This window comes from Balaenoptera ricei, chromosome 12, assembly GCF_028023285.1.
Source record: "Balaenoptera ricei isolate mBalRic1 chromosome 12, mBalRic1.hap2, whole genome shotgun sequence".
NCBI lineage: Eukaryota > Metazoa > Chordata > Mammalia > Artiodactyla > Balaenopteridae > Balaenoptera > Balaenoptera ricei.
Window position 1 is genome coordinate 72,800,646 of NC_082650.1, and position 72,089 is coordinate 72,872,734.

Below are 72,089 nucleotides of genomic sequence, written 5' to 3' on the forward strand. Positions count from 1 at the left end.
AGAGGAAGCTGTAGCCAAGCCTTCGCCAGCATAGTGGAGTTAAGTATTCTGGAGTGGAAAGCATCTCTCACTCCTCCATCACATTAAGGTGAAAATTGAGGGCCCATAGCGAGCTCTAGACAAAATACAATTATCTTACCTTGGACAAGTTTCTCTGTTCTCTTCATAGACTGTGGTAGGCAGAATGGTCCCCCAAAGTCGTCGACACCCTAATGCCTGCAGACTTTGAATATGCTATATTAAACGGCAAAAGGGACTCTGCAGCTGTAAGGCTACAGATTTTAAGATCAGGAGATTATCCAGGACTATCTGGGCGGGCCCCATCTAATTGCATGAGCCCGTAAACGCAGTGAACTTTCTCCAGCAGGGGGAAGAAAGACTGTAGCAGAAGGGAAATGCAGAGAGATCTAAAGCATGAGATGCACTGGATCTACCAGTGCTGGGGGGAGCCACGTAGATAGCATGAGAAGGGACATGGGCAGCTATACAAGCAAAGACTGGCCCTCAGCTGACTCCTAGCAAGGAAATGGGGAACTCCAACCTCAAGGAACTGAATTCTACGAACAACCTGAAGGAGCCTGGAAGCTAAACATTCTCTAGCACCTCCAGAGAAGAGTCCAGCCCAGCTGACAACCCGATTTCAGCCTTGCGAGGTCTTCAGCAGAGGACCCAGCTGAGCCCCATTGGGCCCAGACCTCTGAGCCATGGAATAAATGGGTGTTGTTTTAAGCCTCGAAGTTCACAGTAGTTTGTCCTTGCAGAAATAGAAAACTGATACAAAACTGACACATAAACACATTTTTAAAAAGGAAGTAAGCAAGCAGAACTCTCAAGGAAAAGTGACTTTGAGTATAATTCCCTTTTCTTATTGCAAATACAGGACATAGGAGCCTTGGAGCTCTTTGCTCAAGAATAAGTTACAATCCATACTCCCTTCTGTGCTCCTCAGTATACGGCTGTATTAAATGGGAGACTGAGGCTCTATTTAGGGGAGTTTCTAAGGCCCTCTAGCAACACTGGAATGGAGAATGAATTTCAGTGAGGTCAAGACTGCAATAGGAATAAAAAAAAAACCTGCAATAGGAAGACCAGTTGTCAGGCTATTGTACTGAGGTGATTGAGGGACCACAGGGCAGGGCTAGCTGGTATGGAGGAGTCAGGTTGGAGAGGGAGACACTGATCCCGAATAGTTCTAGAAGGGCTGGCTAGGTGGAAGGTAGCACCAGTAAATCAGAGAATTCAAGAGGAGGAATAGACCTGGGAGAGATTGAAACCATGGGTTTGCTTAAATCCACTTCAGCTGCCTTCACTAATCAAGGTGGTTTTAAGACTTGCATGTCCTCCCAGCGGCATGTAGCCTAAACAATCAGGTACCTATCTGCCCGAGTTATTTTCCAGGAACTTGGAGTCAGCTGTGCCTAGCTGGAGCTCAGCTGGCTAACACTGGATAAGACCACTGACCCTCCAAATGGGCACACATGAGTGGCCACGCAGGGACCTTCTGACGCCAGAGAGTCGAAAACTCCACCCTCAGCTCCTGCTATGCGCCTCCACTCTTGAACGTGCAGAAGCCTGTAGCTTCGTTACGCCTGCGCAGAACGACAATCACCCCCCGCCCCCGCCTTTTCCCGGTCACCTTTCCCCACGCTCCCCACGCCTCAGAAGGCCCTGCTTCTTCGTTCATTACCCCATAATTCCCCTGAGCCCCTTGCGGATCTGAGACTTGTGTTCCCGTCTTCTCACCTGGCTGCCTTTTAAATAAACCCTCTCTTTGCTGCAAACCTTGGCGTCTCAGCGTTTCGGCTTGCTGAGCGTCAGCCAAACATGAACCTGGTCTGGTAACAAGGTGGTCACGGCAAAAGCTTAGTTTGGGATCTATTGAATTTGAGGGGCTTGTGGAACATCCAGGTGGTAACTGGATATTGAAAACTGAAGCTCAGCTGATTCTCAAAGATGCCAATTTGGGAATTATTAACATATACGTTCAGAAGAGGCTCATGGGTTTTCTTTTGCTTTAAAATACAGTAAGAAGACTGAGGAAGAGATACAAACAGGGAGTATCCTGGAGGTAATTAGAAAAGGGTTTGGAGGAGAGAGGAAAAAGGAGGGTAGAAAAGATGAGAGATCTGGCTAAGGTAGAATTAATTGATATATTACTAATAAACTACAAAAAAAGGTGTGCCTGGAAAGTTCATGATCTTAGGGGAGAAAAAAAGAGGTGGTCGGAAGGCAGAGGTAGAAAATGTCCCTGTTAGCCACAGGGAGCACTGCCACCCTCCGGCCTGGGTGAATGACGATGGACGGAAGAGGGAGACGCAGGGAAAGAAGACAGCGGAGACGCAGGGAAAGAAGACAGCGTTGACCCAGCCACTCGCACCTGGGGAGCTTCCTGGGCTGGGGATTCGTAATTTGAGGAATGTTAATATTGTGTTCCTCCTGAGTACACCATTCATTCAGTGAAGACTTAGCTATTTACAAAATCATTTACAGGGGAGTTGGAGACTCCCCACACCCCGATTTCTGTAAAAGCAATGCTGCCATCCTGAATACGACTGAAAAATCCAAGTTAGCTTACGCATAGCCTCCTACGCATCCAACAGTTTCCTCATGAAAAGCTCACAATGGCTTTTCTTTTTTTTTTTTAACATCTTTATTGGAGTATAATTGCTTTACAATGGTGTGCCAGTTTCTGCTTTATAACAAAGTGAATCAGTTATACAAATGTCCCCATATCTCTTCCCTCTTGCGTCTCCCTCCCTCCCACCCTCCCTATCCCACCCCTCTAGGTGGTCACAAAGCACCGAGCTGATCTCCCAGTGCTATGCGGCTGCTTCCCACTAGCTATCTATTTTACAGTTGGTAGTATATACAGTGGCTTTTCTTGATACCCTTTGCAGAATCCCAACCTGTGAAAGCTTTTGAAGGTTGCACACAGCAGCAGGGAGAGAGAATAAGATGCCCACACAGCAGAGCTTAGGAGGGCTCCCTGCTGAACCGCCAGCTGTGGGGCAAGCAGCCAGCCAGGGAAGGTACCATTTAGGATGGAGTGTTCCTCATTTTCCCAGCTGGTCTAGATGGGCTCAAAAAGAATTTAAATTTAACCTATTTCAAAGCACCGAATGATTATTTTAGACCATGAGACCAGATGCTATACTTTCATTATCTTTCCTGATGCCTCTAGTTTTGGCTAAGAATCAAAATAGTTGTCAAGGTTGTCTTAAACTTTCTAAACACATATAATCCAAAGCTGCGTGTGTGAAGTGTCTCCAGAATCTTTTATTGCTGCTTTTAAAATTTCCCATAGACACTAACCCATACTGTTGCACTCAAACACATTTCTACCACAAAAGATTAAAAAGTACTTAAGAATATTTTTTATTCTACTCTGTATCAAGGCCATAGACACACAAAATGTTTGGATCACTTAATAAGTTATAACATCCCATGTTTTCATAGTAAGAACAAGGACATAAATGATCATTTCCTGAGTTTACAGTGCAATGTAAAATTTAATCTTATTGCTAATCAGACATCTTACAGCATAGAAATGTGATCAAAATGATCATTTGCTTTATCATGTCATAAAACACAAGAGCTTATTGTAGAACAGTGATACAGTTTAAATGGTAAGGAACTTTGTGATTCATAACAAAGAATCCTGTATATACTTGCCACGATTGACCTTCCAGGACAAATATCAGTAGTAAAATAAGTTACGGTACAAAATAAAGTCAACAAGGTATCTATAGTGAAGAAACATTTGGTTTCACTTAAGAAACTAAAATCTGGATTCTAGTTAACCTATATACAAAAATGTTCTTTTAAAAAACCCTAAGTAATCACAAATTTAGCTAAAACAGTTGAATGACAGCTCTTCATTATGCTGTAAAACTATGGATCTCATCTTTGGAAAAGTTCAAATCATGCAGCAACCTGAAAAACAAATAAAAAGCACATGTTTCTTAGGGAAGATGTTTAAAAATAAAGAAGTAAGATCAAAGTTTACCATCGTAACCATAGTATTTTTTCATTTTTCCTATTTAGCATGTGTGTTCTAAAAAACTCCACAATTATCACTTCTAAAAAATTAACAGTAATTCCTTAATATCATCTAATATCTAGTAAGTGTTCACATTTTCAATTGTCTCATAAATGCTGTAATTTTTTAAAGTTTGTTTGAATCAAGATCCAATTAAAGTCTACTCACTGTGATTGGTTTATATGTCTTTTGGGTATTTTTTGATCTGTAACATCCCCTCCATCTCTCTCTCTCTCTCTCTCTCTCTCTCTCTCTGTCCTGCAACTTATTTGTTGGCAAAATCATATTTTTAAGTGTTGAGTCTCCCACGGTTCTCATTTTGCTGCATCCCTGTGGTTTACTTTAATAATATGTTCCTTTTTCCTTTTATCTCCCAAAATTTAATAATTGGATCGAGAGGCTTAATCAGATACAGGTTCAATTCTTTTTGACAAGACTACTTCATAGTGCTCTTTCATCAGGGGGCACATAATACCGGGTTGCCTCTCTTTTTGGATGCTAACCACCACTGGTGATCTACGTACAGATCTACTAGTTTCATTAGGGACCGAAGTTGGTGATATTCTACTTCTATCATTCTTTATTCGTTTATCAGCCGAGGAATTCTATAAAGGATAACTTCTGCTCATCTATTATGTGGTTATCCAGTAGTATAACTCATACAGAAAAGGGAGAATAAATGCTTGTTTTCTTCCTCTTCATTCACCAGTTTTTGAAGTAAGGAGTTGATCCCCTAGCATTCTATCTTAATTTTCCCCCACTGAACAGGAGAAGCAGAAATACTGCTTAAGTATAATTCAACTTGGAAAATACTGTAAATGGAGACTGAAATCTTAAAAGTAGCTCTGTTTAAAATACTGCTGAAGGGAACTTCCCTGGTGGTCCAGTGGTTAGGACTCCACGTTTCCACTGCAGGGAGCATGGGTTCGACCCCTGGTTGGGGAACTAAGATCCTGCAAGCCATGTGGCATGGCCAAAAAAAAAGGAGGTGAAAAAATAAATAAATAAAATGCTGCTGAAAGTATAAACATTTACTTAGTACTCATTCTTTGTAGTCACTGTGCTAAGCATTTCACACGCATAAATATTATCATTTATTCCCTCGGATAGGCGAGTGCACTAAAGCTTAGAAGGTTTTGGCCCTAGGACACTTAGCTGATGATTGTAGGATGACTGTAAGTCGTGGAGCTGGGATTCCAACCCAAAGTGGCAGCTTCCAGAGCTGACACACACGTTCAGACAAAGGGACAGGACGGCACAGGAGTTACGAGGGCCAACGTGGTGCGGCACGCAAGCCTCTCGCCATCTGAACCCAAATAAAATAGCAAGAGAGAAAATTACCTAGCAAATGTTAGGTTCAGTCATATACCAAATAAGGAAATGCAGGGCATTTAAGGCAGTCATATTTTAAAATCATCTAGAAACCCAATAGTGGCTATATCTAACCAAATATTTTAAAGTGTCATTTTAGAGTTAAATAAGATCAAGGTGATTTTTAAATAAGACGATCACTATCACTGGTTGTTCTTTGTGCGGAGTTCAACTCTTGGTCTTGGCTTATTTATGTTCTAGTCTTGATTTTTGTCTTGCTGTTTGGCTTTCTCTCACTGTGTTATCGATTAATGCTCACCCAGTTGCAGAGAATGATGGAAGATCAAAAGCTACAATGAGATGAACACTGCTTATTATGATATATTTAAAAAAAATTATTATATATTATGAAGCTTTGGTGGAAGAGGAGGTTGAATCTAGTGTCCCCGAAACTATCTGGCACCAATCTTGTGAAAGTGTCCACACTACCAGCCACTACCAGAGGCCATCAAGAGCTGGCTGTGTCTGACTTTTGTGTTCATGTCTAACTCTGTGCATAATCCAGGCCTCCGACGCTTCACCTGCAAGCAGATTAAACACTTTGTTATTATTTTCTTACGCTGTGACATACTACTGAAGTGCAGGTTCATATGAATAGGAAGAAATGAGAGCCACGTCAACTGCTGTTTATAGGAGGTCGTCATTTCACGGTGCTGGGATTCTCTCTCCTACCACGTTGCTACTCACTTCATTCCTTGTTCTGTAAATGGCATTGGCCCACAAATGCAGATGAGGACTTTGGATGTGTTTAAACTTCTTTTCAAAAATTCAGAAAGCAGAGCTGGTGAAATGTATCCCCGTTTGCCGTTCCATTCAGAAGTAGGTGCTGAGAGAACAAATTCAAGGTCAAATCTGGAGAAAAGAAACATTTTTTTAAAGTCTATTACATTAAATATATTATGAACATGTTTCCAGTTCACTAACGCATCTTTTTCTCCCCTGGAGAACAAATGAATATATGAAGGTTGACACGCTTGCTAGAAAAGCACTAGAACAGAATGTAAACAAACATTTCGCAAAAACATACAGGTAAGTCCACATTTACTAAAGATAAACTTTTGCTACAGATAAGAGGATAATTTGACATTTTCTATTGAACTCATTAGAAAGAGAGCTCTAAAGGATCTCAGAGAACTCCACATTTTTGTTAATGATTTGCTTGTATAAAGCACAGCAAAGAGCAACGACCAGTGACATGTGCATTTTCATCTCTGACTCAAACCCCTCCAATGAGTCCTTGACCCCGATAACCAACGGCCTATCTGACTTCTTACTGTTACTGTCTTCATGGCTTCAACCTTGACTTACAGTATCCCTGTGCCACACCCAATGTCACTGCTGTGAATGGCACCACAGTCCGTTTGGTTGCGCAAATCCCGGGCAGAAACCCGGGATTGATCTGCCTCACCCTCCACGTCCAAATTCTCCCCAATCCTAGCTCCTAACTCTGTGCTCTGCTTCTCTCAGCCTCCACTGCCACACCTTGCCTGTTCTCTTTCTCCTTCTGTAATGTTTCTACCACGCCCCACTGTTCAGTTTCTTAGCTCAAGCATCATTTCCAGGGAAGCACTGCAGCCCCACCAGTCTGGAGCCCTTTCGTAATTACACGTGTTGTAGAAATGTTTCCCTTTTCCTCTTCCTTATAGCCTTTCTATCAGGCTGTAAATATGTGGCCACCAAGATGATTATTCTAGTAATGTCTACCTTCCCCATTAGACCAGAAACTCCGTGAGAGCAGGGACCATGTTTGCTTGGGTTATCACTGCACCCCTAGTGGCCATCACACAGGAGGCACTCAAACACTATGGAGTGAAACATTTCAAAGAAAAGAAAGGGTACAGAATTACAATCAGAAAGAAGCACATCAAACCAAGTCTCACAAGGGAACAACAGACCATTTCTTCCCACAGCTCGGTAATCTGTTAAGTGAACTGCTGATGAACAGCCATAGCAAATTCAAAATTCTAAGCTGTACCTGCTCCCTTTGCTCCATTTTTGTAAACACAATTAGTTCTTATCATTTTCAGTAGCATCAGATCGAATGTGTTTCTACATTTTCCACTTGAGTAATATGTTAATCTCAATCTTAAGAAAACGCTGAAGTGAATAATTTCTCTCGTGAGGTGGCCCTGGGAGCCAAACATCAGAACAGAAGCAAGACATGGCTGGAGCTGTGGTCCTCGCCTGGCTGGGCTGCAGCTGGGTAAACGCTCCCAAGAGCGGACGGGCCAGCACAAGCATACAGACCAGCTCAGGGCGCCAGCCGGGGCTACAGAACCCGTCCCAGCTCTCACCAGACCCAGCCTCTAGGGCTTATAGGTCCATCTGTGGAACAAGGTGGGAAAACCATATGCTCTCTTACAATTCTAATATTCTGATTTTATATTTAAAAACCCAACAGAGACGTGTTTTATTTCTTGCCTTCAAGGTTCCCATTTCACTTTAGCAGCAATAGGAATCCACCCTATACAAAACAGTACCCCAAATACTTTCTTTCACTAACATTTTTTCCTTCCCAGCACTTATAATTAAGATAGCATTACATAATTCTGGAATGTGATGTTTGTTTGCTGCGCCATGAGGGCAGAGTCCTTGCCTGTCTTGTTCATACTGTATCCAGGCCTGGCTTGAGGCAAGTGTGCAAAAAATACTTGATGAATGAATAAAGGAATTTATTTAACAAGAAGCCATATTGGTTAAAAGCAAACACTATACTCAGAAGAACAAAGTCATATGCTGGCATCTATGAAAATTACATATAAAAATGTACGTGAATTTGTAAGGCCATTTTTCTGGGAAGAAGGTCTATAACTTTTCATCAGATTATCAAAGGGGACCCAAAAGCAGCTGTGGAACCACTATCTTAAGACATTTCTAATTATACATAGACAAGGCAATAAAATGTAGCAATTGCCTTGTTAAATTACGAATAAAAGATAGTCTCCTCTGCCTCTATTTCCAATCAGTCTGTCACTGGAATAAAACTGCTAAGATATATAAATCAATACTGGCGTCCTTTGTCATCTGAATAAAAATCTTAATTTTCCTTTAGTGAGATGCTTTAAAAAGAAAAAAAGAAAAAAAAAGCCTAATCAGTGGCATGCTTTCTGCAGGCATCTACTAAAGGGTGAAAAATAACTGTGATCCTTACATAACTGGTATAAATTCCTCATGTATTTTGTATTTATTCACATATTGGTCCCCTGGGTATACTTTTGGGTCTCTCAATGGAAAAAGTGACCAGGTGGCATGGATGCAATTTTCAGGGGATTGTTAGGAGGCTGCTATCCTGTTTATCTTCTCCTTCACAGCACTGGAAAAGAGCTTACACTGGAGCGGAAGCAATCCCAAGGTAAGACTCAAGAATACACGAATGAAGGATTTCTTATACCATATCAGGATACAGATGGTTACTGTGGATGGTTGCTTCTGAATTTTTCTGAAGGGCAACTTACTGTCTGAAGCATTTATAGCCTTGAGGCATGAGGGGATGCACTGGCAAACGTCCTGAAACTCCTTTCTGCCCTGTGATTTCAGAAATGCCAGAAAGGACTGGTACTCTTGAAAAGGTTACCTAAAAATAAATTTCGAGAATCCATAAAGTGCAAAGTAACATGAGAGAGAGAGAGACAGAGAGAGCGAGAGGGAGAGGGCTGCTTCTGATGAATGCCTATGAGGTCTAAATGTCAATGGAAGTAAACAAGCTTGTCCAAAAAAAATTACTTTAAAGTAGGCTGATAAATGACCTGAGATAAAAAAAATCTTGAAATATAAAGTCTAAACCATACGCAGAGACTGAAGTCATTCAACAACATATTCCCTCCTCCTCCAGGCAATCAGCTTCCCAGACCCACTCCTTCCTATTTCTTACACATACATATCCCTGCCTTCCCATTTTTTACTGCCACAACTCCAGGACTGGCCCTTCTATCTCTTGTTTAAGATGCTGCTCTACTAAGCTTACCCTCATCTATCTGGCACATCATTCTTATACTAGTTCTCCTAAAAACCCAGATCCAATCTCACAACTTCTTTGCTAAAGCTTCAGTGGCTTGTCACTGCCCACAAAGTAGTATTTCAGAGTATCTGGGGCCCCAGCTTTTCCTGGTTTCTCTAGCTAAAGAAAAATACTAGAATCTGCAGAAAAACTTGCTATTTGCTCATGGGAAAAACAGCTCACAAAATAAACAGCTAGGGGTTAAAAATATTTCTCAAAACGAATCTGATTAAACACTTGTGCTCCTCCAAATGTTAGTGGTCGTCCATGAAAACAAAAGGCTAACCTGTCAAATAAGTTTGGGACTACTGGGTTAAGAGAAGTTAAATAGATTTGTTCAGAATTTCTCAAAGCTTTGAATATGTTAAGTTCATATTAAACTTCAAGAAGATAACATAGTATACATTATTTCTCAGACTTATTTAATCATAGAGCCCTTTAGGGGGAACACATGAATATTTCAAGGAACACATTCCAAGAAACACACCCCTGGGACTTCCCTGGTGGCGCAGTGGTTAAGAATCTGCCTGCCAATGCAGGGGACATGGGTTCGATCCCTGGTCCGGGAAGATCCCACATGCCATGGAGCAACTAAGCCCATGCACCACAACTACTGAGCCTGCGCTCTAGAGCCCGTGAGCCACAAGTGCTGAAGCCCACGTGCCCTAGGGCCAGTGTGCCGCAACTACTGAGCCTGTGTGCTGTAACTACCGAAGCCCACGTGCCTACAGCCCATGCTCCGCAACAAGAGAAGCCACTGCAACGAGAAGCCCACGCACCACAATGAAGAGTAGCCTCCGCTCGCCGCAACTAGAGAAAGGTCACATGCAGCAACGAAGACCCAATGCAGCCAAAACATAAATAAATTTTAAAAAAACCCAAAAAACTTTGGGAACTGTATTCAATACCTTGTAATAACTTATAATGGAAAATAATCTAAAAAATATATATTTGAATCAATTTGCTGTTCATCTGAAACTAACACACTATTGTAAATCAACTATACTTCAATTAAAAAAACCCAAAAAAACACCACCCCTGGAGGAACATCTGGGAGGAACAGAGAGTGGTATAGGGTCCAGATTAGGGGCCCACAGGCTGGGGAAAAAGAAAGGCATTCAAGCACCTTATTTAACTTACTTGTGCTTCTGGAATCACTGGATTTTGCTGTCTTAAATGGGACTTACACATTGCTGGTCCCCAAACTGACACCAGAATATAGAAAAACTTTACCTTTCGAGAGGCTATTGTCAAAATGGATCAAGAGGCCTTGGTACACTTTGACTTAGTGATTCTTCTGGTGAATCTTTATCCTGCATAGTTAGAGAGGTACAGAAAAATTTGTACTCACTATGTCAAACAGTAGAGGGTTGGTTAAACAAATTATGGTATGAACTCAATGACCAAGTACAATGCAGCTATTAAAAATCATGGTGTAGTGTGAGTTTTCGCAACTAGCACAACTGGCAGTTTGGGCAGGATAATTCTTTGCTGTCCTGTGCTGTCTTGTGCAATGGAGGCTCTTAACAGCATTCTTGTAGGCTCTTAACAGTCTCTACCCACTAGGTGCCAGGGGAACCCCTTCCATCAGTTGTTACGATCAAAAATGTTTCGAGACATAAATGTCCCCTAGGGTGTCAGGGTGTCAGGCGGGGAGAAACAGAATCACTCCAGGTCGAGAACCACAGGTTGAAAGTATTCTATACATAGAATACACACAATTCACTAAAAATGTAGTTATAAACAGTATAGTCAGTATGGCTACATTATTTAAAAATACAAAACAAAAATGTATGCATTTAAGTGTATAAGTGCGTGAGTGCTTGTATGTATGTGTGTGTCTGTGAGAGAGAGAAGGAGAGAAAGAGAGAGAAAGAGAATGGAAAGATACAAACCATAATGTTGTTCCTTGGATGGTAAGATTATGGGTGATCTTTTCCCTTATATATTTTTCTATACAAACGTAGTAATTTTATAAACGGGGAATATCAGCAAATCATCAAATTCTACTATTTATAGAAAACAATATGCTACTAACTTTACTAAAATAAGGTTATTATCTTCAAACATGACTGCTTTGAAAGGGAAGGAAAATACTTATTATATTTATATATTACAAAATGCCATCCAGAAGTCAATCTCATTGTCAAACTGTCCTGCACCTCAAAAAGAATTCTGCAAAAGCAGAGAACTCAGAGCGGGCGCATTCTACTGGGGGAGGGGGGAGTACCAGTGTGTAAGACTGAGTCAACCAGGCCTCATAACACTGCTCAGTAGTCGAGACAGAGATAAGTGAAATCTAATTTGGATTTCAGTTTACATAGTAATTGGCTACACCTGCTGCTGTACATATTTACCTTCTACTGGAGTTAACAGTCAAGTGTAATAAAATATTTGGATAAAATTCAGGCAAACTAACTTTTTTTTTTCCGTTGAAATTTTATGCTTAATGACATGAAAAGTGAATTGAAACAGAAACATCCTACAAGAGTACAAATGGTCTACCTATTTTCAGCAATTCTGTTAAGTTTAGCAACATGGGAAAATGAAGAGATCCATTCCCTGGATTGCATGAGAAGATAAGCCAACACAATATCCTGTTCCCTGTTATACCCCCATACAGGCACCTGGGAGACGCTCACAGGAAATTCATGAGTAAATGAAAGTTACAAATATGCTAATTCTGGGCGAGGCACCCACATCTGCTATCTCATGGCCCCCACTCCCAAACAACCCTATGACGGAGATATTGATGTCCTTGCTCTACAGATGGAAAAACTGAAGCTCCGTCAGATCAAGTGACTTGCCCGAGGTTAATAAGGTTAATAAGTTTCCATCATACAACAATGTTTCAAAGAATTTCCTTTGCTAACTATATTATTTGGATAAACTCTGAGGACAAGCACAGCATGCTTGCTGAAAATGAAAATATTAGATAATACACCAGTCTCAGTATACATTTTTCCTATCCCTCCTTGTTCTGCAAAGGATTGAATGGAAAGCTGTGTCCTAATCCTACAGAGTAAGGTATTTCATTTGTGTTAACTATAGAACTTATTTTTTTTAATAGTCACAATCCAATAATAATTTAACCAAGGAGATGTGTTCAAGTTTCACATTCTGCCATCAGAAGCTTTATTACTAAAACGAGCAGTGACATAGGAGAGTCAAGATGTAGGAAAGCGTGGTTTAACAGATAAAAAAAATTAAGCCTTAAATGTTAACTAAATGACAGATGTGACAAATTAAAACTACCTTATATTAAATTTGAAGTTTCACTTTCCTTCTATGTATGGGACTCAACAATTATGCTCTGAATGAACAGTACTACCGACAGCCATCAGTAAACCTTTAAGACTAGGTTTCTCCTCTATCTGCATAAAACCTGAGAATATGGAAGGTTCCTGATAAATGTTCCAAAGCCACGTACATACACAAGGCCTCTGTGTTTCCCAGTGAGGGTCTGACCCCAAGGCCTTTGTGTTTTCCAGTGAGGGTCTGACCCCGAGTCTCCAGGGGGCACAGATTATCCGATGCTGGAAGTCAGTGCCAGTAGAGGGCCCCCAGCAAGGAGGGTGTACCTCCAGAAAGTGGAAGGAAAGGGAGGGGGCAGAGAGCGCACAGGAGCAGGAGCAAGGCAGGTGAGAGCCGGGAGAGAGAGAGGGAGCAGGAGAGAGAGGATAGAGGCAAGCCAGAGGCAAAACACTCTCACCTCTCCCAGCAAACTGGAGCGTCTCACTCACTTAGAGCCAGTCATCCAGAAGTGAAAAAAAAAAGGGCCCTTTCCTCATCCTCAATCCTGCAGCCTATGCAATTCCACCAACCCAAATTATGTGGACCAAGCAAGACAAAACAAAACAAAACACACAGGGGACGTTGTTAAAGGGCACTTCATATTCAGAAGCTGTCAACACATGCCTTTTTACCAATTCTTTCTTTTTTTTTAATTTTTTTTAACTTTTTATTTTATATTGGAGCATAGTTGATTAACAACGTTGTGTTAGTTTCAGGTGTAAAACAAAGTGATTCAGTTATACATATACACGTTACTTCTTATGTCGAGTTTAACATCAATGGATAGACTAAGAGCACAATGTCTGTTCGCTGAAATAATAGTAAATGAATTTTTCTTGTACAATCAAACTATCTTGAAGAATACTATGTCCCAAAACTGCCAGAAATACTTTTTTTAAAAAACCTAGCTAAGAAAGTGTAGCTATGTCTGCTTAAAGTCTTTTAAATGCTTGTTTAGGAAACAGGAGGTCAAACAGTCAACACAAGAACACATGTATACAGAGGTCCTTCATAGCAGCAATCCAAATATCTGAGGCAGGGCTTCACAATTTCCAAGCATTTACACTATCTTCTCTAGTCCTCACAACAGGCTTATGAAGTAAGTAGGAAAGATGTCATTATTCTATTTTGAAAATAAAGGGACAGGCCCACAGAGCTACGTAATTTTTTAATACAGTTTCAAGCTAGTAAAGGGTAGACTGAAAACCAGAATTTAGGTCTTTAGGCTTTTTGATAAATGCTGCTTCCGATTTTCTACTTTGAAAATTAGTGAAAAAGACACTTGAAAAACCCAGGAATTTGTATTTCTTTAAATTATGCTCTAAATTGCCATGCAGCTACTGAAGTATAGTACATATTCTTAGGTTTATGTTTTAAGTATGTAAGAAAACACTTCGATGATTAAATTCAGGTCGTCCTTCATTTGTGCAAATTATTTACTAAAAGAGAAAGAGGGGGAGGATGGGAGACAACAGGGAGGAAAAGACTAGAAGGAATTACGGCATCACCTTAGTGAGGATATTCAGAAAATGTTCAGAAGAACCTGGAGCCCCTGGGACAGCTGAATTTCTGAGGTCTTTAACTTTTAAAATGTCTGGAACTTTATCTCCACCATACTCCATACTGTCATAAATACTTAAGTCAGATATTTTGTACGACTTACGACGTTCTGCAGTTCTTCGAAATAGTTTTTAATGATTACAAAAATGCTTCAGAAATATGACAGCTTGTCCAATTCATTCTTCTTCTGAGAATTTTGTTTTGAATTTCCAACTGCTTTCATATCTTTTTAGGGGAGATGGGGCATATGCGTGGTTAAATTATCTCACTTCCTTGGACTGTGCTAGGGCTCCTTTTTCAATGAAACAAATTGCCACCTTGCTGTCCTTGCTGCCTCATTTTACCACTGAATTCAGCCTGACTCAGACTTTTTTCTATTACCTATACCAGCATTTCCCAAAGTGTGTACTGAGGACCACTAGTGATATTTAATACGTGTTAATGTAAACGAACAATAATGAAGAGAATCTTGCTAAACAATGCAGAAGGAATCCCCTTCTTGGAAAGTCACAATGGACATTGGTATAGTAAAGGCTCTAAGAAATCCTGTAGTAAAAAAAAATGCTTATTTTTGCTTATCCTATCTCACCAGATTTATTTGATCTGTCCCCATTATAACAAGAAAATCTTGAATTACCAAATTGGCTACACTGGATCATTTTCAATGAAACCTAACTCAGTATAAACAACATAACATAAACATAAAGCCCAGTATATATTTTATTGATACATATTTGATGTCACATTGACCTTATCAAACTATTTCTTTGGGGGAGGTGTACTAACATTACTTAACATTACTTACATTTAGCTTTTTTTTCCTTTTTTTAAAAGAGAATTAGTGATTATTTTTGTTTGAAGGAGTTTCCTGGTCAGTTAAAAATTCCAACCAAAGGAGGCAGGGTATCAACTGACTAAACCTGTATGAATATTTAAAAACAGAGCTAGTACCACTTTTATACCTTTTATCCTTAAATGATAATTTCTCCAATTGGCTTCTCCAAATTATGTCATCCTCTGTTTTATTGAAGAACATCAGCTTCACTTTCCTTAAAAGAAAAAACAACAACAACTCAAAAAGTACTATTTCGATTATAGAATTAAAAATATGCATGAATGGAAAGTCTAAAAGTGAACTAGCATGAATGTTTTTTTAGTGACAATTAGGTAACCAAAAATATCAAAAATAAAGGAATCAAGTAAATAAAACAGTTTTGAGTGGAGGAAGAAGAGTGAGAAATGACGACTGAGGGATAACATGTCTGTCGAGGTCCACTAGGTATTTAATCGATTTAGAATACCTTCTACTAATCTAGCAGTCTTACAAGGGGTAGTAATTAAAGACAAAATGACATACCTGAGACTGGGTATATTAGTCAAAGCATAACTCAGTACTTTAACCATTGGTGTGAAGTCTGTTCCCGCTGTCAATAAAAAGAGATCTTCCAATTCTTGGAACTGGGATATTTTAAAATTGCCCTTGGGATTGCTTACAGAAACATAATCTCCTAAACAATGAAATATACATAAAATCAGGAAAAAAAAACTGAGACTGTTAACCTAGTTGAATTAAGAACACTAGGAGAAACAGGTTGCATAATTATCAGACTACATCTCAGTTTTTAAGGAATGTAAGGGGTTTTGAGAATACTCATTAGGCTCCCAAGTATGTCATTATACTCAAATTATCATAATCAAATTAATAATCAGATTTCATTATACTCATTTCCCAATATTATTTTCCCAAATCAACTGGAGTCTCTAACATACAAACTACTGCCAAGTATTTAACTACAAATTATCAATAAAGGCTTGATTGCTAAAGTAAAACTAGGCACTTCAAAAGCAGAGTCCGAGTATACCTGTCTTGCACAGTATAGGGTGGAAAATACATATTCACTACTTACATACTGATTCTTAACCACAGTAATAAGCGTAGTAGGAGAGAAAATTGAAATAAAAATGTATTCTAATATCTTATGTTGTTAGTAAATGTGCTAACTTTGCCTCCATCAAATCTCTGAAAATACCTATCAATTAAAACAAGAGCTGTTCTGCATTTAATTTCCATAAAGACAAAGCAAGATCAGAAACCGTACTTGGGGCATGCTACTTACAAATTTTCAATCAAAACAGTTGAATAAACCCTTTTCTGCTATGCAGTTGATATAATTGCTATGTACCACTCATATAAGAGAACTGTCTTTAGGACTTTTCAGAAGTTTTCAATGTAACTTTAAAAATAAAAAATAAAGCTGACCATATTTTAAAAACAATTTCAAATGCTCTGGTTTATTTTTAAATGTTTGGATGCTCATAATTTTTCCCTTTTTTGTCCATGGCAGGATAGTAAGAATGTTGTAGTAATTGATGAGTTAAACATTAGAAAGTAACAGAAGCTCCTTGTTATAGTTTGAAAGGGACCATAAGATCAGAACATCCTCAAGAAAAAGTCAGCTGGTTGTTTACTAAAGCAGCCTCACAGAATGATATTAACTTGATAACTTTTGTCCACAGTCCAGTCCTTCCAATGTCATAAAATTGATTAGACTCAGGCAAGGACTTGATGCTAATCAAGTTCACAAGAGATTAAAGCACACATGCCAGAATGGCAATGGATTTTCAGCCTGACTACCTGCATCTAGTGACCTGAGCATTACTTGCCCCATCCAGGGCATCTCATTCCCAGTATTGGAAGACCAAATATTTGGAACATTTGGAAGGGCAAAATAATCGTTTAAAAGTTACTTGATGAGCATGGAATTGAAACAAAGAAGTGGATAATTTTATAGGGTAGCTCACATAGGCCATAATGAGACTTCATGAGTTACCACTGCCATGCCAGTGTACAACCCTCTAAGTGGCACCAGTATCTGTGCCATGACTGGTTCCCCTAGATGAAGTTGAAAAAACACTGATCTTGCTATTTTGACTTTCCTTTCCCATGCTCTATGCTGACTCTCCACGCTGCTCTCTGTTACGCAATCTCTATGGACAGGTTATAATACCATCAGTTAAGTTTCCACCTGCTATATTACAATCATGTTGTCAGTCCTTCACAAGGTGATATCACCTTCACTAGATCTGTAGGTTTTCCAAACTTCTTTAGGTTCACATTTATGTTCAATATTTTGATTTATGTAACCAAAGATGACTCATCACATCTATTATATGTAGACTGCTGAACTTAACTTTCAGACAGCAACAAATTTTCTCTATTTCCAAATTTTAGTGATCTACTTCACTTGATATTACTGCTAATACTGTCTTAAAAGGGGAAGAGCTCTTTTATTGTTAGGCAAAAGGCAGTGAAAAGTTGAAGACACAGAAAAAGGAGTAGAAACAGGAAGGGGGGGTGTCTCTAAATATTAGTAGATTTCATTATAGTCCCTTTGTTAATTCTTTCAAAGTACTTTTATTGAGAGCCTGTTATGTGCTAGCTGCCCTGCTGGGTATGGGAAATACAAAGATAAGACATATCTATCCTTAAACTCAAAGTCCTGTAAAGAAGGAATATTATTTATTCTTATCCTAGATCAATGAACAAAGTGTTAGTTACCGAGGGGTTCAGAAGAGGAGGGAGGCTTCATAAAGTAAGTGATATTTTAAAAAAAAATTTTAAAAAAGGTACTTGACAGGTAGAGAGAGGCATTCTAAAAATCTCAAGCACCTAAGAATGAGGATGACAAACTTCTGGACTGATTAAGTCCTCTTCATGGCCTGCAAAGACTTGGATGCTTTTTCCAGCTTCACCTCTCACTATACAAAATACTTGTGCTATTCAGGTAATGGAGACCCATCCAAGGCGTCAAAGCTGCAGAGCAACATGATTAAATCTATCATCAAGGCAGTATGGAAAAAGAATTGGAAAATGCAGATTAATAGAAAGATACCAGTTAGAGGCAACTGTGAGAGACCAATTACAGATTAAGAGAGAAATGATGAAGGCTTGATGTAAGAAGGTGGCAGAAGGGATAGAAAAGAAAGATTAAAAAGTCACTGAGTGGTAGACTCAATAAAACTTAGTGACTGACTGGATTGGGAGGGAGAAAATGGGAAGACTCAGGAATGACTCGAGTCTCCAGATTGGGTCGAGGATGAACAGTGATGCCGCAAATAACAGATGAGGAATATGAAAGCAAGGATAGGTTGGTGGGACTAAGAGAACACGACTTTGGTTGCAGACATGATGAGTTTAAAATATTTGACAGACTCCCACAGGGAAATAACTAAAAGAAAGTATAACTTGTGATCCAATCCAGAACACAATCTAGGTTAAAAAAATATATACTAACCAATCTGAAGATGATCAAGCTCTGGCGTGAAGAGTCCAGCAGGGTAGATTTTGATCAAAAAGTAGATGTATTTATTGTTGGGAAGAACTGGTTCCTTGAGCTCTGAGAATAAGGGATCAGATACAGGTGTATATGGCTTCACAATTTCAGTACCTGGAAAAAGTCACAACAAAGAAATTCAAATCTGAAAATCTAAATGAAGATGAAGCATACAAACTTTATGATGCTATCAGCATATATTTAAAACTATACACTTAATGTGAACTTAATTCTATGTTCTATATGTATGTAGTACATGTATATATACCCTAAACCTATGTGTGCTGAGATAATTTTAACAAATCAGTAATCTACCCATAATATAAATAATCTGTTTTTATTAAGCGTGGCATAAGGTGATGGGGTTTTATGTTAATAAACTTAGACAACCATCTACACCATCAGCATGTAAGCTTTGTAATAGGCCACAACAAAAATGGCATTAAAAGTTTACACAGAGATGCAAGAAGGTACTTACATAATAATTTTAATTATACAACAAATTTTTAAAATATTTTATTTTATTTTATTTATTTTTTATTTTTGGCCTCACCACATGGCATGCGGGATCTTAGTTCTTTCTCCGATCAGGGATCAAACCCGTGCCCCCTGAAGTGGAAGCACGCAGTCTTAACCACTGGACCACCAGGGAAGTCCCCATACACCAAATTTTTAACAATGGATACCGATGGCCAGTGGGATCATTTGAGTTCCAGGAAGGGAAGAATTTCACTTTTTACTTTATATATTTCAAATTGTTTTAACAATTTAATATTTTATATATTACTTTGGTAACTGAAAAGAATGTTAATCCAACTATAAGAATATAATAATAAAAAACAGGGTAAAATTAATAAGAAGTCATATTTTAGCTAGCCAAATTCCAAAGAAAGAGGAGTCACCACATACTTGAAAGACCAAAATTTTATACATGGTTCCATCACATATACAAAAATTAATCTATGTGTAAATTCTAAGACATTGACAATAACCACACTGGGGGAGATACCAGCTATTGAATGATAACGTGGCATTAGTGATGATGGAGAGAAAAACTGAACAGTGCCGTCATAATAGACCATATTCACCAAATCCTGGCTGGTAGTCTGTGAGGCTGATTGCTGGAAAGGCTAGGAGTGTTATCTTCTGCAGTTTCAAAAGACTAAGAAGATGTTAGACATCAGTAAGAAAGGTATTTAAAACAAGTAAATGAGGTAATTTTAGGATGAAAATGAGGGAAAAAGAATTTACACAGTAAGGAATATGTTTACAGAGCTTCTTATACTAGTGGCACATGCAAGGAAATCATTTATAATCATCCACTCATTTTCAGGTTTATAAATTCAACTTCCTAAATGACAAACCTGTTAAGTGGCTAAATAAGAGACGTTAGTGTGTGTTTCTGGCAGTTGTCTTCACGGAAGACCATCTGTGTGCTCCCTCACCTCTTTCCTCTAAGGCTTTGTTAGTAATAAATTACAGTGCTGGTGGCACTACCTCTGTGACGAGTGATAACTTCTTTGTTCATACAGTGATGCAGCACAGCTATAGTTCCCACATGTAGGATCACTGCATCCACAAACCTAGAATCTGGCTATCACTAAGTCTAGCTGCCCAGAAACATTTTATTTATAACCTAAATGGGCGCTTCCTCGAGAGATTACTACTGATTCCGAACTGCTTATAAAAGAAGAAAATGTTTCCGCAAAGCCTCTGCTTGCCTTACCTGTAATAGTTAGCTTGAAGTAAACATGTTGCCCCGTTGGCACCTGAAGATGTATGCTTGGTGGCAGCATCAAGCAGAAAAGCTTCGTATCATGAGTCACATCTTCCTTGGAAATTAACTGGCACTTTCTGTAGTACAAACCTAGAAAGTGATTCGTCTTCTCTTAGTGATGAATAAATTAAATAAGAAGCACTCTCAGACCTACCACGCGAAAACACAGGCTCTGCTTTGCTCTTTAGTGAGCTTGAGTTTCACTAACAGGCCTATGACATTTTAAAAATTCATCAGTATTTTGAAAATCTTATAGTGTTAGTTTTTTCCATTTTGTTTCCTATGATATCCATTTTCTAAAACCTGTAAGTACTTCTGTAATTTGAAAAATAAGCTCTATAAAATGAGTGTTATTTTCTCATATCTGTTGGTATAGCATGTTAAAACCATTATAGTCTAAGAAATTAAAGTCTAGTTTATTTCTTCTTAAATGTACTTTTTAAAATAATTCCATCCTTTAAGCCTATAACAGCTATATAATTAAATTGTAGATGTGAAAGATATTTGATAATCAACAAAGCTCATTCTAAATTCTTTTCTTACAGAATGGAAAAGTCCTGAAACTCAAATATTTAAGGTTTAACAATACCAGCACTATTCAGTAACTTAGAAATATTTCTTTGATAAAGGCAGGAAAAATATACATTCTTGTGTCCCTGTATATGTGAATTATATATACACAAACAAAATTCATATGTATATGAATTATAGAACATTTCAATGGTCAAAAAATGATTAAAACAAAAAATAAACTTAGGTTTAAGGGTGTAAGTTCTGATTATCTGGAAAATTAGTTTAAGTGAAAAACTGAAGATGCCAAGTTTGTGGTACTAAAATACAAGTAAACAAAAGGAATCAAGTATTTCTATAAATATGGGAAATATTTGAAATTAATACCCTAAGCTCAGGAAATATTATTTGTATACAGAGAAAAATAATACCACTTGGATTGGAAGATCTTGTTATAGAAGTTCTGAAAGCATGAACATTTTCACTTGTAAATTTTCTTTCGGATGTAAACAGCATGCCAGAGTAGACTTTGTTTCATAATTTCCTCTCTTTTGTAAAACAGCATTTACAGAGATGTCAGGAATTAATCCTAATAAAGCATCTTATTATCCTAATTATGCTCTTTTTTTTTAACCTAAAAATATTTAAGTAGGGGCAGAAAGATTTACTCCAGACCTTAGGATGTGAAGGTCCTACATCGAATAATCAATGGTTAGTGGAAAACTAAAATTCACATAGAATCCTAAGAAATCATTTTGGCCACAGTTTCATCCAGTTCTCTTCTTCCCTTGTCCCTCTTGCTCCCAAAGACCCTGGTCACTAAATCTTTCCATCTATCACCATGGTAGCTCGGTATGCACATAAACTTAAGAGTGCATCGTTGCCAGGGCAAAGCTTAGACCAGATTACAGCTAAGGGTACCGTCCCAGAGTTATCCCGGAACGCCTAATCCAGTACTGGACCAACGAAGGGTCAAAGGACCTAGGCTCACCCCCAAGAAGAAATGAAGGTTCAAATGATCTCCTTATCCCTTCCTCTAGACCTTCCTGGGACCCAGAGTGGTAATACAATATGAGACCCCCATCTATATGTCTAAATACGTGAAAGTTATAAATCAGACAAATAACTGCTAAATAAAATATGTTCTACGCTGTACCTTGAAATATACTTTCATAATGTCCTAGAAGGCTAGGTTCGAATTCAGGATTCTTGAACTCCTCAGAGTTCCACGCAGGAAGATGGTGGAGGGATGAGAGCTGCACCCCCTTGACTGCCTATGGCCTGACCCCCCTCTTCTCAGCCCCACTGTCTGACCCTGAGTGGAGCCTTGTGCAGGTGTGGGCGCACCAGCCCATATGTTAAGGCTCATCTACTTGCTCTCTCCATAAACAGCCTTGGCCACTTCTTGGACAGAAGCGGTTTTGGGGCCATTTGGGCAGGGAATTCTGGGGTTCCAGATACCTGGAGGGCAGTGGTGAAGGAAAGAGCCTGAACTCCAGGTGGATAATTCTTCATCTTACACACTCATCCTGTGGGAGCAGTGCGGCTGGAGGAGAGCCCTTGTATTTTCCTCCAAGCACGGAGTCCAGGGCAGGTGCCCCTCCTGACAATTTCACCTCTAGCCTTTACCAGAAAGGATTTGCTAGAGTAAGTATGCACCTCTTTGACTATACTTAAAACACAAGGAAACTCTGGGTTCCAGTGATTGACTGGCTTTCCTTGTTAGAGAATTAACACAGTATTCCGGCTATTTAACACCACTGAGATAATTTCAACATCTTACTAATAAAATAATAAAACTGCCATAATTTCACAAGAATGTGCTAACAATAGGTTCTAAAAGTCTTAAGAAAAATTTAAGAATGTTTTCGTCTTTCAGTTGCACTGAGGAGAGAAGTATCACAGGCATGGACCTGAAAAATGGCGGAAAAGGAGTATAAAGCGGCTGCACTGACGACTTCAGTCTGGATAATGCCTGTATTGAAGTGTCAGGGTTTTGGTTTTATAAGCATAATTATACAAGAAAATGAGAAACTGAAAATAAATATGAGTTGGTGAAACAAAAACATAAGACAGAAAACTGTCTGCCCAGAAACCTCACTTCTTTTTTTTAATCTTTATTTTTTTATTGAAGTATAGTTGATCTTCAATGTTTCAGGTGTACAGCAAAGTGATTCAGTTTTATATATATATATATATATATATATATATATATATATATATATATTATATATATACACACACACATACACACACACACACACACACACACACAAACACATTCTTTTACAGGTTCTTTTCCATTATAGGTTATTACAAGATATTGAATATATTTCCCTATGCTATGTAGTAGAGGTCCTTGTTGTTTACCTATTTTATATACAGTAGTGTGTATCTGTTAATCCCACATTAACTTCTTTTAATAACATACATATAATATTGAGACATTCAGCGTAACACTGAAATGCTGGGGATAATATGATAATTTGGGTATCCTTTTTTCTTCTTGTTGAAAAGAAACTATAGCTTTCCTTCTAAAGAGTAGACTTTCACAGGCTAAAATAAAGACAAAGCTCAGTGGGAGAGAGACGTGAAAGAGAGCACTGGACTGGGAGTCCATATTGCCCTCAACCTGTCCTGCAGCTCCTTCTTGCTCCTAGTACACTTTTTGTTTTTCTGGCCATGCTACATGGCATGCGGGACCTCAGTTCCCACACCAGGAATGGAACCTGTACCCGCTGCAGTGGAAGCGCAGAATCCTAACCACTGGAATTACCCCCTAGCACACTTTTAAAGCACCTATCCACTCTCATTTTCCCTGCTGGAAGCAGGGGCTTACAGAAGTTAAACAACTTGCCCAAGATCACGGAGTCGCTTGAGAAGATGTGGGATGAGGCAACAAGTTATGAGAGTTTCTCGCCCCAACTCATAGGCCTTGTTCAAAAAGTTTGAGAATCATCGTTCTAGAACAGTACATCGTTCTTTAGCATCTTCCCCCTTATTTTAACCACATCAGTTCAAGCATAAATGTTTATAGATTATCCCTCCACCCTTTACAACTCCCTACTAACTATTTAGTGTCCAAATTAAGGAACCAGTTCAGCAAGTCACCATCCATCCCAGGTACATCTCTTCTTCAACATCCACGATTCCTACCGTTCTGGTCAACCACAGGTTTTCTTAGCACTCTTTACTACTTTCAATTACCTAAATACAGGTGTCCCCCGCTTTCCGAAATTTCCCTTTACGCCACTTATCTTTTATGAAAAATCTACATTAGTACCTGTTTTTCCTAACTGAAAGAAATCCAAAGAGGATTTTCACTTTTATGAAAAATGGTGAAAAGGGAAAATAGCATTCAGCGTTTGTTTTGCAGTGAGCTGTTACGGAGGCAGCGTGCACCCCGAGCAGAGAGAGTGGCACCCCAAGCTCCTTCCCCGGGAACTACACTCAGCATCTCAGCATCAAGCCGCCATAACTTTGAACTGTGCCTGTGAGCATCTGCGCTTTGTCTCAGTTTACCTTGTGCATCCGTGAGCTAGATGTGTCCTAGGGTAACTGCTTTTTCCCTTTACACCATTTCCACTTATGAAAGATTCCACAGGAATGCTCTACTTTTGGATAGTGGGGAAACCTGTATGATTTACTTACCTCCTAATTTGCAATCTACCTTTACTCATCTCTTCCTCTAAGATCTTCCTGAACCAACATAGGGCAAGCAGTTAGTGGAACTACACACTTAAAAAATGCTCCAATGGAAAATAAATAACCCCAAACATCAATACTAACATCTACAATACTTAAAAATATACTGATACACATACCTAGATATGTCCATGCAGAAAAACCCACAACCTACAGCCATTCCATTCAATAGACATTCCATTTAGAATCTGGGTTATGTAAGGAGGGAAATCCAATATTACATTAACACCTTGGAAGAGGCTCAGAGCAAGACATGATATTGTCTCTTAGCTCAATTTTATCAGATGCCTGAAAGGGTGAAGACATATGTTGCTGCGACCACTCCTGTTTCTGGAACCTATCAAGGTTGAATAGAAAGGCTGCACACTTGAGGGGCCTTGCCCTGTGAGACATTTTTCATATGATGTGGTGATGGACTGGAGAGTTATTAATGACTGAATGAGATTCTAGTAAAGCACCGGTTTCTCCTTAGCTGTGTATCATTTGATATAAATGGTTCACGGCCAGAGACCAGGGGCTGGGCTGTGAGATAAGAGAAAATCTTTATATTGGCCTCTGCCCCCGGTTCCTGGCACAGAGTTCCTAAAACTCTTATAATAACCTAAGTGATAAGAACACTAGGAGCAGCTCTTGTTCTTTATACAGTAGGTTCCCCCTTATCCATGGGGGATGTATCCCAAGGCCCCCAATGGATGCCTGAAACTTCTGGGTTTTTCCTATATATATGTACATATTATACAGTTGTAATTTATAAATTAGGCACAGTAAGAGATTAACAACAATAACTGATAAAAAAATAGAACAATTATAACAATATACCATAATAAAAGTTATGTGAATGTGGTCTGTCTCCCTCAAAATATCTTACTGTACGAACTTAATGCCGTTTTCATCTTAACTAAGTACTTATCACGAACTGTGGCAGTAACTTTCGCAGTTTAAAGTACAACAGCAAAACTAGCACGGATTCCTTTTTCCTTCTTCACAATTTCACAGAGAAGATTTGTTCTCATGGTAGATCTTAGCAACCTCATAATTTGATTTTTTTTTTTTTTCCTTTCCTTGTTAAGACAAGAACTTTCACCCTTTCACTTAAAGGAAGCACTTTACGGTTTCTCTTTGGCATACTGGAATTGCCAGCATCACTTCCCTTGCGCTTTGGGGCCATTACTAAGTAAAATAAGGGTGACCTCAACACAAGCACTGTGATCCCGCGAGAGCTGATCTGATAACCCGGACGGCTACCAAGTGACTAATGGGTGGGATGCGCTGGACAAAGGGATGATTCACGTCCCCAGCGGGACGCCTTGAGATTTCATCACACTACTCAGAACGGTGCACAATTTAAAACTTATGAATTGTTTATTTCTGGAATTTTTCATTTAATATTTCTGGACCACGATTGACTGCGGTAAGTGAAACCTCAGAAAGGAACACCACAAATAAGGGGGGAACCACTGTATTTGTCTTTGACCCTCATCTCTAACACGGGATTCCTAATACCCTTGTAAATTCCTAAGTAATAAGAGAACCAGGAACATTTTTGTTCTCATGAGGTGACTCTGGGTGGGCTCCTGGATGAGCGCCGGTCACCAGAAAGACTCAGCTATGATAGAAGTTTGGAATTTCCAGCCCCACGTCCCACCCTCTGGAGAGGGGAGAGGGGCTGGAAATGAAGTTAATAACTGATCATGCCTACGTGAGGAACCTCCATAAAATCCCAATAGCAGGGGGTTTAAAGAGCTTCCAGGTGGGCAAACACATCAACACTGGGAGGGTGACAGACCTCAACTCCCCACGGACAGACATTCCTGTGCTCAGGACCCTCCCAGACCTTCTCTCACCCTCTGCATCTCTTCGGTCTGGATATTCATCTGTATCATTTATCATATGTGATCTACTCTAGCAAATTAATCAAGCCCAGGGAAGAACCTCCCACCTATAGCCAGTTGGTCAGAAGGACAGGTGGTAACCTGGGCTTGCCACTGGCGTCTGAAGTGTGTGTGTGTTGGGGGACGGGGGAAGGGATCATGTGGGACTGAGCCCTTAACCTGTGGGATCCGATGGTGTCTCCAGGTAGACAGTGTCAGAATTGAGTTAACTTGTAAGACACCAGCTGGTACTGCAAAGAACTGCTTGCTGTGGAGGAAAATCTCCAGGTATTTGGGACCAGAAGTGTCAGAAGTGAAGCGTTCTGTGTGAACAGTAAAGGAGACACATAGGAGAGAAAGAGAGTAGGGAGGAAGTGAGTTTTTTTCCTACACAGGAAAGAAAAATCTGAGTTTTTCCTTTACAGAATCTGTCACAGCTCATACAGCCGGGGTCAGCCTGATTTAGCCTCGCTGGCTGTCTGTTTCTGCCAAGACAGTGACCTTGATGAGCAATGAACTTGTGTGCAGGGATGATGGTCAGAACACCTGAGAACAAGCGGAGCCTTCAATAGCTCAGTTGGTAGAGCAGAGGTCTGCAGAACACTTGAGAACAAACTATTTTCAAGAACTGTACAAATATCTAACATTTTTGACTATGGATAAAATAACTCAAACCCATGAAGTCACTAGAATACCTTCCTATGCTGAAGAAACAACAAAGTTTTAGTTATTATATACTTTTAAAAGTATTATATAATTGCATTTATTTTGCTGTTTTTGAAAATTATTCAGCCTTTTCATTAACTTTGGTAAAACTTCCACTTAACCTCTAGTAGTATAGTTTTATCATCCTCACCCAAACCACTCTTGAATATATGAATAAGAATACGTTCATAACACAGCTTCAAACACTAGGATGATAAACGTGTATGGGCACACATTTTTCCGTATACTGGGGTAAAACCTAATGAAGCAGTATTAGTAAATTGACAATAAAGCATAGGATCCTTTCTGTTTTAACTATTACTGTTAAAAATATACCTAAAGTGGGCTTCCCTGGTGGCACAGTGGTTAGGAATCCACCTGCCAATGCAGGGGCCACGGGTTTGAGCCCTGGTCCGGGAAGATCCCACATGCCGCGGAGCAACTAAGCCCATGCGCCACAACCACTGAGCCTGCGCTCTAGAGCCCGCGAGCCACAACTAGTGAGCCCGCATGCCACAACTACTGAAGCCCGCGTGCCTAGAGCCCACATTCCGCAACAAGAGAAGCCACCGCAATGAGAAGCCTGCACACCTCAACGAAGAGTGGTCCCCGCTCGCCGCAACTAGAGAAAGCCCGCACGCAGCAACGAAGACCCAATGCAGCCAAATATAAATAAATTAAATAAATTAATTAATTAAAAAAGACATAAAAAATTATTTAAAAAAATATATATATACCTAAAGTGTATTCAGGTCTTTTACTACCTCACCTAGACTGATGTGAGCTGAATCCTTCTTTCAAAGTGAGGATTTTATAGAGTTAAATATTAGCATTAATTTAGGAGAAAGGAAGCTCTTTCTCCAAGACTAGATTCAATGGGGCCCTTAGACAATGGGGTCCACATCATTTAGCAAGGTTGTCACTAGATTTGAACATTTCTGTGCTTATCACTTTTCCTCAGTTCCATAACTAATAATTCAGCCAACATTATACACTGAAGTGCCTGAACTGCCTGAATTCTAAGTTTTTAAACTTCTTCTATTCTATCTTTTAATATAGTAAATAATTTCTTACTCATTTGCAGCCTGCCCCATCTATTCTGTGTTTCTTCTTATTCAGGCCATTCTGCTAGAAATAAGAAGAAGACAGCAAAATGCCAAAGCATCTTACAGTTACTGTGCAAGCAACGACTTTACACCTGCTGGGCCAAGCAGACAATTTAAGAGAACAAAGCACAGTGAAGTTTCTATTTGCTATCCACAATATTTTTTTTTCTTTTCCAGTCATTCTGAATGCTTGTTTTAGGCAGCAAAGAAACATGGATGCACAGGCAAGGAAGGGGAGGGGAGGGGTGAGGGTGGTTCTTTCTACACCTGCAACGAGAGCTGTTATTCACTATGGCAGCGAACAGCTTGCCTGCAGAATCACAGGCTCCACAGAAAGCCTCAATTAAGTGACTGCTCACAGAGTGCTGACAAGCACATTTACACGTACAGACAGCACTTCAGTGTGTGTGCACGCGCGCGCGTGTGGTGTTAGCAGTTAGGAAGCCCTGACGAAAGTATAGTTCAAATAATGAGAAACTGCCATTTTTTTAGGTTAAAAAATAAGTATCAGTGATTTCATACAGTTCAACTTGAATTATAAAGACAGTTATAGATTCTATATATATTTAACCTAGAGGTTTATAAACAGCTGCTGACATATCACAATTATGACACAATTTTTTAAAATCTTGTTTATAATTTTGTATCCCAATATTCATTTACTGAGTTGTTTGTTGGCAAATCTGTATAACTGCCTTTGTCTGGTGATCTAAGTTCCCATATTAAAGGCAATCACAATTAAAATAAACTTTAGGTTGGATACAGGAATAGCAATCCAATTATCTATTAGTTTCTGACTCTTAATAGACACAAGTTCGTTAGGCACCACACACACACACACACACACACACACACACACACACAACTACTCACTCATAATCTTCATTTATTCATCTTTGGGAAGAAGAAAATAATTGGAAGCGCCCAAGTTACAAATGGTAGTTTGGTTCTAGTCATATAATTTAATTTACTAACAATTACAGCTGGATTAAAGGTAAAAACAAAGTAGTTTCTCTTCTCTGATTATGTTCTTTGCTATGTTTGAATCTTTTGTGTAAGTAAATTCTAGATTTGACATGAAAAGGTAGTGCATTAAGTCTTCAACTTACATGCTTATTTTCAAACTTAAATTTTTAAACTAAGAAATTTCAGTAAGAGGAAGCCAGCATGAAAACCTCCTTGAAGACCAAGGAGCCACGTGATAGACTGAACATTTGAAGCTACTGACAGCAAGTTAATAATAATACTCTGATATGTAAGTATTCAGCTTTGCTAGTGTGGAAAATAACCTATAGTTTTTGTCATGATTTAAGGAAGAGAAAGGACAAAGAAGAAATTATCTATGCTAATTCTGTCAAACAAATTAAAAAAAAAATCCCCTAAACTCTGAGTCATTTTCCAAAGTGGAAAATCTAATTCACTGAAAAATACATGCATGGCTCTAATTTCAGACAAGAAAGCTAAAGCAAACTATGGTGGTTCATGACTCAAGCCAAAATCTATGGCAGGGATGAAAGAGTTCATGGAAAGCTTCAGGAAATTATAGAAAAGAATACTTGAGCAATGTTCATTCTATTTCCAAATGGAGGTCAGTCTGGGTTCTCAGTGTCATTTATTTCTAGGACTTAGCTTTTATCTGGTTTGCTATGATTTTCTAATCACTAGAGAGTCGGATAATTTCAGGGCAACAGATTTCACTTTAATAATATCTCTTTTCATTTTCACTGTCTTTTACCTATTCTCTTCTGATCTGCTACATCACTCAGTTATTCCTCTATGTTCTCTCTCCCTACCTTATACCACACAATTGAGACCTCCTGCTCTGGGAAAATGACTCTATTTGAACTTTCCCACATATGGCTTACATTTTCTTTCTCTACCACCTGCAAAAGTTCTGGCACAATAAGTACCCAGTAATGATACCTGGAAAGCCCTTTATAGTTTTTTGGGTTTTTTTTAAAGCCACTTTCAAAATATTGCTTGATCTTCACCTCCTTCATTCATGGAGAGTCATTTAAGGTCAAATATACCTGCATCTGTTTGTTCACGTAAGGTAACCTTAGAATACATTCAAGTTTGCACTATGTAACTTGCTCTTACTGGCCTGTTTCTTGATACAAGTATTCTTCAGTCTCATGTTTGTGTATGTTCTTTCTTCCGCCTGGGAAAATAATTTCTGATGCCTTTTATTTGTTTCATACCACAATACCTAAAATAGCCTTCTACACACAGTATGTACTCAAAATACAGCTACGTGATACTTCTCTGAAAATAAAAATACTATCCACAAATATATTTTTATAATTTTAAATATTTAAAGATGCTAAACTGAATACATGCAGTTGGTTTCTTCTAACCCCTCCCTAAAATAACAGCAAAGATGGTTTTTTTTCTGTGTGTGTGGTTGTTTTTTTAAGGCCTAGCCTGCAAGGACAATAAGAACAGAAATAAAAAAGCAACAGAAGTTTGGGAGCTGACAAAGCAAAGAGACGACTGGTAACTGACTCAGTAGACTCCGTAAAGCTACATCCTAAGCTAGACAAACAAAAAGCCAAGAATCAACCCATCTGTAATATGAGATCCCTTTGAGGCTCAGAAACTGGCAGGACCAAGTATCTCTAGAATCAGAGTGAAGGCAGAGCTAAAACCACTTTCTGGAAGAAAGTTCATTTAAGAAGCCTAGATGCCACCTCACCCGCTTTCTGAAGTCCTCCCCTACTTCACACGGCCACATGACTGATTCTCTCCTATTCTGGCAAAGTATCAGAATTTTGCTCTCTCTGTAGAGGGCAAAACAAAGGGTCTCTAGACTAGGTATATGTTGTAGGCTGAACTGTGTCCCCCTCAATTTTCAACGTTAAAGTCATAACCCCCAGTACCCCAGAAAGTGACTATATTTGGAGACAGTGTATTTTAAAAAGTAAGTTAAAATGAGGTCATTAGGGTGGTCCCCAATCCGATGTGACTGATGTCCTTATAAGAAGAGGCAATAGGGACACAGACACACACAGACGGAAGACCATGTGAACACAGCCATCTGTAAGCCAAGGAGGGGCCTCAGGAGAAGTCAACCCTGCCAGCACCTTAGTCTCAGACTTTCAGCCTTCAGCCTGTGAGAAAATAATTTTCTGTTGTTAGCCCACCAAGTCTGTGGTACTTTTTCACAGAAGCCTTAGTAGACTAATATAGTATACTAGGCAAAAAAAAAAAAAAAAAAAGGAAATTAAATTTACAGATATCCCAGCCTTCTTTTCCCATATAACTTCTGAAATGCTGGATGCGAGGTAGAAAACTGTTTACCCTAGAGACTCTGACAAAATACTGGCATCAGACTTTTCCCGAAGAAACCATCCAGCCACATAGTAAATATTACTGTCAACAAGCCACACCCACATGCACAGAGTTTCCAATCAGCTTTTAGAGTTCCACCCTGAAGTACGAGCAGATGGTCAAGGATCAGCAGACATTCAAAGAAAGCATCTAATATGAAAGACAGACCAAAATAAACAAACTGTAGGAATACAGGCTACACAGGGAGACAAAAAATCTCAAACACTATAATTCTTAAGAAGAGAAGATAGAAAATAGGATGCTAAAACAAAGGAACAAAAATCAAGAGTTCTCCAAAGTTAAAAATATGAGAGTAGAAATGAGTAACACAACAGCAGAGCTGGAAGACACAGCTGAAGAAATCTCTCAAAAAGTAGAAGAAAAGGACAAAATTGAAAATGAGAGAGAAAAGACAAGATAATTAGAGAACTGGTTAAGAAGGCTTAAAGTAAGACTATTTCTAGAAAGTAAGAACAGACCATGGAGGGAAGAAATATCAGTATTCCCCAGGCCCGAGGGTCTTAAGTTTCCATAATGGAAATATTAGCAAAAAGGATGAACATTCGGCACAGAAGTTCAAACCGTGAACTTTCAAAACACTTGGAAGAGGCATATCAAACCGTGAAATTCAAACCGTGAAATTTCAAAACACTTGGAAGAGGCAAATCCTACCAGTTTCCAAAGAGAAAATATGGAGTGCGTTCACTTTGTGGAAATTCATCAAGTAGAACACTTGTAATATGCACCTTTGCCTATAAATGTTATAGTTACATAAAAAGCTTTAAAAAATAAAGAAAGGAAGGAAATGAATGGTATCATCCTTTAGGAATAAACTCAGAAACTGGTTTAGGTAAGCAGAGAGACAGTAAATGTGCCTTCTCTAACAGAAAAAATCTAGATGTGCCTACAAGGCATAAACTTAACTTGTTTTTGCACCTTTTATAAAAAAAAAAAACCTCAAGGAGTGAATGGTTGCACAAGAGTTTGAGTGGGTTTCTCCATTTAGGTATCATTACCTAATGACCTTTGTTATGTCTAAACATTAGATAGCAGAGTCAGAAATTTAATTTCTGCTTAAAAACAAAAGGAGGATTACAGACACAATGTCTGTTTTCAGCTCCTTAGAGAGAGATACAAGGACCCTTTGGCTCACTGCAAGTGGCCTTCCAAACTCTGATACAACTGAGCCACTGACACAACATTTTCATTAATCCAGGACTCAAAATAATAGCACAGCCTACCTGTATCTTTCTTTGGAATAAGTGAATTATGATTCTCCAGGGGATGACCAAGGCATTTCCAAGAAGTATTCTCTTTTTTCTTCAGGACAATCTCTATTTTTCCCACATTCTCAACAACTCGCACTGAAAAGAAGATAAATTCCATTTGTATTCATTGATACTAAATATAAGGTTTTACTTTTAAACCAATCTTTCTCAAACAACCCAAATGTCCCAATCAGATATGAATGACACTGAGCATTTGTGAGATAAATAAAATTTTGTGTACATGTTCATCAAAATTGTTTATGCCTTATATGGTGTTAAATCCAGTTTATGTTAGATTCAGATTAACTTCTTTGAAATTAATTTATCAAGGGCCAAACTAATACATAATGCTAGTTTTCATACAAGCTCAAATAGAGCCATGGCAACTAATTAACACATAGCTTAAAAAAACAAAAACTTAAATATACAAATTAGCCATTGAATGGATCCACAAAAGCAAATTTAATTTATACTCTTTTAACATTTCTTGGGATCTGAGGGGTTCTTATGAGTGAATTCAGTAAACCAATATTGAGCCTAAGAAACATAGAAAAAGCTTCAGGAGAATGAATCCCAATAAAGTGCATGTCAATCTTTGATAATTAAAAATCTTTTAGATTCTCTTTTTACTTTCGAATGTTTAAAATAGTTTAGAATACATGAGTACAATAATAAAATAAACTTTTAAAATTGATTAAATTTTATGAATTGATTGGCTTTTAAGGATCTAAAGTATATTTCTTTTTGTCTTTAGAAACAATCTGTCCTTCCTCATTGTAAACACAAAATTCAGTAGCAATTTAACAACTTTTAAACACAAATTAATCAAATAAATTCAATTCAATGAGCAGTGATTTGAAGCTTAACAAACATAAGAAGTCCTTGACTTTAAAGAGCCTAATTTATACAATTTATAGAACTTACTATGGTATAAAGAAAAGGGAAGGTATAGAACCAGTGTAAGGTACTCTGACAGTACTTTTAAACAAGAAACCACATGTATATATGAATATAGAATGGAATATTATTCAGCCCTAAAAAAGGAAGGAAATCCTGTCACTTGCAATGACGTATGATAAATCTAGAGGGCATTATATTAAGTGAAATAAATAAGACAGAGAAGACAAATAGTGCATGGTATCACTTATATGTGGAATTAAAAAAAGAAAAGTCACACTCATAGAAACAGAGAGTAGCAAAATAGTGCCAGGAGTTGGGGCAGGGGAAGGGGGGAATAGAGAGAGCTTGATAAAAGGGTACAAACTTTTAGCTACAAGATGAATAAGGTCTGAGGATCTAATGTATAACATGGTGACAACAGTTGATGACACTGTCTTGTATAATTGAAATTTGCTAAGACAACAGAACTTGTGTTCATACGCATACACACACACACACAAAGGTAAATATGTGAGGTGATGGATGTGTTAATTAATTTGTGTGAATCTTTTCACAGCATATACCTTTATCAAATCATAACGTTGTACACTTTAAATCTTTAAATATATTGTAATTTGGTCAACTATATTTCAATAAAGCTAAAGAAAAACACAAAAAACAAGAAACCACCATTCTCTGATGAGTCTTCTATTGCTAAACAGCTGTGTAAAATCCACATTGTGTATTTACATGCAGAAATATTCATAATTTAATGTGCTCTGTCAATATTAAATATTTGAATATATACACCTAAGAAAAATTTGTCTGGTCCGGTCAAGCATACTTCTACAAGCTGCATGTCAGGAGTAGGGCCGGAAGGAAGAATGGGGACAGGAATTTTTTTTCTAAGGAGAGGAAAAGGAAAGGGCAAAGAGATGAGATGAAAAAGGGGAAAGAAAAAAGGCATGGGGGGAACTGAAACCAGAGGGAAAAGAGTACATTTAAAAATTAATGTATTTGCTTATATAGAAAACATCATGTCCTTGTCTGCAACATGAAAATATACAAATGAATAATAAGACAAATGCTGTCCACCGCCCCCCCGTGTGTGTGTGTATGTATATGTGTGTGTGTATATGTACATAGATAAATTATTTTTGGTAGCTTACCAGAAAAATCTTCCTGAATCTCATGACTTAGGGCTGGAGAAAAAAAAATTTCAGTTAAGATCCAACTTCAGTTCCTATGGTCTACAAACACCATATAAGATCATTTAAATGGTTCTTTCATGCACCATTTCAAATCTCTCAAACATATCCTGAGAAATCAAAAGAAAGAAACTGAACACAACCAAAATACTGTGTACAGTATTTTGAGACAAATTACTTAAATATGTATCTTCAATTTTTCCATTTCTCTCCCTATTAATTAAGGAGTAAATACTCAATTGCCTACAGGTGGATAACCCACACTGGTGCAAGGATAGTCCCAGATTGACAATGCTACAAACCAAGAAGGGAGCAAGGCAGGGAGAGATAGCACGTGAAACACACATACTCCAGGGTGTGCACGTGCGTGTGTGAATACAGGCCGGGACTGGGTCTAGCTCAGCGTTTCCTTTCTTACTGTTCCCTAAGTTGAATATTCATTCAGTTATTGAAAAAGAAAATTATTGGGCATCTATGCGTGTTATGCACTTTCCAGGTGTTACAGTTATCACAGTTAGTAAAAGAGAAAAATCCCTGCTCTTATGGAACTTACATTCCAGAAGGGGGTGATGCAAGAAGTATTTTTACAAACATCTGCTCTAAAGTTCACTGTGTTAATATAGTTATGTGGAACTTAAAATTCTGCATTATTTTAGTCCTTCTGATCTAATATTAGCAACCAGGAGTTTCACATTTTTGACTGTGGACTTTTTGTTTGTTTTTTATATGTGTGCAAGATACAGTTAGCTACAGTGTGAACAGAACTAGCCATAAAGTATTTGAAACATAATAAATGCTGACACAGAGGTCTTCCTTAAAGAAAAATCATGACAGAGCTAATGAATAATGTATACTTTTCCAGACATCTGAGTTTTTGATTAAAACTCTCCCTAAGAGACAATACATATTAGATCTTATGCTAGCAAAAAATAGGGTAGCATGTATTTCTAGAAGAAATGTTTAAGATTTGAGGTTGATTAATGAATGGGGGGAAAATAAGAAAGAAAATACATTTATCAACTCCAATCAAATTCAGGACTAAGGGTCCTTCATTAATATGGTAAAGCCATGAGCTGAATCTCGAGTCATCTGAGGCCTGGAGAATTTCAGTCTCCGTTTTGCAAAAGTAAATGAAACATTCTTTACATAAGAATGTGTGCTTAAAATACAGTTTTCTTCTTGCTGTTTTGGTTTGTTTCATTTCTACTTTCTAACTAGAATAACATTATCTTCTTTAAAGGAGAAAAGGATGAACTCCTAGAGTCATTATGGGTGAGAAATGGATTAAGAATCTGCTACCTTGATTCTAGATTTTAGTCCTGATTTCTTTCTGATAGATCTGTAACCTCTCAAAACAGACAGAAGTGAACTGTATGGTAGGTCTTTGCCCATGAAGGGACAGGCAGCTGAGGGGTACAGTATAACCTTGCGGCTGGCAAGAGACAGGCCGATAGAACAGCGCCTGGTGATGTCTACTCAGTGGGAGCACATGACAGGCAGGCCTCCGGAGATTTATTTGTAGGTATTAAGTTACAGAGTCTTACAAAGCTGGGCCAACAAGTATTTCATATGATTATTGATTATGATCGCACCTAATTGTTTAAACTTGGGAAAAGTGAGGTTGTACTGCCATTTGCTAGCACTTTCCTTAGTATAAAGAAATAACAGAAAAAAAAAGATCAAAAATGACAAACCAAAATGACAATGGCACATAAAATATTATAGGTACCGAGACTCTACACCAGTAACTACTATACCTAAAGGAAACAAAAGTTGTTTCCATTAATACAGAATAAGGTACTTACCAATATGTATAAGATATGAATAATCCTTGATAACTGTTTCTGCTCTAAAGGAATCATCCCAATGATCAGCTGTTACTGAGTCTAAACTGATATCCTTAAACGGAAATCGAAAAGCGAAAGATTAAAAAGTAAACTTTTCACCAAACTCCTATTACTATACTTTTAAGCTGATCAGTGGAAGTTCATATGGTACTTATTTACAGAACCCACAAGCTAAATACACATTATTCCTGTTTTTTGCTCTCTCATACAACCCAGTTCTTCTCCTTCAAAGCATATATCACAATTTTAACTATGCATTTGTCTATGCTTAATGTCTACCATACACACTCGTCTTTAAGCTCTAAGTGTAAGGGGCAGAATATTGTCTTCAGAATATTGCTCAGCACCAAGTAGGTGCTCAAATATTTGTTGGGTAAATAATTTGGAAAAAAAATTAGAATCAGACAAGAAGCCAAGATATTTGTGTTCATTTTTATCTTTCCACTATTATGTGACACTGCGCAAATAACACAACCTCTTAAGCTCAGCTTATCAAAAAAATAATAATAATAATAAATTCACTAACAAATTTTTAGATGTCTCTAATTTCTACGTAGCTTTGGTGCATGTTATTTTGGTGCCTATCGTTTACACCATACACTGAATACATTATTCCACGTAGAAACCTTCCCCCTTCCCTTAATCATCCATCCTCTGTGCTTCACTGATATTACCAATGAGAGCACACAGACCCCAACCTCGCCAGGCCCTGTCCTCTTGGTTCAGGACTGCTTGGTTAGGAGACAATACAAAGAGGGAGTGGAAGGCGGGACAAGCAGTGCCTTTCTGGGCCTCTTGGCTCTTTCAGGCAGAGGCTGGTCACTCCTGCGGAGCCAGCAAATCCTGCTGCAGGAGTAGGAGGAACTCACCAGCTCAGATGTGGTTCTGCTACTACAGAAGTAGCATGAATTCTCAGAAATTCCTAGCTGCCAGAACTTGTCTTTAAATCTCCACAGTTCCTCAAGTGTGGGAACCTTGCCAGTTGCTGGAGGATGTGTCTGGAGATGTTGTAAGTTGCCTGCTTATTTATCTGCTTTCCCAGCTGGACTGTAAGCCTGGTGAGAGTTCAGTCTCTATGAATCTGGCCCATCATTAAATTCCTGAATTCTACGATGGTGTTGCAAGTGAAGCAGGGGTTCAATAAATACTTAGTGAATGAATTAACTCCTTAATTTTAGTTTTCAGAGGGCATTAACTGAACCCCGTTAGTGGCTTAAACATACTAAGCTCCAGGAGTACAGTCTCTCCTGTCTCTTGAATTCCAATTTAAGTGCAGGAAATTAGTTCGTATGGTGAAGTTAAACTGGGACTCTCACTGCTGTTATCCATGTTTAAAAACAAACAAAAAAAAATCACAGAAGAGCACATAAAATATGCTTCTTCCTAGTCTGTTTTTTCCCTAAGATGCTACGGCGTGGTTGTTAAGAGCATATACTACGAAGCCAGCCTGCCTGGGTTCAAAACGCTAGATCTGCCGCTTACCGTGTGACTTCGGGTAAATTACTTAATTTCTGTTTCCTCATCTGTAAAATAGGGGTAACGAAAGGATCTACCTCACAGAGTTGCTGTAAGTTAATACAAGAAGAGCTCTTAGAAAAGTACACCTGCGCATAGCTAACATTTGTTATTTACTTTTTTGTTTTTTCTGATCTTCAAAATGTGTTTACTTTCTGTTTAGTATATATGACAATGGTGACTAAAGCGTCTGTTTGGAACCAGTCATAGCTGTAAAATATTTTAAAAAGAATAAATAATCATGTGCAGTAACATATATTAAATCATTAAATATATAATTTTAAAATATATACAATTTAAAAATATAAACTATGACACAATAAATACACGATTTAAAACATATAGTTCAAAATCTACAGTGAGAAATATATTTCTCTAGGTAAAGTTTTTTTTCTAAATAATCAGTGGTGTTACCATGAAATAAATAATAAAGCAATTATTTCTCAATTTAAAATACTTATACTTCCATGTATTCCAACTTGGATAAAAACAAACAACATCCTTGACAAGGCACTTTTTATAAAGGTTACACATCTAAAATTCCTTTTATCAGAGCAATAACACAACATGTTTTCTGAAGGAGCATGACAAAATCGACATGCTTATTACCTTCACTCCTCCCTGTCACAAATATATTATTACTCCGCAAGAAATTAACTCACCAAGGATGTTTAATGGTCAACCGTAAAAACTTAAGGAAAAACTAAGTCTTCGGTTTTGTAATAGCTATTGATCAAATTGATTCTGTTTTTGCACTTACTACCTGTATACAGGCCCCCAATGTGAATGCTAGGAGGTATCCTGAGGCCCTTAACTTAAAATTAAATATGAAATAATTTAATAGGTATAGCAAGTAGAGCCGGAAGCTGCTGTTATAGATTCACAGTAGGGGGAAAGGTGGTAAGAGAAAGACTACAAATAACACACATAACCCTAAGGGCATCTGAAATATCATTAACAAAAATATACATGGATTGCTTAATTTACTAAGACAGGGTACAATACATTTTGAAGGATTTCCATTAAAAACTGATAAAGCAAACTAGACACACAAAAAATAGAATAGTTGAATAAATTATGGATATTCTATGATCAATTTCCATCATATGATAGAATACAGACAAAAAATGCTTTTGCAGAATCTTTCATGACATAGGAAATTGATCATCGAACATACTGTAACACCGTATTATCAAAATAGAATAGTATGGAAATAGGTATGACATGAATAAACTGTGTGGAATAAACCAAATATTAAGAGTCTATATCTAGGGTTGATGGGATTACGACTGATTTTATCACTTTCTTTTGTATTTCTCTGTATTTTCCAAGTTTTCTACCATGAATGTATATTTTATAATCAGAAAAAATAGTTCTGAATAGTTCTTTTTTAAAGTTGTGGTGTTTAAAATGGGTTAAACTTCAGTTATGTTAAAAATTCATATTTATGGAACAGCTCATTCTCCAACAATGCCTGATAAATGAGGCACTACAGTTCTTGTGTCAAAGAAGCATAATTAATATAATAAGCAATAAATCAAACTTAGAGCCATTTTTTTAATGTGTATATTTTGGTGTCGAACTGATTAAGCTTTAAAAAAGTAAAACAAGAATGCATACCTTGGAGAACTAGGCCCTTCTTTGGCAAGTGGATCTGTCACTTGGCTCTTGGGAAGCATGCCTTCACAAAGAAAAACAAACAAAATAGCTACAGTTCATCTATGTAGCATTTTTCTTTTTTCCCCCCATCTTTTCAGTAAACTTCTTATTGAAATATTATAAAAGGACACAAGTCATAAATGTACTACTCATTGGATTTTCATAAGTAAAACATACTCTTGTAGCCAGCACCTCCCTGTGCCCCCTTCCACTCAGCGCCCCTCCCCCAAGGGTAACCACTCTTCTTTTAACATCATGATTAGTTTTTGCCTGCATTTGGCCTTTATAAAAAATGGAATCATAAAATATGTTCTCTTTTGGTCTGGCTTTTTTGGTCCAGCTCTACAGACGTTTCAGTTAATGTCAAATCACCATGATTAATAGTAAACAATAAATCAGGTCTGGAGCTTTCTGAGATTTTATCCAGGATGCTGAATGCATCAGTAGTTTGTTCCTTTTTATTACTGAGTATTACTACACTGTATGAACATACCATATACCAGAATCTATTCATTCTCCTGTTGATGGACATTTGGGCAGTTTTTAGCTATTACGTATAGTGCTGTTATAAATGTTCTTGTACATGTACATATACATTCTTAAAGAACATCCATCTACATTTCTGGTAGGTATATAGGACATGTATATGTTTAGCTTTAGTAAATACTGCTAAACAGTTTTCCAAAGTGGTCATACCAATTTACACTTTCTACCAGAAGTGTGTGGGAGGCCTGTTGCTCCACCACCTTGCTGACACGTGGTATTCTGTCTTTTTTCATTTTAGACATTCTTGTGGATGTGCCCCAGCATCAAATTTTATTTTTATTTTTATTTTTTTTAAAGATTTAATTTCTAATTTATTTTTGGCTGCATTGGGTCTTCGTTGCTGCACGTGGGCTTTCTCTAGTTGTGGCGAGCGGGGGCTACTCTTCGTTGTGGTGCGTGGGCTTCTCATTGCGGTGGCTTCTCTTGTTGCGGAGCACGGGCTCTAGGCACATAGGCTTCAGTAGCTGTGGCTCATGAGCTCTAGAGCACAGGCTCAGTAGTTGCGGATCATGGGCTTAGTTGCTCTGCGGCATGTGGGATCTTCCCGGGACCAGTGTCCCCTGCAACGGCAGGCGGATTCTTAACCACTGCGCCACCAGGGAAGTCCTCAACATCGCACTTTCAAGGCTCTGGTTTTCTCGTTGTTTTCGAAAACTCTGAGAACACGGAAGAGCTCCAAAGATACTATCAGTGATACTATCAGACAAACAACTTCAGGTGTTACATCACAAATTGCATAAAGTAGTCTACAATAAGACAATCTTTTCTAGTTAAAAAAGAAAAGGTAATTCATCTGGCAATCCAGCTTATTAGCTGAATTTTTATAACTTTCTTGTGCGAACAGGGAGGAAAAAAACCCAATTTTTAAACATACATTAGTAATACGGTTCAGTCAGAGTAGCCCCGTGCATTTCGTGCCATACCAAACTTTTTTGGGGGGTTAGTGGCAGTGTCAGTCATAATTCCAAGTCATACTGAACGGCCGAGGAAGCCAGAGCCGCCGAGCCCAGAGGAGGGGAGATTAATAGGCTGGCTACTCAGCATCTGTGTAGACACTGGAAGAGCGCCCCGTGCTTGAGGGAGGGACCCGTTCAGCCTGGCCTCTGAGGGTGGAACTCCTAGTCACCATGAGTATTCAAGCTGAGGGCAGATGAACACATGTTCAGGGATGTTATAGAAGGGACTATGGTAAGAGTCAGGGCTGTTCGATGCTTTGTGACCCCCTAGAGGGGTGGGAAAGGGAGGGTGGGAGGGAGGCTCAAGAGGGAGGGCATATGGGGAGATATATGTATGCATATGGCTGATTCACTTTGTTGTACAGCAGAAACTAATAACACTGTAAAGCAATTATACTCCAATAAAGATATATATATATAAAGAATGTAAACAGTAATTACACTCGTGAAAAAATCTATCCTATAAAATAAAAACATCAATATATAAAGATTAAAAAAAAGGAGGGCTTCAATAAGGGATCTACAAAGTTCTCTGCCAAATCCTCTAAGCTTAGGCAAGTAAACACATCCTTTGCATAAAAAATATCTAAATACCCCAAAAAATTCTGTGAGGCAATATTGTACACAGTCATGTGAATATGATTCATTTTTTACTATAAATGTACATGACTGACCGTTTAAGAGTTTCTTTTCCTCATTATAGTCTGTACAGTGGTTTAGAAAAAACGTTAGGTAAGAATATTGTAACATCAGAGAGAAGATCGGTTAATATTATTGAGTTAAATATAACAGCCCTCTTCTTGAAGGGCTTTCTTCCGAGGCCTGAGGAGAGAAATAAGGCTGATAAACAGATGGCCTATGCGTTAAGTAAGAAATTTCATCTCTGAAGACTGCAGGCCATTTCTGCAGGCGTTTGTCTCCCATTTCACTGGGACTTTTCCTCCTTCTTTGGACATTTTTGTTCTAATATCTTGGTTAATTTCTTTAGAAATCACATAAAGACCCAAGTTTTGTCCTGGTCATCGTATTCTGAATTAGTCAAAACTATCCAAAGTTTATTAGATTACACTTTATATATGAAACATACATATTAACCCAAAGAAAGACACCTTATTATCTTTCCTATCTAAGTGAGCAGTTAAAATGATTATTATTACTCCAAATTTAAATGGCCAAAATGCTGAAAATATGTTAAGACTTTCACTTGTATATCAGTGCAATCAGTCATTAGGGATACAAGCCAGAAAAAAATTTAATGAGTGTTTTCTTTCAGGATGGCAGCCAGCTCACAAATCTATATTATATTTTGATCACCACAAGTTTTATAACCATATGTCAAAATAAAACCCTCAGCAAGTTGCCAGAGTTTAAAAAAAAAAAAAAAAGAATGCCAAGCTAACACAAAATATTCAAGTAGTAAACTAAATTGATAGACATTACTTGTTAAGGTGACATCATCTTGTTTTGTAGAAAAAGAAACCAAAGTACGTATATCAAAGCTTTCAAATTTTTTTTGTTCTGATTTTCAATCAACCAGAGATCCCATAATTACTACCTCTTCACTCACATGCCATAAAATACCCATGATTAAGGAGGTCAGATAACCATTCTTTTTATTTTCCCCTTTTTACCGAAATAAGTTCATAGCTGAAAGGGATCTTAACAACATACACCAAATTATCATCCGCTCCCCTCATTTAAGGCTGAAAATCAGAGGTCAGGACTTGAATGAACCCCACAGCTCTTTAGCAGCAAAGCCAAGATTAAAATTCATCTCCCCTGAAACTAAGCGCCATTTTTCTTAACATGCCATTGTGAGAGATAATACTTTCTGAAAAGACACAGGACCTAAAAACCATTTAAATTATGCCTCAAAATGAGCTTTGTTTTTCAACTGCCAGATGAAAATCTAGTCATTAGTTTGCAAGGGATCACTGATGTCCCTGCTTGCTGACTTACTTTCATACAATTTCATCTGTCTTTGCTACTGCAGTTGTGATCATTTGTTTTAACAATATCTTAGAACAAATAGCAAACTCACAGTAATGTAAGTAAATTAAACCTAGTTTCAGTGTACAACATAGTTGGCAGTTTGATGTATCTCATTTATCATGTAAAACAACTTGTTTTTATCTAAGAGGCTCACAGATTTTGAAAACTTGTCCCCAGGGAATTTGTTTCTAGGGAAAAAATATGTCATCTCATATGATTACTTCCTGTCTGATGTGAATTGATTTGAACCTGTCAGAATTTTATGGATCCTGCTAAGTTATTCATTTTTTTCTGAGTCTTTTTTTCTTTAATTCAAGAAGTATCAGTAGGAAGAGAACATCTACCTAAATGATCTAAAATATCTTTAAAACTCCACTAGTGTACTTTTGCAACTCTTTTTGAAAACTGAGTTACAGAAATAAGAGAGGCTATTTTTTTTTTACTGTTAAGCACATTTACATCAGAGTTACTCTGGGCACATGAGATACTTTCCTCTCTAACAAGAAATCTAACATTCTGTCTTGATAACTAATTCCATCATTTGGTTGGCTCCATGGCCAAGAAAATGTGCATCTTCTTATAATATTGGTTAGACTGCATTACTCTGATCAGAGCCTTTCTGGAAAGGTCAGAGTCCTTTAGAAGGCTGGAGCTGTGATCTATCAGCACTCAACTCTTCTTTGGTAAGAGGGCTGACGACAATTTTTAATTGTGACCCCAATCTAGTTTACCTCTTCTAAGTGGAGCCACAGAAGGATCCCCTGGGATGAGGAAAGCTAAAAAACAAGCAAACCAACCAACAAACAAACCCTGTCTTACTAGTATACTCATTCATTTAACAAATACCTGTTGACCATCATCTTAATAGGTATAGTGACACAATATGAAACCCTTTGGATAAAAAGTTAGGAAAATACGACTATATGTTCAGTTTGCTTGTACATGCGTAAAGATGATTTGGAAGGATACACAATAACATGGTTACCTGCATCTGTGCACAGGAGGGAAAAGGGTAGGTGGGAGACAAAGGTATGACCATGGCATTTCTCATTCTGGAATCATGTGAATGTATTACTGAAAAAATTAAATAAACTAAATTGAAAACTTCAATATGGTCTTTTCAATATGATATGATAAATGTTTTAAAAGAGATATATAGAAGGTGGTATGGAAGCACAGGGATGAGGGAGGGCATTGCTACTTGGAATTTGAAAGGACTTCATTGAGGAAATAGTATTTTAGCTACATTTTGAAAATATGTATGCATTTGCCAGGAGGCCCTGAACAGAAACATTCTAGGAAGACAAACGCTGCACTTTTATATCTGAATGTCATATTTATCCGTAGCGGCATACCCCAACTTCCTTTCTCACTCCAAAAGGCCGATGTCACGTAACCATCAGATAGGAGCTCCGTCTTATTACCAGGGATCTTAGTCACAAAATCCAAAGTGTACCATTCCATGTTCCCTTTGCTGCTTTGCCTGGCCAGAAGACTTCCTGGTTCTCTACAATGTGTTTAATAACCATTTTTCTCTAGAAATTCTTCCTCATCTCTAAAGAGAACTAACTCTTCATAACACAACTGAGGCCTAATTCTCGGTTTTGTTTCCGAAGTCATAAACTCATTTCTCAAATTCTATAAAATTTAATAATTTATGTATTTCTAAACTATCCTTCTCTTTTACTCTCCTTAATTTATCTTTGTAAGTATCTTTTGAATCTTCTTCAAATTTTGTACATCTCTCAAACTTCAAGGCCCAGAAATTTACTCCTTATCCTAGAAGTAGTCTACTAGCAGAATTAAAATAAAGGTTTAATAGTTCAAACACATACTCTGAAAAATTCCAGGATTAAAAAGTTCTAAAAGTACCAGAGTATATAGTTACTTATTCCTGGTCAGTTTTTCTCTCCACTATTCATTTAACTAATCACAGCAAATACTGCATTTTTAGAAGTTTGTATTTTCTGTTTCCAAGGCTATACTTGTCATTTTTTTAAATTCAATTCTCCAATTTATGAGTTATTTTCTACTCTTGTCCTATCCTGAGGGATTAACCACTCCTTCCTTATTTGGTATTTCCTATACACAAATATACACATGTTCAAAAATCATTTTTCAGGACTTCCCTGGTGGTCCAGTGGTTAAGATTCCACGCTGCCAATGCAGGGGGCCCGGGTTCCATCCCACATGCCGCAACTAAAGATCCCACGTGCTGCAACTAAGACCCGACACGGCCAAATAAATAAATAGATAATTTTAAAAAAACACTTTAAAAACAATCATTTCTCTCTGAAAACAAAATAAATACTAACTTAAACCAAACACTGGCCAGTCACAATCGTACAGCAAGACCCACTTCCTGCTCAGGCCTGCATCTGCCCCCTGACCAGGGACTTCTCACCCCCCATTTTTAATTACCTGTCCCTTATATCTTTCTGGCAGGAATCACTCAGACAATAGGACCTATAGCACAAAAGCAAATGAAGGCAGCCTGGCTGAGAAAGCAAATCTGCTCAGCCAGTAAAGTCCACTTCATCATGACACCCGCTCCTTTCTCTCCACTAGTAACTGTCTTGCTTCCCCCGTACTGAGCCTCTGAGCTTGTGTTCTGTCCACCCACTTGAGCCCTGAACTGTCCCCATTTTATCAATGAGGAAATGGTAGCTCCTAGAAGAGGGAACTTTGACTGACTATACAGAGCTGACCTCCTAGCTGGCAGCCAGCCCACCCAATTAGTGATGCCACTAATACCATCATTTTTAAGAATAAAAAACTAATTCATATATGAGGGTTTCTCCATGTCAGCACTAGGAACATTTGGGGCTGGATGATTATTCGTCGTGGGAGTGTATCCTGTGCCTTGTAGGGCATTTAGCAGCACCCCTGACCTGTCCTCTACCCACGGGAACGCCAGTAGCATCTAGTTCAGCTGTGACAACCAAATCATCTCCAGACATTGCCAAATGTCCACTGGGGAGCAAACTCAACCCAGGTTAAGAACCACTGGCATATACCAAAGAGAAATAAATTATTTGAAAGAGGATAACTTTAATGAGGTGATTTTCTGCCTTACAAAAGGAAGCACCCAGGATTTCTCTCAATGGTGGGCTTCTCCTATTAAATTACTGTAGCCTCTAAGGAAGGTACGTATACCTACAAGCCTCAGGATCTTCCCTTTTAAACTGAGGGTGTTAGAACAGCTCTAAATCCTTCTTCCACCTCAAAAGTATTCTACTGATCTATGGTTCTAAGTGCTTTATAGTCAGCAAGTGCTTGTGAAAACTAAAAACATAAAGTATTAGAAGCCATGATAAAACAATGAGAAATTAAGAAGAAACATTCCTGACATTGGGCTATGCCATTAGAAAATGTGACTATTTTACAGAATGGCCATCATTAAAAACTCTACAAATAACGAATGCTGGAGAGGAGAGGATGTGGAGAAAAGGGAACCCTCCTACACTGTGGGTAGGAATGTAAACTGGTGCAGCCACTATGGAAAACAGTATGGAAGTTCCTCAGAAAACTAACAGTAGAGCTACCATATGATCCAGCAATCCCACTCCTGGGCATATATCTGGAAAAAACTCTAATTCAAAAAGATACATGCACCCCTATGTTCACAGCAGCACTATTCACAATAGCCAAGACATGGAAACAACCTAAATATCTATCGAGAGATGAGTGGATAAAGACGATGTGGTACATATATACAATGGAATATTACTCAGCCATAAAAAAGAATGAAATAATGCCATTTGCAGCAACATGGATGGACCTAGAGATTATCATACTAAGTGAAGTAAGCCAGAACAAGAAAGACAAATACCATATGATATCACTTATATGTGGAATCTAAAATATGACACAAATGAACCTATCTATGAAACAGAAAAAGACTCATAGAGAACAGACTGGTGGTTGCCAAGGGGGAGGGGGTGGGAGAGGGATGGAATGGGAGGTTGGGTTTAGCAGATGGAAGCTTTTATATATAGAACTGGATAAACCACAAGGTCCTACTGTACAGCACAGAGAACTATATTCAATATCCTCTGATAAATCATAATGGAAAAAAATATTTAAAAAAAGAATGTGTGTGTGTGTGTATATATACAACTAAATCACTTTTCTGTACAGCAGAAATTAACACAATATTGTAAATCAACTATATTTCAATAAAAAATATATATAAAGAAAATGTGACTATTTAAAAAATATAATATATTAAAAATTTAAGAGTACATTTATGATCTGGAACAGTGCTGTCCAGAAGAAATATAATGCAAGCAACTAATATAATTTAAAATTTTCTAATAACCACATTAACAATGTACAAAGAAACAGGTCAAATTAATTTTAATAATCTATTTTTACTTAATGCTACATATCCAGAATCTTGTCATTTCAACATGCAATCAATGTAAAGTTATGAGATATTTTACATTCTTTTTTTCATCCTAAGTCTTGAAATGCAGTATTTTACGCTTGTAGCACATCTCAATTTGGAGAGTATTTCCATACTCAATAGCAGCCACATGTGGCCAGTGGCTATAATAATGACAGCAAAGGACTAAAAAAAGGGCAAAAAGAACATTTATCATCTTTGCCAGAGAATGAAGTGTTTCACATAAATAATCAATAACTGAAGCTCACCTTTTCAAGCAAAGTTTCTCCCTTTATTCATTATTGATACCTTTCTAAAGCACAATACAAACCACAATACTTTTTTTTTTCACAATACTTTTTAAACAAAGGTTTATAAAAAACCCGCTGATTCTTCTCTTGATAAGGACCCACTAGTATTATGTGTTTTATATTCTGACACTGTTAGCTCTTCTGTCTTCTTCCCAGATACCACTCCTACCCTAGAAGCCAGTAGATAAATGGAAAACTGTCCTCCCAGGACTGCTCAGCTGTGGGGATGCCTACAAAATGCTACTTCTGGCTCCTCCCTGCACTGGGGTCTGGCAGGTCACCCCACCTAAAAGATGGTGTCAAGGATCTCGTATTGAAAGAAGCCCATATATAACATTTCTCTTCAGTATATCCATCACCCCCCCCAACCCCCTATAAATCCTCATGTCAGCAAGTCTCCACCTACTGTTTCCACCTCGTCTCTGTTTTCATCCTCTATTCCTACTTAATCTGCTTTCATCCTCTATTCCCACTTCACCTCTGTTTACACCTCTGTTCCCTTTTCATCTAGAAGCTCTAGTTGTAGAGTGAACATAGTCTCTAGTTTGCTACAGTTACAGTTTACTGCCTGCCCCCTGTTGTCTCAGTGTAACTACTAATAGAGGCTCCATTCATTCTCCAATCTGCCCCAGTTTGGACAATTACATGGTCACCCCATCTAATAGTCTCTATCCTTAAGTCTCAAGCCAGCAGACTTCAAGGATCAATCTCTGCCTATAGATGAAAGGCATAGGAGGTACTGTTAAAACAACATTCACTTTAATTATCACGAACATTCTTGACACATTAAACCTTTCTCTTTAGTTACTTTGTCCCTTTTATATGATCTACTAGTTCTGGTTAGCTTGGAGTTCAGACTATATCTTGCTGGATCTTATGTCTCTACTGTTCCAAAAACCCGATCCATTTACTTGCAGTCAACAACTTTCCTGATTTGTAAAATTCTTGTCTTTGCTTTCTAATGCCTTGCGAGTTCTCTCACATCACTTCCTGCTACTGGCCTCATCCTAGCAAAACACTTATAATGCAAAAAGGCTTTATATATATATATAGTGAAACAGAGATTCATAAACATGTTCTCACATGCCCTGTCAATAATAATGATAATACTTAATTTTTCCCAGAAGCAGAGCCATGGTAAGACACATGCTGATAACTATAGGGATACAAAGGAATAGAAAATGTAAGCAGCCTCAGTATTGTAGGAGCCGAGGAGCAAAAGTAGCCACTACAGCAATAACCACTTCTACTATTCCCACCACCTGTTGCTTCTAATGCATCAGGTGGTTAGCAAACATCATTTAATCCTCACAATGACTTTGGGATGTTTCATTCTTAGACCCCATTTCACTGCTGAGCAAAAATATTCAGATCTGTTAACTGATGCTGAAGATCAACAGCTTATGAGTGTAATATGAGGCGGAGATGAGATCCGAAGCCATGTTAGTTTCTATGAAACTTGTGCTCTTTCTACGGATCATGCAGCCTCAGGAACCAATCCCAGGGCCAGAGACAGTGTGAAAAAGGAAACTTTTAATTTATGAATACACAGTATCTCAGAGTCCACTTCTCATTCTGGATAAGAAATATGTTTGCACTTCCCTGAACCAGGTGGTGAGAAGGAGAAGGAATATTCATTATGGTTTAGTTCTTCACCATTAGGATTTAGTCAGAAATCCCAGTTTCCTCAACCCTTCTGATTTTGGTTTCATAAATCTATTTGTTTTTGTTAGTCTTAACTATATTTCATCCTTGTTACTGAATGACTTTAGGTTGTCAGTTGTTTTCCCTCAGAACTTCCAAGATACTGCTCTCTTTGCCGCCTATTGACGTTCTAGTAAATTAGCAGTGACAGCTAGTAAATTACACTAGTAAATTAGCTGTCAATTTACTAATCACTGGTTTGTTAGTAAACCTCTCTCTCTCTGGCTGTTGTCTTTGGTGTTCTGCAGTTTTACCATGAATAGTCTATGTGTGGATTTCTTTTTATTTATCTTGATTGGGGATTTGCTGAACTTGCTAAATCTGAGATTTGTGATTTACCAGTTCTGGAAAAGTCTCAGCCATTCAGATGTTGCCTCTTCCTCATTCTCACTACTACTTCCTTCTGGAAATCTGATGACAAGTGTTAGATCTTATTGCTCTATCCTCCGCGTCTCTTGCATATTTTTCTATCATTTTGTTTCTATGCACCACGTTCTGTTCAACATCTGCTGCTCAGTCTGGCAGTTCACTCAACTCTTCTACTATGTTTAAACTCTAACTATTCATGCTACGCACTTTTTAATCTCACCAGCTCCATTTTTCATTTCTAGGAGTTCTACATTTTTTTCAGTTTTACATGATTATTTTAGCAGTCTCTTGGTTTACTCATGTTACCAATTCATTCTTATTTTCCTAATTACTTTAAACATAATTATTTTTATTCATAATTATTTCTATAATTACTTGTATACAAATAATAAAGTCCAAGGGGTGAAATTCTGCTTTTGTTTCTGCTGACTTGCTTCCTCAAGTGTTGTTTAATTTTTCTACTGTACACTAATAACTGGTGATGTGTCCCTGTGGGAATTTTAAGTGTTTTAGGTTGAAAGTTTGTTCCACCATTAAAAATGTGTACATAAATCTGCCAAGCAGGCAGGGAAACCAGTAATAGGAGACCATCTTATTTCTCGGTTTGAGGTTTCTAAGACCACATAGGTGGTATATATATTTGAATTCCCAACTCTTACGTGGGCAAGACTGTGGTTACAAATTCTCAAAGGAGATTTCTCTTTCCTCTCCTCCATCACCTCATAAACAAGGTCAAGGCAGAGTATCCTGACATCTCTCTTTGTTGTTGCACAGATTTCTTTTCAAGCCTTCCCATTTCACTGATCATATAGACTTCAAGAGTCAAGCCATAGGCAGGGATCTCAGCTCCAACTCCCTGCCTTTACAGACCCAAGATCCGGTCTCCCATTTCCTATGTGACCATTAAAATTCCCATGTGGCTCTACGTTCCAAGTATCTGATAAGTGCTTTGGGGAAATGGAGACATCAGAACTAGCTTATCATCCTGGACTGCTGCTTCTAGCACCCTCCCTTTTTTTTAAAATTAAATATCTGAGGACTTCCTTGTGGAATCTGCTCATTTTAAACAGTGTTTGCCGTATTTGATGAAACATTTTGAAGATTATCTGTCTTTCAATTCCAGGGAGGAAGGAAGGAAACCGGAAAAGTCCTTTTATTAATTTCATGTCTCCTATGACACAGAAGCCTAAGGAGCTGGCACACTTTCTGACCACACTGAACGGTATTACAGAGAAGCACATGACCTTTAGTACCGGACTGTGTAAACAAGATATGTAATGTTCAGGATGAGGTAAAATTAATCAGAAGTTTTCGTTAAGAACATGGCCCCTGCTGGCAGTGAATAGGTGAACTCAGGAGCAGTTAAGAGAAGAAAGGGATTTGTTTACAAAAGTAAACTGGTTTGGAAGAACTGCCAGACACTAAAGTTCAAACTAGTTTGCTTTTGGTATACACGCAGACCTCGTTTTATTGTGCTTTGCTTTACTGCACTTCACAGGTACTGCGTTTTTAAAAATTGAAGGTTTGGGGCAACCCTGCACTGAGCAAGTCTATTGGTGCCATTTTTCCAACTGCATTTGCTCGCTTCATGATTCTAGGGCACGTTTTGGTAATTCTGGTAATATTTCAAAGTTTTTCATCATTATTGTATTTGTTATGGTGATCTGTGAGCAGTGATCTGATGTTACCATTGTAATTATTTTGAGGCACCATAAACTGCACCCACATAAGACTGCAAATTCAATCTATGTGTGATCTGACTCCTCCATCGACTGGCCATTTCTCCATCTCTCTTCCTCTCCTTGGGCCTGCCTATTCCCTGAGACACAACAATCTGAAATTAAGCCCATTAATATAACCCTACAATGGCCTCTAAGTGTTCAAATGAATGGAAGAGTCTCACGACTCTCCCTTTAAATCAAAAACTAGAAATGATTAGGCTTAGTGAGGAAGGCATGTCAAAAGCCAAGACAGTCTGAAAGCTAGGCCTCTTATACCAAACAGTCGGCCAAAGTGTGAATGCAAAGGGAAAGTTCTTGAAGGAAATCAAAAGTGCTACTCCAGGAAATCAAAACAGCCTTACTGCTGACATGGAGAAAGTTTCAGTGATCTGGATAGAAGATTAAACCAGCCACAGCATTCCCTTCAGCCAAAGCCTAACTCAGAGCAAGATCCTAATCTCTTCAATTCTATGAAGGTCGAGAGAGGAGAGGAAGGTACAGAAGAAAAGTATGAAGCTAGCAGAGGTTGGTTCATGAAGTTTAAGGAAAGAAGCCATCTCTATAACATAAAAGTTCAGAGTGAAGCAGCAAGAGCTGATGTAGAAGCTGTAGCATGTTATCCAGAAGATCTAGGAGGATAATTAATGAAGGTGGCTACACTAAACAACAGATTTTCAATGTAGATGAAACAGCCTTCTACTGGAAGAAGATGCCATCTAGGACCTTCATAGCTAGAGAGGAGAAGTCAATGCCTGGCTTCAATGCTTCAAAGGACAGGCTGACTCTCTTGTTAGGGGCTGATGCAGCTGGTGACTTGAGGTTGAAGCCAGGGCTCACTTAACCATTCTGAAAATCTTAGGGCCCTTAAGAACTATGCTAAATCTACTCTACCTGTGCTCTATAAATGGAATAATAAAGCACATCTGTTTATAATATGGTTTACTGAATATTTTAACCCCACTGTTGAAAACTACTGCTCATAAAAGAAAGATTCCTTTCAAAATATTACTGCTCACTGACAATGCACCTGGTCACCCAGGATGTCTGATGGAGATGTTCAATGAGATTCATGTTATTTTCATGCCTGCTGACACGACATCCATTCTGTGGCCTGTAGATCAAGGAGTCATTTAGACTTTCAAGTCTTATTATTTAAAAAATACATTTTGTAAGGCTATAGCTGCCACAGATAGTGACTTCTCTGATGGATCTGGGCAAAGTCAATTGAAAACCTTCTGGAAAAGAGTCACTATTCTAGATGCCATCAAGAACATTCCTGATTCATGGGAATAGGTCAAAATATCAACATTAACAGGAGATTGGAAGAAGTTGATTCTAACCCTCCTGGATGACTTTGAGGGGTTCAAGACTTCAGTGGAGGAAGTAATTGCAGTCATGGTAGAAACAGCAAAAGAACTGGAATTAGAGGTGGAGCCTGAAGATGTGACTGACTTGCTACAATTTCATGATAAAACTTGAACAGATGAGGAGTTGCTTCTTATGGATGAGCAAAGAAAGTGGTTCCTGAGATAGAATCTACTCCTGGTGCAGATGCTGTTAAGACTGTTGAAATGACAACAAAGAATTTAGAATAGTACAGAAACTTAGCTGATAAAGCAGCAGCAGCGTTTGAGAGGACTGACTGATTTTGAAAGAAGTTCTCCTGTGGGTAAAAAGCTACCAAACAGGTCTGCATTCTACAGAAAAATCGTCATGACAGGAAGAATCAATCAAGTGGCAAACTTCACTGCTGTCTTACCTTAAGAAGTTGCCATGGTTACCCCAATTTCAGCAGCCACCACCCTGCTCAGTCAGCAGCCATCAGCATCAAGGCAAGACCCTCCACCAGCAAAAAGATTACGACTCTATGAAGGCTCAGATGATGGTTAGCTTTTCTCAGTAACAAAGTGTCTTTAAATTAAGGTATGTACATTGTTTTTTCAGACATACTGCTATTGCACATTTAATAGACTGGAGTAGAGTGTAAACATAACTTTTATGTGCGCTGGGAAACCAAAAAATTCATGTGACTTGCTTTATTGCAATATTTGCTTTATAGCAGTGGTCTGGAACTGAACCTGCAATACTTCCGAAGTATGCCTGTATACATGTACTGCTTATTTGTTTTATAGCAATAAAAAGAAAAAATCCTTTTTGAGCCTCTGTTACATTCATGCTAATTTACTCACATTAATTCTTAGCCCTATGAATCTGTGTACATATTAAAAAACTTGAGGCTCAGAGACAGAAACTGCCATCTTTATGGCACAGCCAATAGGCCATGGAGCTAGGGTTCAAATCTAGGTACGCCTGTGCTATTTCTATACAGCTGACACAGGCCTCTAACAATAAGGCCTTGAAATACAAAACTCACTGAACTAAATAAATAGTAGCAGAGTCAGGTCAAACAAGCCAATGTATTCCTAATTTGGATGTCAAAATCAGGAGTTGTTCAAAAGAAAATACTCCGTTCCATCCACAGTAAAGAATTTAAGCAAAGTACTCCTGCTACTCCAATTGCCTGTCTAAACTTTTCAAAGGGCACTCTTCCAAAAGAAGCTTAGGAGGAAAGAGATGATCTCCAACACCATGCCGATTGTAGAGTGGCAGTTTGGAAGGTAAGGGAAAGAAATCGTGGCCAAGTGGCCGTTGGCAATTTACATTTTTTTTGGTATTGTTTTGTTTTTTTAACATTTATTTATTTATTTGGCTACACAGGGTCTTAGTTGCAGCACGTGGGATCTTCGTTCCAGTGTATGGGATCTTTAGTTGCGGCATGTGGGACCTCAGCTGTGGCATGCGTGCGGGATCTAGTTCCCTGACCAGGGATCGAACCCAGGCCCCCTGCGTTGGGAGCACAGAGTCTTAACTGCTGGAGCTAGTCTCTCACTGGTTCCCCCTCTTCCCGTTCATCCTCAGGACAAATTGCAAACTGTACAAAACAGGAGGTTAAAGGTGCTCATTCTCCAAGTGGGGAGACTGTTAGTAAAGCGTCTGGAATGGCGAACCCGAGCACCAAGAGATGAGAAATAAGGTGCGTTTTAGGAACCTTTCCAGATCACACGGTGTACCATCCTCTGGGATTCCCATGCATATTTTAGCTGTAGGAAGATTCCCTTGAACCTGGAGATGTGGGACCCATGGAATATATACCACGCAGTATTCCTTTAAAGGGTCTGCATTTGCTCACCCAACCTCACCAATGTTCTCAGCCCCAAGAGTGTCCAGCCTTATGTCTCATCCAGCTGTGGATCTAGATGTGGTCAATCCAGGTTGCATCACAGCCCCTGAACAAATTTTGTAAGAATTTCTCTCTCTTTCACTATCTTTGTTTTGTTTTGGTTTTTTTGTAATTTATTTTTATAATGGGGTTTAGCTGATTTTCACTGCTGTGTTTAGGCCGCTTTACACCCACTTGATTCACTTACAGAGAGATATCAATACATAGGTTTTAAGATTCTTTCTAGTCAGATATATTCTTCTGTGGTGAATAAGGTGTGTTGAGTCCAGTTCATTGAGCAATGAGTAAGTCTTGTCTATTACATATTGGGTTTATGGAACGGTATCTGAGCTAATTTGAAACCCTTGTTTTATGCATCACCCCACCTCTCCTTTCCCGTTAAGCAGCCATAAGTGTGTTTTCTAAATGTGTGACTCTGTTCTGTTTTGTTATTCAGTTCGAGTGTAGCGATTTTTACATTCCCTTTCTAAGTGATATCTTGATAAGTTTCTTTTTCTGTCTGACTTATTTCACTTAGAATCATTGTACCTAAATCCACTCATTATGCTGCTACTAGCCTTATGACATTGATTTCATGGCTGAGTGATATTCCGTTGTACATAAGTACCACAGCTTCTTTATCCATTTTTCTCTTTCCTGGGATATTTAAGGTGTACTCAAGTCGAGGTTCTTGTAAACAGAGCAGCACTAAACTTTGGGATGCCTGTGTCCTGTCGATGTTTGGTTTTCCCAAGATATACGCCCATGAGTGGAAGTGCCGTATGTTCTGTAGCTCTGTTTTTTAGATGTTTTAGGAAACACCATACACTTCTCCAGAGTGGCCGTTGGCAATTTACATCCCTCCCATCAGCGTAAGAAGGCTCCATTTTCTCCATGGCCTGTCCTGCATTTCTGGCTTTTATACTTTTCCGGGGCCCTTTTAACGGATGCGAAGTGAGACTTCTTTGTAGTGCTGATTTGCATTGCCCGCTTGTTTGGTTGGCCAACTGCATCATTGGCGAAGTTCTGCCTCTTTTCATGTGCTTTAAATGTGAGTCCAATCTATGTCCTGAAAACTGTTTCCTGCAATTCTGCCTTGCTTTCAAACCCTTTTCGTTACCTTACCTCAATATATTTTTGGATGATATTTATCATTTATAACCCTGCAGGTTTGTGAATTGCATTGCCCCTGAGCTCCATTTTTCAACTCGGTTTTTTGGGAGCTGGCCACAAAACCACAGGATTGCTTCAGGCCCTATTCTGGTTCCTGGGGCAAGCTGAGCCTTCGGTTAATTCTTCTTCCTGATTGGAAATTAGAGTGACATGTGCTTGTCCAAACACCTAGAGCTAGTCCCTCATTGGTTCCCCCTCTTCCCATTCATCCTCCGGACAAATTGCAAACTGTACAAAACAGGAGGTTAAAGGTGCTGATTCTCCAAGTGGGGAGATTGTTAGTAAAGCAGTTGGAGTGGCGAACCTGAGCACCAGGAGATGAATAGATGAGGTGCCTTTTAGAAACCTTTCCCGATCAGACGGTGTACCATCTTCTGGGTTTCTCATGCACGTTTTAGCTGTAGGAAGATTCCCCTGAACCTGGACATTTGGGACCCATGGAATGGGTACCACGCAGTATTACTTTAAAGGGTCTGCATTTGTTCACCCAACTTCACCAATACTCTCAGCCCCAAGAGTGTCCAGCCTTATGTCTCATCCAGCTGTGGGTCTAGATTTGTTCAATCGTGTTGCATCACGGTCCCTGAGCAAAAGTTGTAAGAATTTCTCTCTCTCACTGTCTTTGGTTTTTTTTTTTTTTAGTTTACTATTATATTGGTTACAGCTGATTTTCAATGCTCTGTTTCTTGCTGCTGTACATCCACTTGATTCACTTACAGAGAGACATCAATAAATTCTTTTTCAAATTCTTACCAGTCGTATATATTCTTTTCCGGTGACTAGAGTGTGCTGAGTGCACTTCTTTGAGGTATAGTGTAGGCCTTGTTGATTAGCTATTTGGTATTTGGAATGGTACCTTTGCTAATTTCAACCTCTTGGATAATGCCTCACCCCTCCCCACCTTTCCCCTTTAGCAGCCTTAAGTGTGTTTTCTACATATTTGACTATGTTTCTGTTTTGTAATTTAGTTCATGTGTAGCCATTTTTGATTCCACCTGTAAGTGATATCTTATGATATGTGTCTTTTTCTTTCTGACTTATGTCACTTAGAATGATCATACGTAACTCCTTCCGAGTTGTTGCAACTGGCCTTATGTCATTGATTTCCTGGCTGAGTAATATTCCACTATACATAAGTACCACATCTTCTTTATTCATTTTTTCCTTCCAAGGACATTTAGGTTGTATCCAAGTCGAGGCTCTTTTAAACAGAGAGGCGGTAAACATTGGGGTGCCTGTGTCCTGTCAATTTTTGTTTTTCCCAAGATATACGCCCATGAGTGGAAGTGCCCTATCCTCTGTAGCTCATTTTTTTAGATGTTTTAGTAAACACAGTACACTTCTCCACAGTGGCCGTTGGCAGTTTACATTTCCACTATCAGCCTCACAGGGCTCCCTTTTCTCCTCGCCCTGTCCTGCATTTCTGGTTTTTACACTTTATGAGGATGGTCCTTCCGACTGATGCGAAGTGATACCTCTTTGTAGTGTTGATTTGCAATGCCCACCTGTTTGGTTGGCTAAAAAGGGCATATGCCCTTTTCTTGAATATATTCAGCAAAAACGCATATGCCCTTTTTGGCCAACTGCATCGTTGGCGATGTTCAGCCCCTTTTCATGTGCTTTAATGGTGAGTCCTTTCTACCTCTTCAAATCCCTTTCCTGCAATTCTACCTTGCTTACAAGTCCTTTTCGGTGACTTACCCCAAGACATTTTTCGATGATAGATATCATTTTCAACTCTGCAGTTTCGTGAATTTTAGTGCCCCTGAGTTCCACTTTTCAGCTTGTGTTTTAGGGAACTGGCCACAAATCAGCAGGATTTCCTCAAGCGCTATTCTGTTTCCGTGGGCCATCTTAGCCTTTGGTCAATTCGTCTTCCTGATTGGAAATTAGAGTGGCATGTGCCTGCCCAAACACCTAGGGCTTGTCTCTCATTGTTTCTCTCCTTCTGCTTCATCCTCCGGACAAATTCCAAACTGTGCGCAATAGGATGTTAAAGGTGCTGACATCCCCAAGTGGGGAGATTGTTAGGAAAGAGGCTGGAGGGGTGAACCCGACTACCAGGAGATGAGGAGATGAGGTGCCTTTTCCAAACTCTTCCCGATCAAGTGGTATACCATCTTCTGGGTGTCACAGGCATGTTTTAGCTGTAGGAAGGGTCCCCTGCATGTAAGGGGAACACCACGGGTTTTTCCAAATCAGTGTCTCCCTGAACCCCAAACTGGGGAATTTTTAAGCTACGGGTACATGTATGTTCATTAAGGGCCTTGGGCAGTAGGCAGAGTCCGAGCTTTAGATGATTGAAATCTTCAGGGCCAGAAGCACTCACCATCATCCTCCTTTAGGTTACATTTTATCTGTCGTTGATAGATGATGTAGATATAGATATCTATTCTTTTTCAGATTGTTTCCCCTTATAGGTTATTACAAAATATTGAGTGTAGTTCCCTGTGCTATACAGTAGTTCCTTGTCGATGATCTATATTATACATAGCAGTGTGTATGTGTTAATCCCAAACTGTTAATTTATCCCTCCTCCCACCTTTCCCCTTTAGTAATAAAAAACTATAAGATTTTATACTGCTCAGAAATGGGGTTGCTGAAAGAGAGGTATCATTTTCAATGGAAAAGCATTCAAACCAAGATTGAAGCTTCAGCCAAGATTATTAGATGTACATCCTTGGAAAGAAATCACTTCATTTCTCTAATGTTGACCTGACAAATAAGACAAACCCCTCCACTGAACTTGCTTATAGTAAAGTGATGGAAATATCAAATGGAAGTGTTAGAAACATCTTATTTTACACGAGCCTTATACACTGCTCTATGTTAATTACAGTTTGGCTCACACATCTGTTCATTGAAGTTACAATATTTGGCTCACACATCTGTTCATTGAAGTTACAATGTTCTCAATTTCTGTTACTGATCCTCCAGAGTCGGCCCCAACAAAGGTCCCCCTGCCCAGTGTCATTGGAGCCAACAGATCGAGACTGAGTTTGGTTCAGAAGCAAAGGAAAACTTTATATTTTGATCAGAGAATGGAGAGGTGAGGGCGTGCGCTCCCCCGCGGGCTGTGGGCCGGGCTGCTGTGTAGGGATCCCGTCAGCGTCAGCGGGAGGGACGGGGCGGAGCTCTCGAGGGCCGGGTTGGCTGGAGCTCAGGCTCTATGTGGCGGAGTCTGCACGGGGCCCCGAGAGCTGAGGTGTCGGCCCAGCCTTTTTGCACTAGGAAATCGGGTCTGAAGTGCCAGGTGTGGGACCTCTGCCTGTGGAAACCTAGGAACAAGTGAAATTAGAAAAAGCACAAAGGAAAAAAAGGTTAGACTTTATTTTATTGCCCAGATTCTATTTTTATCTCCCAGGAATTTTTAATGGGCTTTGCCAGTGACAAACCCCTCCTCTGCCTCTTGTCCCATTCCACATTCTTGGGGCGCTGAGGGTGCAGACACCTCTTCTGTAAATGCTTCGTGCTGAGTTGGGTGTCCTCATACCCGGGGGGAGGGGCAGGACTTCTCCCCAGCAGCCTCCAGGTGAGGTTGATTGTCCCCAGGCCTCCTCCCTCACTGCTCGTCTGCCTGAGCACCAGCGTTGGAAGTTTTATAGATTCTAATGACCTTTAAGGGTCCAGGAAAGAGATGCGCAGGGACGCTGGGGGGGCCAGTTTTACCCTGTTCCACATTGGTTCGGCCCCCTTAGGCTGACGGTTTCTGCCAGCCTAGATGCTCTCACCAGTAGTCTGAGCTTTCTTCAATTAGGCCCCTGAATTAATGTACAAACAGCACCAGGTGTCAGAGCCCTGCTTGCTCAACTCCCAGACAGTCCAGGGCCGCTGGTGATCGAGGACCATGACGGCCACTGAGTCAACGGCCTTTTGAAGTAGCTAGGAGTCCAGCCGGTCTCATTGGCCGCCGTCACCGTGGTGTCTGTAGGCTTTTCTATGGTGGCAGCGTTATATACGGTTTCCCCGCCAAGCTTATTAGCTCCCCTCTGGGTGCAGTAAGTCCTGAAAGCAGTAGTCTGCTCTTTTGGGGCACACTCTTGTTGTTTTCTGAGAGAAGCTGCAGGTCAAGTGATGGTCACAGGAGTCGTCATGGGGGCCCGTTGCCCCAGGTTGTCTCTCTGGAGGTTGGAGTTGGAGGGCCTCCTCACTCGAGGTCATTGTGCCCACGGAGCAATCCCTGCAACTTCAGGGCATGGTGGGTGGTTAGGATCACCAAGTGGCGTCCTTTTCCCTCAGGAGGGAGCTGGCCTTGGGGGCTGCTGATTTCCAGGTTTTTAGATACCCCCAGTATCCTGGCCGGATGGGGCGGCTGGCCAAGCCCTTGGTGACCGTAGTTTCTCCTACCTGGAGGGCATTCTTGAGTTGTTCCATTTTCAGGTGGTCCCAGTTTTTGCACTAATACTCCAAGGGCGATACACCTTCTACCGGGAAGGTAAAAGTCAAAGGGTTTAGCTAAATTTGGGAGGTCCAGGGCAAGGGCTTGAATTAACTACTCTTTCCATTCTTGAAAGGCCGCTTCTGGATTCTATTCAAAAGGATCATCATCTTTTCCTTTCAGTGTTTCATATAGAGGCCCAGCTATTAGACTCTAGTTAGGGATCCAGATGCAGCAAACCCCGGTCTCCCCAGGAACCCTTAAGCTGTCTTCTAGTTTTAGGAAGAGTGAGGCTGCAAATGGCTTCTTCCCTTTCCTGGGATGGGCTTCTCCGACCTTCTGTGAGAATGAAGCCCAGGCAGGTCACCTTAGTCTGTGATATTTGAGCCTTTTTCTTGGACACCTTCTATCTTTTATTGGCTAGGTAGTTCAGAGGCTTCCTTAGTAGGGCTGGCGATCAGAATGTCATCTGCATATTGAAGGAGGGTTCCCTTCTCCAGAGGTAGATCTTTTAGGTCTTTAGCTGAAGTTTCCCCAAAGATGGTGGGGGAATTTTTGAACCCTTGTGGTAGGACGGCCCAGCAGTATTCTTTTTGTTGTATGTTGAGTCCTGCCAGTCAAAGGCTAAAGTTTCTTGTGACTCTGGGACTAATGGAATACAGAAGAAGGCATCTCTTAAGTCTAATACAGAATAGCATGTCCTGGTGGATGGTAGAATGACCAGCAGAGTGTAGGAATTAGGAACTACTGGATGTATATCCTCGGTGACTTCACTGACTGTGCTGACGTCCTTTACCAGGTCCCCAGCAGCCCACGGAGCTCTCGTGGTTAGGCCCCTCCCAGGATATGGAGCTCACCTGTGCAGGTACCCAGCAGCCCACGGGGCTCTCGTGGTTAGGCCCCTCCCAGGATATGGAGCTCACCTGGGCAGGTACCCAGCAGCCCACGGGGCTCTCGTGGTTAGGCCCCTCCCAGGATATGGAGCTCACCTGGGCAGGTACCCAGCAGCCCACGCGGCTCTCGTGGTCAGGCCCCTCCCAGGATATGGAGCTCACCTGGGCAGGTACCCAGCAGCCCACGGGGCTCTCGTGGGAAGGCCCCTCCCAGGATATGGAGCTCCCCTGGACAGGTACCCTGGCAGAGCTGGGCACACAGGAACCGTGCACATAGCCCTCATTGCAGAGCACCCCCAGCACACCTGTCGCTCAGAGCTGACACAGAGCACCTCAGAGCAGGGCTTGAACTAACAAACAGCAGCTCCGACAGGTCTGTGACCCTAGGCTTCACTCTGTGCGGCCTCCCTCCGCCTGGTCTTCCAGGGGCTTCCACTGCAGCCGGGGCACCAGGCCTCTGTGTCCACCCACCACCCCTCCTCTCCCTGACTCCTGGGTTCCTCTCATTAGGAGAGGGTCTTCTTGAAGTTGTCTCCCACTCATGGACCAGATAAAATGATTAGAAAACAAGCCAGGGCTGCCGCCCCTTGTCTATCCTGACTCTCGGGACCCTACACCTGTTCCTTGGATCTGGCCGGTGCAGCAAGGCCCATTTTCTACAACTCTGAACCCCTGAGGGGCGAGGATTGGCTGACCTGGGCAGCCTGACCTGGCCGGCCAGCCCTCCCCAGGTGTGCCTGGGTTGAGGTCAATATAAACACCCCTCCAGGCAGCAAAAGCCTCTGCAGCTGGGCCTGACGCCATATTCTCTGCCCCGTCAGCAGTCTCAGGGCTGGGCTGGTGGGAGGGAGTAGGGCCCACGGCTTTGTGGGTGGCCCGGTCTGAGTGGGGCTCTGCTGGACTTTCTTCAGTAGTTGCTGGCTGCCACCTGCTAAAGAAGAGGATGTGTCACCCATACCTGCTGCTGGAATTTCTCCCCAGGCAGAGGTGAGGAAGGAAAAAAGCAGTGTGGGCCAGGACAGGAGGGGTACCTCAGGCAGGGAAATGGAAAGCTTCCAGAAGAGCGCCCGGGGCCAGGACCATCCTGGCTGGCCTGCAGACACCAAGTTGGCCTGCGTGCTGTCGCTGGTGTGGCTCCAAGCCCCTTCCTCTAGGCTTTCAAGTCCCTGCACACATTCAGGTATTTTACCTGGGAAGGGTGGGAAAAGTTCAGGAGCAGCTGGCCTGGGGCTCAGCTCACGTTTACTCAGAGACGCCTCCTCACGGTCCCCCAGCTTTGCAATGAGGACGCTCCTTGCGGGGGGGCTGCTGGCTGCATGGGAGACGATTCCCCACCTCTGACCAACTTCAGAATTGTTTACCACTGGAGCAAGTGCCCTGATAGGGTTTTCCTCTGTATGACCAGTGGGTTCTGTTTTTTTTTTCTTTTTTGGTTCAAGGTAGGTTTTATTCCTCTTTTTGTATTTATAGATATAAGCATGGAAATAATTCATTCATATAAATACGTCTATGGGAAGGAACGAACTTTTTTTTTCTGTTTTATTTTTTTAATATTATTTATTTTTTTAATTTTTGAATTTTATTTTATTTATTTTTTATACAGCAGGTTCTTACTGGTTATCTATTTTATACATATAAGTGTATATATGTCAATCCCAATCTCCCAATTCATCCAACCACCACCACCCCCCGCCACTTTCCCTCCTTGGTGTCCATACATTTGTTCTCTACATCTGTGTCTCTATTTCTTCCCTGCTAACCGGTTCATCTGTACCATTTTCCTAGGTTCCACATATATGCATTAATATATGATATTTGTTTTTCTCTTTCTGACTTACTTCACTCTGTATGACAGTCTCTAGATCCAACCACGTCTCTACAAATGACCCAATTTCATTCCTTTTTATGACAGTAATATTCCATTTTATATATGTACCATATCTTTATCCATGCGTCTGTCTGTGGGCTTTTAGGTTGCTTCCATGACCTGGCTATTGTAAATAGTGCTGCAATGAACATTGTGGTGAATGTGTCTTTTTGAATGGTTTTCTCTGGGTGTATGCCCAGTAGTGGGATTGCTGGGTCATATGGTAATTCTGTTTTTAGTTTTTTAAGGAACCTCCATACTGTTCTCCATACTGACTGTATCAATTTACATTCCCACAAATAGTGCAAGAGGGTTCCCTTTTCTTCACACCCTCTCCAGCATTTGTTGTTTGTAGATTTTCTGATGATGCCCATCCTAACAGGTGTGAAGTGATACCTCATTGTAGTTTTTATTTATATTTCTCTAATAATTAGTGATGTTGAGCAGCTTTTCATGTCCTTCTTGGCCATCTGTATGTCTTCTTGGGACAAATGTCTGTTTAGGTCATCTGCCCATTTTTGGATTGGGTTGTTTGTTTGTTTTTTTTTACTGTTGAGCTGCATGAGCTGTTTATATATATTGGAGATTAATCCTTTGTAAATATTTTCTCCCATTCTGAGGGTTGTCCTTTTGTCTTGTTTGTAGTTTCCTTTGCTTTGCAAAATCTTTTAAGTTTCACTAGGTCCCATTTGTTTATTTTTGTTTTGTATTCCATTACTCTAGGAGGTGGATCAAAAAAGATCTTGCTGTGATTTATGTCAAAGAGTCTTCTTCCTATGTTTTCCTCTAAGAGTTTTATAGTGTCCAGTCTTACATTTCGGTCTCTAATCCATTTTGAGTTTATTTTTGTGTATGGTGTTAGGGAGTGTTCTAATTTCATTCTTTTACATGTAGTTGTCCATTTTCCCCAGCACCACTTATTGAAGAGACTGTCTTTTCTCCATTGTATATCCTTGCCTCCTTTGTCATAGATTACTGGACCATAGGTGTGTAGGTTTATCTCTGGGCTTTCTTTTTTTTTCTTTTTTCTTTTACATCTTTATTGGAGTATAATTGCTTTACAATTGTGTGTTAGATTCTGCTGTATAAAAAAGTGAATCAGCTATACGTATACATATAACACCATATCCCCTCTCTCTTGCATCTCCCTCTCACCCTCCCTATATCACCCCTTTAGGTGGTCACAAAGAACCGAGCTGATCTCCCTGTGCTATTTGGCTGCTTCCCAGTAGCTATCGATTTTACATTTGGTAATGTATATATGTCCATGCCATTCTCTCACTTTGTCCCAGCTTACCCTTTCCCCTCCCCGTGTCATCAAGTCCTTTCTCTACATCTTTGTCCTTAATCCTTTCCTGCCCCTAGGTTCTTCATAAACTCTTTTTTTTTTAGATTCCATATATATGTGTTAGCATATGGTATTTGTTTTTCTCTTTCTGACTTACTTCACTTTGTAGGACAGACTCTAGATCCATCCACCTCATTACAAATAACTCAGTTTCCTTTCTTTTTGTGGCTGAGTAATATTCCATTGTATATATGTGCCACATCTTCTTTATCCATTCATCTGTCGATGGACACTTAGGTTGCTTCCATGTCCTGGCTATTGTAAATAGTGCTGCAATGAATATTGTGTTTCATGACTGTTTTTGAATTATGGTTTTCTCAGGGTAAATGCCCAGGAGTGGGATTGCTGGGTCATATGGTAGTTCTATTTTTAATTTTTAAGGAAGATCCATACCATTCTCCATAGTGGCTATATCAATTTACATTCCCACCAACAGTGCAATGTCTATTTAGGTCTCCTGCCCATTTTTGGATTGGGTTGTTTGTTTTTGTGATATTGAGCTACATGAGCTGCTTGTAAATTTTGGAGATTAATCCTTTGTCATTTGCTTCGTTTGAAAATATTTTCTCCCATTCTGAGAGTTGTCTTTTCATCTTGTTTATGTTTTCCTTTGCTGTGCAGAAGATTTTAAGTTTCATTTGGTCCCATTTGTTTATTTTTGTTTTTCTTTCCATTTCTCTAGGAGGTGGGTCATAAGGATCTTGCTGTGATTGATGTCATAGAGTGTTCTGCTTATGTTTTCCTCTAAGAGTTTTATAGTGTCTGGTCTTACATTTAAGTCTCTAAGCCATTTTGAGTTTATTTTTGTGTATGGTGTTCGGGAGTGTTCTAATTTCATTCTTTTACATGTAGCTGTCCAGTTTTCCCAGCACCACTTACTGAAGACACTGTCTTTTCTCCATTGTATATCCTTGCCTCCTTTGTCATAGATTAGTTAACCATAGGTACGTGGGTTTATCTCTGTGCTTTCTATCCTGTTCTATTGATCTGTATTTCTGTTTTTATGCCAGTACCATATTTTCTTGATTACTGTAGCTTTGCAGTATAGTCTGAAGTCAGGAAGTCTGATTCCTCCAGCTCTTTTTTTCCCCTCAAGACTGCTTTGGCTCTCTGGGGTCTTTTGTGTCTCCCTACAAATTTTAAGATTTTTTGTTCTAGTTCTGTAGAAAATGCCACTGGTAATTTGATAGGGATTGCATTGAATCTGTAGATTGCTTTGGGTAGTATAGTCATTTTCACAATATTGATTCTTCTAATCCAAGAGCATGGTATATGTCCCCCTCTGTTTATATCATCTTTGATTTCTTTCATCAGTGTCTTATAGTTTTCTGAGTACAGGTCTTTTACTTTCTTAGATAGGTTTATTCCTAGGTATTTTATTCTTTTTGTTGCAATGGTAATGGTATTGTTTCCTTAATTTCTCTTTCTGATCTTTCATTGTTAGTGTATAGGAATGCAAGAGATTTCTGTACATTAATTTTATATCCTACAACTTTACCAAATTCATTGATTAGCTCTAGTATTTTTCTGGTGGCATCTTTAGGATTCACTATGTATACCGTCATATCATTTGCAAACAGTGAAAATTTTACTTCTTCTTTTCCAATTTGTATTCCTTTAATTTCTTTTCCTTCTCTGATAGCTGCGGCTAGGACTTTCAAAACTGTGTTGAATAAGAGTGGACATCCTCGTCTTGTTCCTGATCTTAGAGGAAATGCTTTCAGTTTTTCACCATTGAGAATGATGTTTGCTGTGGGTTTGTCATATATGGCCTTTATTATGTTGACGTAGGTTCCCTCTGTGCCTACTTTCTGGAGAGTTTTTATCATAAATGGGTGTTGAATTTTGTCAAAAGCTTTTCCTGCATCTATTGAGATGATCATATGGTTTTTATTCTTCAGTTTGTTAATATGGTGTATCACATTGATTGATTTGTGTATATTGAAGAATTCTTGCATCCCTGGGATAAATCCCGCTTAATCATGGTGTATGATCCTTTTAATGTGTTGTTCGATTCTGTTTGCTAGTATTTTGTTGATGATTTTTACATCTATATTCATCAGTGATATTGGTCTATAATTTTTTTCCTTGTAGTATATTTGTCTGGTTTTGGTATCAGGGTGATGGTGACCTCATAGAATGAGTTTGGGAGTGTTCCTTCCCCTGCAATTTTTTTTTGAAGAGTTTGAGAAGGTTGGGTGTTAGCTCTTCTCTAAATGTTTGATAGAATTCACCTGTGATGCCATCTGGTTCTGGGTGTTTGTTTGTTGGAAGATTTTTAATCACAGTTTCAATTTCATTACTTGTGACTGGTCTGTTCATATTTTCTATTTCTTCCTGGTTCAGTCTTGGAAGGTTATCCCTTTCTAACAATTTGTCCATTTCTTCCAGGTTGTCCATTTTATTGGCATAGAGTTGCTTGTAGTAGCCTCTTATGATGCTTTGTATTTTTGTGGTGTCTGTTGTAACTTCTCCTTTTTCCTTTCTAATTTTATTGATTTGCGTCCTATCCCTCTCTTTCTTGAGTCTGGCTAAAGGTTTATCATTTTTGTTTATCTTCTCGAAGAACAAGCTTTTAGTTTTATTGATCTTTGCTATTGTTTTCTTTGTTTCTATTTCATTTATTTCTGCTCTGATCTTTACGATTTCTTTCCTTCTACTAACTTTGGGTTTTGTTCTTCTTTCTCTAGTTCCTCTAGGTGTAAGGTTAGATTGTTTACTTGAGATTTTTCTTGTCTCTTGAGGTAGGCTTCTATTGCTATAAACTTCCCTCTTAGAACTGCTTTTGCTGCATTCCATAGGTTTTGGATCATCGTGTTTTCATTGTCATTTGTCTCTAGGTATTTTTTGATTTCCTCTTTGATTTCTTCAGTGATCTCTTGGTTATTTAGTAACGTATTGTTTAGCCTCCATGTGTTTGTGTTTTTTACGTTTTTTCCCCCTGTAATTGATTTCTAATCACATAGCATTGTGGTCGGAACAGCTGCTTGATATGATTTCAGTTTTCTTATATTTACTGAGGCTTTATTTGTGGCCCAAGATGTGATCTATCCTGGAGAATATTCCGTGTGCAGTTGAGAAGAACGTGTAATCTGCTGTCTTTTGATGGAATGTCCTATAAATATCAATTAACTCTATCTGGTCTATTGTGTCATTTAAAGCTTGTGTTTCCTTATTAATTTTCTGTCTGGATGATCTCCACTGGTGTAAGTGAGCTCTTAAAGTCCCCCGCTATTATTGTGTTACTGTCGATTTCCTCTTTTATAGCTGTTAGCAGTTGCCTTATATATTGAGGTGCTCCTAATGTTGGGTACATATATATTTATAATTGTTATATCTTCTTCTTGGATTGATCCCTGGATCATTATGTAGTGTCTTTCCTTGTCTCTTGTAACATTCTTTATTTTAAATTCTATTTTATCTGATATGAGTATTGCTACTCCAGCTTTCTTTTGATTTTCATTTGCATGGAATATATTTTTCCATCCCCTCACTTTCAGTCTGTATGTGTCCCTAGGTCTGAAATGGGTCTCTTGTAGACAGCATATATATGGGTCTTGTTTTTGTATCCATTCAGTGAACCTGTGTCTTTTGGTTGGAGCATTTAATCCATTCACGTTTAAGGTAATTATCAATATGTATGTTCCTATTACTATTTTCTTAATTGTTATGGGTTTGTTTTCGTGGGTCCTTTTCTTCTCTTGTGTTTCCCTCTTAGATAAGTTCCTTTAGCATTTGTTGTAGAGCTGGTTTCGTGATGCTGAATTCTCTTAGCTTTTGCTTGTCTGTAAAGCTTTTGATTTCTCCGTCAAATCTGAATGAGATCCTTGCTGGGTGGAGTACTCTTGGTTGTAGGTTCTTCCCTTTCATCACTTTAAATTTATCATGCCACTCCTTTATGGCTTGTAGAGTTTCTTCTGAGAAATCAGCTGTTAACCTTATGGGAGTTCCCTTGTATGTTATTTGTCATTTTTCCCTTGTTGCTTTCAATAATTTTTCTTTGTCTCTAATTTTTGTCAATTTGACTACTATGTGTCTTGGCATTTTTATCCTTTGATTTATCCTGCCTGGGACTCTCTGCGCTTCCTGGACTTAGGTGGCTATTTCCTTTCCCATGCTAAGGAAGTTTTCGACTATAATCTCTTCAAATATTTTCTCAGATCCTTTCTCTCTCTCTTCTCCTTCTGGGACCCTATAATGCGAATGTTGTTGCGTTGAATGTTGTCCCAGTGGTCTCATAGGTTGTCTTCATTTACTTTCATTCTTTTTTCTTTATTCTGTTCCATGGCTGTGATTTCCACCTTTCTGTCTTCCAGGTCACTTATCTGTTCTTCTGCCTCAGTTATTCTGCTATTGATTCCTTCTAGTGTATTTTTCATTTCAGTTATTGTGTTGTTCATCTCTGTTTGTTTGTTCTTTAATTCTTCTAGCTGTTTGTTCTTTAATTCTTCTAGGTCTTTGTTAAGCATTTCTTTCATCTTCTCGATCTTTGCCTCCATTCTTTTTCCAAAGTCTTGGATCATCTTCACTATCACTATTCTGAATAGTTTTTCTGGAAGGTTGCCTATCTCCACCTCATTTCGTTGTTTTTCTGGGGTTTTATCTTGTTCCTTGATCTGGTACAAAGTCCTCTGTCTTTTCATTTTCTCTGTCTTTCTGTGAATGTGGTTTTCCTTCCACAGGCTGCAGAACTGTAGTTCTTCTTGCTTCTGCTGTCTCCTCTCCAGTGGATGAGTCTATCTTAGAGGCTTGTGCAAGCTTCCTGATGGGAGGGACTGGTGGTGGGTAGAGCTGGGTGTTGCTCTGGTGGGCAGAGCTCTGTAAAACTTTAATCTGCTTGTCTGATGATACATGTGGCCGGGTTCCCTCACTGTTGGTTGTTTGGCCTGAGGTGACCTAGCACTGGAGACTACCTTGCTCTTGGTGAGGCTAAGGGCGTACTCTGGGAGGGCTCACGCCAAGGAATATTTCCCAGAACTTCTGCTGCCAGTGTTGTTGTCCCCACGGTGAGCCACAGCCACACCCTTCCTCTGCAGGAGACCCTCTAAAACTATCAGGTAGGTCTGGTCAGTCTCCTACGGGGTCACTGCTCCTTCCCCTGGGTCCTGATGTGCACACTACTTTGTGTGTGCCTTCCAAGAGTGGAGTCTCTGTTGAGACTCTCAGTCTCTGAGTGGAGTCACACAGACTCTTGGTCCTGTGAATCTTCGACGCTTTGTGGTTCTGGAAATCCTATAGGAGACGGACCACAGTAGGTGAAGGTAAAGCTGTCAGTAGAGGTGGTGAAGCCAAAGATCTGCAGTTCTGACTAGAGGTGCTGATGTACATACAGGACAAAACCATCTCGTGTGAATGTAGTTCAGACACGTTTAACATGAATGCAGTCATGTTAATGCCTAACATCTATCTTGTGCCTCCCCTCAGGGACCCCCTCCTCAGTTCCTGAGGCTCCTGTAACTCATGTACAGGGGAATGGAGAGTGAGCTCTGTCCAGTCTGAGCCCAGAGTTACCCGGTGTGTATCTCAGGATACTTTGTATTTCTGTGGTGTCTGTTGTAACATCATCTCTTTCACTTCTGATTTATTTGGGCCCTCTCTATTTAAAAAAAAACATACTACTGTTGTCTTTTATTCTTTACAGAAGCTTAGTAAGTGTTTGAGCTACTACCCTTACTCTATGTATACCTTTTGCAGTGAGATTTTTACTTTTGTTTGTTTTCTTGTTAGTATCAGTAATTAGTGAGATTTCTTTTAAGCTAACTTCAACATTGTTTATAAAGCTGCTTTATTAGTGATGACAGAAACTTAATGGAAGTTGTGTTCTGGTTGTAAATTAGAATGCAATGTGCCAGCAAAAAGCCCCTTAAGTTTATGTCTCATTACTTCTTGTTCTTTTTTTAATTTAATTTTTATTTTTTATCAGAGCAAATTTGATTAAAATGTTTTGTTTGTTCTAGTTGTGCAATATGTGGTTCTTTTACACATATACATATATCTATACTTCTTCAGATCGTTTTCCCATGTAGGTTATGACACAATGTTGAGTAGTCTTCTCTTGGTATTCCATAGGTCTTTGGTGATTATATATTTCACATGTGTTTCTATATCTAAGTTAACCCCAATATTGTAATGTATCCAATCCCCACACCTTTCCATTGGTGAACCGTAAGTTTGTTTAATGAATCTGTGATTGCATTTCTCTGTGGAAATATCTTCATTGGTATCAATTTTTAGCTAACACATATAAGTGATATTATAGGATATGTGTCTTTTGCTTTCTGACTTAGTAAAATTTGCCTGATTACCTCTAGAATCATCTATGGTGCTGCAAATGGCATTTTTTCATTTTTGTCCCTAGCTAATATTCCATCTGTGCATGTACCAGTTCTTCTATATCCACTCACCTCTTGATGGACTTTTTGGTTGCCTGCATGTCTTGGCTATTGTAATACTGCTGGAATGCACATTTGCCTGCCTGTGTCTTTCCAATTCTGTCTTCTTATGTTATAGGCCCAGGAGTGGGCCTGCTGTATCATGTGGTAGCTCAGTGTTTACCTTTTAAAGGCACCACCATTCTGTTCTCATTAGTGGCTCTTTCCAGGTTACGTCCCACTTAAAGTAGAGGGTATGCATTTCTCCACAACATCTTCAGCATTTAGTGTTTGTAGTTTACTTGCTTATGGTTATTCTGACTTGTGTGAGCTAATACCTTTTTGTGGTTAGATTTGCATGCGCCTAATAATCCATTGAAATTGAGCTTTCAGGCATGTCCTTTTTTTTTTTTTTCAAACTGTGAGTAGAGCTTACCTCTTCAAACTGTTTTCTTGAAGTATGTGCCACATTTTGAAATTTCTTGGCCATTACTTCCCTCAAGACATTTTGAGGGCAAGTTTCATATTCAGCCCTGCAGTATTTGTGCATATGAAGTAAACACTAGCACAGGTTTTAAAGCTGCTGTTGCAGGTAACAGCCAGAGAGCGGCAGCATGTCTAGGTTCCCCACTCTGGTACCTAGGGAAACAGACCTTCCTGCCATTGGTGTTCTTCAGTTATAAATTAGAGTGGAATGTGCCCTGATAAACCCCCAAAAGCTTATGTCTCCTTACTTATGTTTGTTTTTTAAATTTAATTTATATTGTTTAGTGGAGTAATATTCCATTGTGTACATGGGCCACTTCTTCTTTGTGCATTCCTCTGTTGATGGACATTTCTGTTGCATCCAGGTTTTGGTTATCGTAAATATTGCTGGA

At 39.2% G+C, this 72,089-nt stretch overlaps 1 protein-coding gene across 1 annotated transcript; it reads right to left on the reverse strand.

The window, feature by feature from the left end:
- Positions 1-3,862: 3,862 nt before the first annotated feature.
- LOC132376110 (cytochrome b5 reductase 4-like) lies at positions 3,863-46,429 on the reverse strand. The gene is made up of 14 exons (XM_059941640.1): positions 46,361-46,429; positions 44,455-44,521; positions 42,152-42,181; positions 39,937-39,997; positions 38,469-38,526; positions 36,760-36,853; positions 34,916-34,948; positions 32,841-32,963; positions 20,322-20,462; positions 18,557-18,709; positions 15,619-15,769; positions 15,224-15,310; positions 6,098-6,262; positions 3,863-3,933 (listed from the first exon to the last, which is right to left on the reverse strand). Exons 1-14 carry the CDS (start codon positions 46,427-46,429, stop codon positions 3,879-3,881), a joined length of 1,287 nt encoding a protein of 428 aa, XP_059797623.1. The 3' UTR covers positions 3,863-3,878.
- Positions 46,430-72,089: the final 25,660 nt, after the last annotated feature.

Bases quoted from the DNA above. Each gene is read 5' to 3' on its own strand.
- LOC132376110 (XM_059941640.1), bottom strand. From the start codon at position 46,429: ATGTCTGGAGATGATTTGGTTGTCACAGCTGAACTAGATGCTACTGGC. The intron at 20,463-32,840 runs GTAGGCTGTGCT...ATCACTTTCTAG, and splicing joins TATTCCAAAGAAAGATACAG to GTTTGTACTACAGAAAGTGC. The intron at 15,311-15,618 runs GTATGTCATTTT...TTTTCTTTTAAG, and splicing joins ACTAATATACCCAGTCTCAG to GAAAGTGAAGCTGATGTTCT.